This window comes from Callorhinus ursinus, unplaced genomic scaffold, assembly GCF_003265705.2.
Source record: "Callorhinus ursinus isolate GAN/ISIS: 27379988/994484 unplaced genomic scaffold, GSC_fseal_2.0 scaffold70, whole genome shotgun sequence".
Classification (NCBI taxonomy): Eukaryota; Metazoa; Chordata; class Mammalia; order Carnivora; family Otariidae; genus Callorhinus; species Callorhinus ursinus.
The window spans coordinates 6,331,790-6,401,772 of record NW_027397132.1 but is presented as its reverse complement, the minus strand read 5'-3'; the positions used below and the strand labels follow the sequence as shown (position 1 = coordinate 6,401,772).

At 56.4% G+C, this 69,983-nt stretch overlaps 1 protein-coding gene across 1 annotated transcript; it reads left to right on the top strand.

Moving 5' to 3' along the window:
• The first annotated feature begins 22,285 nt into the window (after positions 1-22,285).
• On the top strand, positions 22,286-67,068 carry FAM20C (FAM20C golgi associated secretory pathway kinase). Its single transcript, XM_025863662.2, has 10 exons — positions 22,286-23,799; positions 25,647-25,825; positions 34,690-34,768; positions 56,438-56,530; positions 57,299-57,414; positions 63,414-63,594; positions 64,209-64,318; positions 64,473-64,554; positions 65,404-65,463; positions 66,064-67,068. Exons 1-10 carry the CDS (start codon positions 23,192-23,194, stop codon positions 66,311-66,313), a joined length of 1,758 nt encoding a protein of 585 aa, XP_025719447.1. The 5' UTR covers positions 22,286-23,191; the 3' UTR covers positions 66,314-67,068.
• The last annotated feature ends 2,915 nt before the right edge of the window (positions 67,069-69,983 follow it).

Sequence of the window (69,983 nt, the reverse complement as noted above, 5' to 3'; positions counted from 1 at the left end):
CTTCAGGGAACCCCAGGCGCGTTCAAGCTTGAGAGCCACAGCATCTGAGGAGTGGCAGAGGTCGCTGGAGGTCGGGGGGACTGCACCACAGCGTCTGAGGAGTGACAGAGGTCACTGGAGATCGGGAGGCTGCACTACAGCGTCTGAGGAGTGGCAGAGGTCACTGGAGGTCAGAGAGGCTGCACCACAGCGTCTGAGGAGTGGCAGAGGTCACTGGAGGTCAGAGAGGCTGCACTACAACGTCTGAGGAGTGGCAGAGGTCACTGGAGGTCGGGGGCTGCATCTGTTCTAGCCATGGGTGACTCGGGCAAGTCCCTTTGCCCGTCTGTCCTCATCTGTTTTAGTCCGTTTTCGCTTCTCTAATAAAAAATACCACAGCCTGGGTGGCTTGTAAACACCAACATCTATTTCTCGAAGTTCTGGAGGCCCAAGATCAAGGGGTGGCCTGCTTCTGACACCCATTCTCATCCCAACTGGGATGGAAGGGGGGGAGCTCTCTGGGTCCCTTCCTAAAGGCACTAATCCCCTCCAACACCAGCACATGGGTGTTAAGAGTCACCATGTGAATTTTGGGGGCACATGAGCATTCAGTCCAATGCACCACCTAAGCCTCAAATTTATCTGATGTGAACCGGGGTAACATCTCTCTTACATGGTATAGAACTAAAGATCCTCCTCGTTCCAAGTAACAAAGATCAAAGCCAAACTAAACCAGACAAAATACAAGTTAAAACATAATCATTTTATTAGCTTGGGTCATTGAAAACTTCCTAGAGCTCCAAACCACGACCCTGGGCCCTCCCTGTGCATCCGCCTCACTCAGGAAGCCCCTCGCAGAGGGCAGCAAGGCAGCCCCGGGCTTGTGTCACCCTTGGAGCTGGTGACCTCTGTCCCCAGACGTGTGTTCACATCAGCCCGGGAGATGGTCTCACCCTGGACCAGGCGTGTGCCCAGAGGGACCAGGGGCTCTGATGGGCCAGGCTCAGCCAGGAGCTGCCCCCACGAGGTGGCCCCAGACCCCACCAAGTGGCAGGGACAAAAGAGACAGTGTCCCGGCGGAGCTCACACAGGGCTGCGAAGGATGCAGCTGTTCTCAGCACTGCACGTTCTCCGCACGGGAGAATTGGAGGGATTGCCGCTCCCTCGGAGCCCTCGGGCCCCGCTGACGGGCCTGGCCACGTTCACAGGTCTGCAGGGCACTGGCACTCCCAGGACTCATGGGTCTGAATGGGAGGTGCTGGAGCAAAGACTCTCACGCCCCATTCTGTTCTATTGGCTCCTCAGTGGGTGTCCGGTCCCTGCTGGATTTGGGGGTGGGCATCGGGGTGTGGAGGCAGAGACCTCCCACAAGGGGATGCGTTGCTCTTTCTCCTGAAGCCTGCCGGAGAGGTTGCACTGGCAGCCGCTGGAGAAGGATTCGTTGAGCAATCTTTTATTCTGCAAAGTAAAAATAAAAAGCCCAGGTCCCTGTTTACAGGAAGGCAAAGAAATCATAGTTATCAAAGACAGCAAAGTAGGCATTTAATTCGATACGAGGTGTATACTTAAAGTGTCTGAATGTTTCCTGACGGAAGCATTTTCAAAGGCATTTCTCCCAGCTGCTGATTCTGTTGGCCAGCCACACAAGGAGCTAACACCCACCTTGGAGGAGGGTCCGGAGGGACGGTCCACAAGGATGCGGGAGTAGGAGAGCTTCGCTGCCCAGCACCACCCCTACAGGAGCGAGGAGGCATGGCCTCCGTTGGCAGCAATGCCGGTTGGGGGCCATCTTCGTGGGCCAGCTAGGGCCCCCCAGCACTGGGTTTCATCAGCAGGCACCTCGATCCTCTGGGAGGCAGATTCCCGGGGCTCAGGGAGTGAATCTGTCACCGGCCCAACGTGCTCCCTGCACTGCCACCCACATGGGCACCTTTTCGTGAGGTCTGAGCCATTTGCAAGGACTCTGTGCTGTGTGCTCTGAACAGACACTGTTGCCAGTGGGGACTGGGGTTTCTTGGACGACATGCGCCCCTCATTTACAATGCCTTCAACTCATGGGATCCTGGGAGCCAGGGCTCCAAGGCAAAGCTGGGTGAACCACCAGCTCCTCATCAGCGAACTGAGCAATCAGCTCTCAGCCTAACTGAACCTAACTGGATTCCGACAGCAGGTTTTCTTAGAGGAAGCTGTGCTCCCTCTGCCTCCCCACCATTAGAGATGATGATGTTCTCCCAGCTCTGAGGTTAATTTGTGGAGGACTCTAGGCTCTGGAGCCTGAGCACACATAGACAGCAGTTGTCTGGAGGTTCATTCTATGGCTGGACAACCTTCCTGTGCCCCAGACAGAGCTCCCCCTCTAAGGGACTAGAGATATTGCTTCTGGCCATTTGCCACGTGCCTCTTAGGACCCCCCACCCCCATCTGCCCTCCACCTCTGACCCACCCTCTTACAGGACATGGGCTGCAGGCAGGAGACATGGGGAGTTTGCTTACTCGGTGCTGGCCTGCCCATCAGCAGCACCCCAAGTAGGGGCTCCCACCATCCAGAGTTCAGGGACATGGGCTGCAGGCAGGAGACATGGGGAGTTTGCTGTCCATCAGCAGCAACCCCACGGGGGCAGCGCTTCACTCCCAACTGCACTGCAAACTCCAGTGGGGTTTGGCACTTCCCTGGTCCCGGCAGTCGGACCATGTCGACCAGATCCATGGGGTCTCTGTGACTGGCCGCCCTTGCACCAGCCCTGTGGGGCAGGTGGACACGTCCTGGCCTGGAGCACAGAGCCAGGGTGGGCAGAAGGAACAAGTTGTAGGGTGCCTCCCCATGGCCTTGGGTGTCACCCACCCCCCCCGGTCCTGCTGTCCGCAGTTGTGCAGGAGCACCCCTCAGTGTGGCCACGTGTGAAGCCCACAGGCCCTGCACGAGCCCTGAGTGGCTGCAAGACAAGCAGACATCGCAGAGACCTGGCCTGTGTTGGGGGCCTGGCCTGAGGCTCACAGGGCAAGTGGTTGAGGAGGTGGGGATTGGGGTGTGCTGGCCTCTAATTTGGCACGCACTGGAGAATTTCCTCTCTACAGGCTGCGGATGCAGTAATGCCACTGAGGAAATGACCCACATTAAGCAGCTTCTGTGAAAGAGCATGGAACGCTTCCTCACAGGTCTGCGGGTTAGCACGAGTTTGGGGGTGCGGGCATGTGCTTGGGTCTGGGTCTGCTCTATGTCTCTCATTCTTCTGGGTCCGTGGTGGCAGCAGAAGCTCAAGAAGAGAAACCCGACCCCTCAAGCACATTGCAGGGCTGGCTGACATCACACCCACCAAATTCCCACTGAAAGACGGGGTCCTGCTGTGGAGGCCAAGGGCAGGAATGGTGCCCTAGTCTGGGCAGCTGTGAGCCTCACCTCCGTGCCGGCTGCAATCGTGTGCACGGAGCAGCTAGGGTGTTGGTGAACACACCCTGCACGAGACCCTGCGTTCCCAGATCTCTGCCTCCAAGGTTGAGTTCAGACTCCCTGAAGCAATGCCGAGCCCCTTGAGCACAGCCCCCACTAGCCCCAGGGTCCTGCACAACGCATTCTACCAACCCCAACAGAAGTGCAGCCCCAGCTCGGCACTTCTGTGCATTTGTGCTGACAGATACCACGTCTCCTTCCATCTCCACCTGGAAATGTTCTACTAACCCTTCAGGCTGGGTTAAATCAGCAAAGTGTGTTTGGGGAGGGCATCATCCCGAGCTCTAGCCCTCCTGGCAGAAACGCTGGGAAGAAGGTCCCGTGGGAGGGTGCTGAGTTCCAGTCCCTGGGAGGGGAGGGGGAGTTCTAACAGAAAGGCATGGAGTAGGTGGTCTGGGGACTCCTGCCCTGAGGCTTCACACTTGCCTGACTCTGTGTAGGAAGGAGGATGGGGAAAGTGGGTTCCAGTGGTCAAGGGATCTTCCTACTGGGCACCTGCCCAGGGGTCAGAGGCTGTTCTGCTCCTGGGCAGGAACCAGAGCCCAGGTGAAGGGGACCACACTCAGGGGTTTGGGTCCCATCCCAGCCACTCACCGGACTCTGCTAGCCCTGAGTTCCCCCTCTCAGGGACCAGGTCAGGTAGAGAAACAATATCTACACCCACTGATGCTGAGGAGGGAAAACAGAATTGGCATTTATGAGCGCTTACTGTATGCTTGATTCTATCCTGGGTAACAGCACAGTCCAGGCTCCGACGCATATCCGCCCTGTGACCCTGGAAAAACCATCTTAGTTTCCCCAAGCCTCTGTCTGCTCATTCTTAAAATGGGCAGAATAGTCCTTCCTGGCTGGGTGATTGGGAGCATGACATGAGACAGTCCCTCTCTGGATCCAGCTTGGCAAGCCCAGCCCACAGAAGCAACGCTGCAACATTTAGAGCCCTCCACATCTCCAAGAGTCCTCAAGAATCTCTCTGGGATTATGCCTCCTGACCAAACAGGAAGTTAAACAACCATAGACTGAGAGAGCCTGCCCCCACCCAGGTACCGAGGTCAAGGTGAGGCAGCTCCCAAGACAGCTCTTCTGGGGGCATCTACATTCGGTGCCCATATGTGCTGGGCCTTGCCGCCCTGCCTTGGAGAGACTAGGCTCTGCTCCCTCCCAGAGTCCGAGGCAAGTCTCCAGAGTCTGGTTGCTGCCAACATTGTGGGTGGGAGCTCCTGGTCCTGTGTCGTGGCCTGGCCAGGCCACACATTGTCCGTTATCGGGCCTGTCTTGCCAGAGAAAGTGCTCAAGGCCCGACCAGCCGGTCCTCCCAAAGCAGGGTCCACTTGGAGGGACTGCCCGTATCGTCAGACAGGTGTGCCCAATGTGAAGGGATGGCTGGCATCCGGCGAGGTCGGGGTCTCTAATGGGTCCCTTAGATCCTGCAGAGGTGTAGGGGCATCCCTGGCACCACCAGAAGGGGGTGAGGAGAGGCCTAGGGGGGGATTCGGAGCCCCCACCCTTGGCAACCCCCTAGTAACTCCGTTGTGATGTTTCATCTGCTTTTATTTAAAAAATCCCCTAAAAACAGAATATAAAATCACTGAATCTGAAACACTTTAACAATCCAGAGGATTATTTCAAAGGGAAAATAGACTTGAGTTGCCCCCTGCCTTAGGGGGAGACCCTGCCTGTGAAGTCTTTAAATGGAGCCTTGTTGAAAGCAAGAACCCTTAAGTCAGTCCAGCCCTCTCCTGATGCCCGAGAGAATAGGTGTGCCTGTCCCCTCGCTGCTCCGGCCGCCCCTTCCCCCAGAGCACCCAGGCTGTGTGGGGGGATCCTGTGCATTAGGCAGTCATCAGATGCCTCCTGCCGAGGGCTGCAATTTCCTCATTGTGTGGGTTCCAGCCTGGCTTTTAATAGCACCCACACCATTACCAGGAGGAGGAAATGGGCCCACTTACTCTGTGCAGATAAGAATTCCATTAATGTTCTAAGAATTCCATTAACGTTCTCTCTGACCTTTGCTAATTCCAGTATCATTAGCAGTGCATACGTTTCAAAATCTCCTTAATGCCAAAAAGCAGTAATGGGTGTCTGCTATGCTTGCTTAATGAGCCATAAAATGAACCAGTGGGTGATGTGTTTCTTGCCATCAAGCCCCTGGTTAAGTAATGGCCAGGCCGGTGGAATGAGGCTATGCATCTTGTCACCAGACAACAGCTCAAGGCACTGGCTTTTCTAATCACAATTGATTAAAAGGTAAAAATATTTATATGCACACATCTTATTTTCCATTATCCTAAAAATTTTTTCTCAGTAATTAGTTTCTCCATCATCATTTTGAGAGAATGTTAACATCATTGATCTTTGTTTCTTGAATTATGATAAATCCTCATGGGAGGATCCCTCAGAGGCTGGGCCTTCCTCCCCAGGACTGGCTCCCACCTCCTTCCCCGAGGCCCTAACTCCCACTGTCAGCTTCCCTGCTCAGACCTGGCTGTGCTGCCCTCCTGCCGGTCAGGGTCCCACACACCAGGCCCTTGTCTCTGGTGTTCACAAAACCTGTATCTTCTTGTTAAGAAGGAATGTGAGAAAAACACACACCCTGAAGTCCTTTACTCTACCATCTTTTTTTTTTTACATTTTCTCACATCAAATAGCATGTTTAGTATGTGCAGACATTTTAAGTGGTTTCTTAGTGCACATATAATACTGTTTTAACATATAATCGACACTATTTTCTCAAGATCTAAGTCATTTTGAAAACTGTTATTGTAAACAATTGCATCATATTCCAATAACCCCATATGTCAAATTCACCTTCCATCCCTTGAACGCTGAAATACTCTTTGTCCCCTGGTATATATCCTTCAACAGGTAACGCCACATATATCTTTAAGAAGGGAAGTTTGCCTTTTTGTTGCTGTTGTTATGTGTTTGTTTGCTTGTTTCTTCAGTTGAGTCATTTCTTTGTGGGGTCAGTGGTGATGAAGAGCTTTATGGGTCTAGCTTTTCAAAAAGGTGGTGCCGATCTACAGGGTGGGATCCCTCAGGACGGAGCCAAGTGACAGGCCCTGGAACAGGCTCTGGGCTCAGACGGCTCCCCTCCCCTTTGTTCTCACGCCTGTGTTTTATGAACTCCTCCCGGGCACCAGTACAGCCCCTCCCCTTTGCATGGCCAGGACCCAGGGACTTGCTTCCAATGATGGCTGGCTCTTCCTCAAGATTGGGTAGTAAAGGCTGTACCTCCTGTGCCTTTCTCTCTCCCCCTCCTTCGCCCTCGGCTTGCTCCCCCTGGCGAAGCCCCCATCCTGTTGTGAGCTGCTGATAGAGACCCACGTGGCAGGGAACTGAGGGCAGCATCTCCAGGGCCCTGGGGCTCCCACGGAGGCACTGAACTTTCAGCATGAGGCATAACCTCCTCCAGAGGCCAAGCTGTGGCCAGGCCGGGGTTGGGGCCGGTCTGTCTTCCTGGACCGGAGGTCTGCAGGGGGAATCCTGACGGAGCACCGCCCCCCCCCCCCACTCCAAGACCCCCGTCAGGAGCCACATTCGGATGGTACCTTGATCCCAGACGGAGGCAGCATTGGAGACACTTCCTCTGGGCTACTCAGCCCTGGCTTCATTCTGTAAGCAGAGCCTGAGCACTCCCCACCTCCCCTGTCAGGCTGGTGTGAGGGGACAAGTGAGCCTCAGAGAGCCAGCACACAGTAGGAGCTCAATACATGTCAGCCACCAGCCTCCCCAGCCCATGCATTTATCCCCTGGGGCCTGACGACTTTGCATGCCCCTCTTCCACATCAGACTGTGGACACCTGTCCACTTTCCTGGCACCTTGTGGGCACTCGGACATGCCTGTTCAGTTAACAAAGGGGTGTGTGGACCAGAGGGTCAATCAAAGACCTCCATGTAAGGGCAAGGCCACCGTCCGCCCCAGAGGACTGTTTCCAAGGGTCAGGGCTGGGAGGCCACAGTGTAGCCAAAGGTGCATGGAGCCGGTGGGTATGGGGACCACCAGAGGTTTTGCCTGCTATCCGCTCACAGCGTCTCCTCTGTTCTCCTTCCAAGGGCCTGAAGCCAGATGATGCACTGGAGATGGAGAGGGGAAGAGAAGCGGGGTGTGGACGCTGGGGTGTGCCAGGGCAGGTTCACTGGGCTTAGCCGCCTCGGACCTGCCGCCCTAATGCTCCAACAGGCGAGGCCGGGTTTCTGCCCCTGGGGCTTACTCACCTCAACGTAGCTGCTCCAGGAAAGGCACCAATGCCCACCCTTCTGGGTGGGGCTGGGGCCTCTCGATCCTTGCAGAGAAGCCCCATCCCCAGGCCTATGCACAGACACACACACACACCAACACATACGTGCCCTCGAATATACATGCCTACATGCCTGCATGCACATACGTGTGTGTGCACATGTGCACAGAAGAGTGCATTCTTCATCCCTCGGCATCTCCTAAAAGGGTTCGTCCTAATTTCCTGCGACAGGACGGTGACAGGTGTGCAGCGTCCGAGGTCTCAGGGCTGCCTGGGAGACGCCCCTCTGTGCAGTTGGGGACCTGCAGGGGACTGCCTATTCTCACCGCTCCCCTGCCCATCAGAACCCCAGAACCTGGGCTCACTCCCCGACTGACTTTGGGCACCTGCCGGCTGGCTGGCCTCAGTTTACCCGCTTGTGCTATGAGCAGATGGACCAGAGCATCACTGGGGTCGTTTCAGCTCTGGCGGTGGAGGACTCACCCCCACGCTACCCAAATCCTGGCCAGTTTTTCCTGCATCCCTGTGGTTTTCTGACAAAGAGGGGCAGGCTAGCACTTGAAATGTTCTCACCTCTTGCTATTTTTGCAAGAGGCCTGAACGCAATTGTTAAAAATAGAAATAATGAGGGAAGGCAGAAGCTTCTGACCTTGAGTCACGAGGCCAGGACAGGTTCCCAGTATCCTTCCCGGCTCGTGATGATAGATGATGGTCGCGCTGCATGTGTCCTTAGCTAATTTATCCTTGGCCTAGAGAGAGAGAAAGTTTTCTGCCTGCTTTTTCTTGGGGGTGGGGGGAGGACTGGAAAAGTGCTTTAGGCCCAGTAGCTTTGCCTGCTCTGTGTTAAGTGCCTGGTAGTGCTGGGAGGAGCTTGTCCCAGGTGCTCTGAGTCATCATGCCACCTGTGCTGGCCAGAAGCCAGCGAGGCCCCCAGACATCTGGCTGTGTGCCAGGAATGACCCCCCCCATATTCTTGTTCCCTTGAGGCAACCCGCCCCCCTGCCAAGGGACTGTGGAGGCTAGGGATCCTCCAGCACCCTTGTGAGGCTGTGTGTCATTGAAACAAGAGCCAGCCTCCCAGATGTCCCACACAAAGGCTGTGTAGGGCAGGGCCCAGGAGGTGGCGGGACCCCAGGATCTGGCTACCGCAGGCCTGGCATCTCTTGAAGATAAGGGAGAGTTGGCCTCTGAAAGGGTCCTTGGCATCTCCTACCCAGGAGGATTCAGAACACCAGCTTCTTTCCACTCTCACCTTGCACACATGGCTGCCCCTTGCCCCCTTCTGTCACCTCTCCCAGACAAGAGGAGCCCCCACACACCCCCAGGAGCCATAGAGAGAGGCAGGGGGTCTTCAGAGAAGCTGGCATCCACCACCCACAGCACCTGGATCTGAGCTGAGACGCTGTCCCCATCCAGGACCTAAGTCTGCACAGATTTAGAGCTCCTTTTTTAAAATCCAGGACGCTGCTCAAAGCTCACGGTTGTACCTCTGCCTTAAGGTGCTGAGACAGGGAGAGAGTCAGTGAGAAACAAACCAAAGGACTTTCTTGCAACTTGTGGTGTGGAGAAGGGCACGTGGGCATGGCTGGGGGGTGTGGGTCCACATAGGAGGGCAGGTGGGGAGCCCTGGCCAGAGTGAGTGCATTGGGTGTATTTTGGAGATGGGGTGGGCATGTTTCACTTTTTGCCTTTTACAAATTACTCCAAAGCAGGTTCTGGATCAATCCCAGGAGCTATGGGATGATGGCTGATTGTGCCTGTCTGCTGTGACCAAGGGGACACTTTGGCATGGATGTTCCCCACCGTCCTGTCTCCCTGGCTTTGTGTATTTCAAGAGTCACAGTGTGTTTGCTGCTGAAGTGGGGAGGGTGTGTGTGTGTGCACAAGTTTATACACACGTGTGTACACTCATACGTACACATAATGTACACGTGCACAGGTACAGAGCACATATGTGTGTGTCTGAGTGTGCACACACGTGCACCACACGTTTGCCTGTGTGTGCATGTGTGAGCATGGCTGTATGCACCTACATATGTCACATGTATATGCATTTGTGTGCACATGCCGAGGCGCATGTCCATGTGTGCGTGTGGGCCTGCCCAGATACTCAGCTGCACTCTCTGCCCTGAGTCTCCCCACTGGGCTCCCCCAGAGCTGACGGTTGGCTGGTAAGTCTTGCTGAGGCCCAGTCCTTGGCTGGCACTCCCTGCTGCTGGGGTAGAGCGGCTCTCTTCGTCCTTACTCAACAGGAATTGAACCTCCAATCTGGGATTCTCAGGGTTTCCTCTGGTCAGCCAGGAAGATGACAATAAGGAAAGGCCCCGCCAGGCTTTAACAGTGTTCCAGTGGTGTAGCCCAGTGAGAGGGACCCAGGAGTCTTGCTTTAAAAACTGGCATCAGCTACCCAAGATGGACAGGGAGGCGGGTGCCAGGTGGCTTCCGGTAGGCAGGGCTGACATACAGTAGGCTCCAGTTATCACCCCAGTTCTGACGCTTCCAGAATCAGTGCATGCAGGGCCATTCTGTTAGCACATCCAGGCTCCACAGGAAAGAAAAGGAAGAAAGACATCTACTGATGCCCAGAATAGAAAATCAGTTGAGTCACCCTAGGCCAGAAGCAGGTGGTTAAATGAAGGAAGAGGCCCCAGGTCCAGAAGGGGCCAGGCGTCTGCAACTTGGCCTCGGCGGAGACAGCTCTGCTTTGTGCTTTGTGCCTGACCAGCCTCGCCGTCCTACTGCTACCTCGGTTGTACAGGTGCAAGCACATGCTACCTGCTTGCCCACACTGAGCCTTCCCCGCTCTCCCGAGGCCCCAGCAGTGCCCTGAGCCAGGAGGACCACACTCCGGTCCTGACACCTCCCCCACCATCCAGGCCCCGTGCTCTAAGTTACACACAGCCATTTATCTGCGCTCCAGAGGGGCCAAGTCTAACCTGGAAAAGCAAAGCTTCTCACATACATGGCGCTGGCCTCTTTCTCAGCTGGTGGCCACTCCCTCGGCCTCAGGGGTCCCTAGGAGGCTGCAAGGCTGTGTCTCCCCACCCAACTCAAAGGCTGATCCCACCCAGCCGGAGAGTCCTTTGGGTGGACTGTGCCAGAAGAAAGAGGGGCGTTAGGGCAGGACAGACTGACCCCAGCCAGGGTGGTCTGCCGTCTGCGAGCCCACCGGATGTGAGGGCTCAAATACTGCTCACCAAGTGGGCAGGACGGTGGCAGGCCCAGGCAGGGGTCAACCCATTTCTATTTTACTGATGGATTTGGACTGTGGAGGAGCTGAAACCCTAGTGCATTTCCTACACCACTCCTGCTATGGACTGGATGCTTGTGTCCACTCCCCCCACCCATTCATATATTGAAACCTGACACCCGGTGGGATGGTGTTAGGGGGTGGGAACTTTGGGGTGGAGCCCCGAAGGATGGGATTAGAGCCCTTATAAGAAGAGACCCCAGAGAGCTCTTTTGTCCATTTGAAGACACAGATGGCCATCTAGTGTCCAGGAAGCAAGTCCTCACCAGACATCAAATATGGGGGTTGGTGCCTTGATCTTGGATGTCCAGCCACCAGCCACCCGAGTGGACTCGGACACCTTCTTAGGCATCCTGCCTGCAGCCGGACCAGCCCATGAGCACCGTGCCGGGTCTGTGGGCAGACCGGGAGCCACAAGGAGCTACAGACAGTGGTGGCAACCACACCTGCAGAGCCGGGTCTCGCCACCTGGTTTACTGACAAAACCATGAGGGAAGGCGGAGCTCGGGGCCAGAGGATGGAAGGAGGATGGGCAGTCTGCTTCTTTCACCTTCAATGATTTTAGTCCATGAATGCTTAAAATAACACCAGCCATATCCCAAATACTCACTTTGTCCCTGGTTCAGCAAGCAGGATTGGGTCCATGGTGCAGGCTTGGCCCCGTGCCTGGGCGGGGGGCGGGGGGACTGTTCCTCCCCCTCTGGTGTCTCCCTGGTGGGGGGGGAGCAATATTGGATCCCAAAGGCCAGAGTCCAGGGGTCATCTCTCAGGAAGTCAGGAATGCATGTCCACAGGTCACACCTGAGCCTCTGCCGCCCTTGCAGTGCTGGCCTGTTGCCTTCGCCAAGCCCAAAATCAGGCCAGAGCAATTCCAGATCCCTAGGCAGCCTGCCCTGGGCAGGCCACACCCCACCAATCCTGGGGCTCCCCTAAGCCCATCTGCAGAGTGAGGTATGTTGGCAGGGCAGGAGAACCCAACACTGGAGCAGAGCACCTGGCCCCGCCGGGGTCAGCTTTGCTGTGGAGCCACTGTGGGCACCCAGGATGCTTCCACCCTTTGGCTCCTGCATCTCTGCTTCGCATTTTACCATTTGCATTGTCCAAATTGCCAAGGTCTCTCAGAACATTAAAATCTTTGCCCCTGTATTCTCAAAGGAGGGGCCAGCCACACTGAAGAGTGAGTCGTGGGTGGGGGAGACAGACCATGGAAGAAGGCTGCATTTTCCAGGGAGGGGTCAAAGGCAGTCTGGGCACCCCCTGGGGTCCCCCAAGGGCTGGGGATAGGGACTTTCTAAAGGGCACCCCGTGTCCCCCCAGCTTGTCCAAGACTCCTCCTTGGCTCCCAGGAGAAAATAAAGACTGCCCTGAGGGCACTAGCATGGACCATGGTCAGATCCCATCTGGGGGACAGCAGCCTGGAGCAGGCTCTGCTCAGAGGGACGGACGAGATGTCACCTGGCCACCAGGTGGGGAGGGCAGTCTGGGAGGTTCAGGGCGGCATGCCAGCAGGGGTCCCTGGGGTGCTGACCCTGAGATCCGTGTAACAAAAGTGCTCCAAAGGAAAGTGAGCTACCTCAACGCTTGGCTGTCCTCCAGCCTGGGTGACAGGGACATGGGCTTGGCCCCCAAGTGAGACCCCTTCGAGAAGCTTCTGGACACCCCACACACATCTGTCCCAATCCCTATTTCTACTGCAGTCCGTCTGCCTCCCTGCTTCTAGATCATCTTCATCCTGCAGCTTGTCATGCCTTGCTTGGCCTGGCTGAGGCTCCTGAGTCTTTTTCTCTGTTCCTCAACCCAGCAGTACAGTGTGGGCCCTGGAAGCTGGCTCCTCTCAGGGGGTCGAGCTCTCCTTCAAGCTGGTGACTGAGGAGCCAAAGCTGAATTTTGGGGTATTCAAGTCATTCCTCTTTGGACCAAATGCAGTGATCTCCTTGGACTGAGAAATCATTTTAAATCCTGTTGCAGTGCCAGGAGGCTCGGGAGCAGATCTGAGCCACAGTTAAGGGATCCCTGGGAGACAGGCACCCATCCAGCAGGGGCCCAGGGGAGAGACGGAGGAGAATGGGGTTTTTGGCCTTGACGACTAGACACAGATCTGAATTGGAGGAGCTCAACAAACTCTGATTTTTGTCTTCTGGAAAAGAGAACAGGTTGGCCAGGGAGGTCCACGCAGACGGCCACGGGGCAGAGGAGGGAGGACAAAGGACAAAGGCTTCGGTACGGGGACCTCAGGGGTGGGGGGCAACCAATCCCTGTGGACACTGGCCTGTGCCAGGGCTGTGCCCAGATACAGGGGCGCCAACAGTTGCTTTTGCTGCAGTGACGTGACCGGCAGGAAAACAGAGTGGGAAATGAACCTCAGTCAGTGTGGTCCAGGGACCCCCACTCAAGGCCAGACCTGCAGGCGGTGCCCGCGGCACCCACTCAGGTGCCCACGGCCACAGGGCCTCGCCACAGCCCTATTACCCTAAGCGATAACGCAGAGGTGTGATAAAAGCCATCTGTCATTCATAAAATGCGACGTCGCCTTTTTGCAAAGCCGTAAGCCAGCCTGGGGCTCAGCCAAGAAATGGCCTATAAAATCCTGAGCAATGACCTCAAAGCATACTTTCCAATATAAAGAATATTCTAGGCAGCTGTTTCTAGGATTTATCTGTGTGCAGTAATTTTATACCCAAAACGATTACCGGGCTCAGTGTCTGAGGCCGCTCTTCAGCAGCACCCCCCAACAGCAGTAAAGGCATCTAGAACGTGTTCCACAGTCCTGGGAGCACAGGATCCCGTCCCTGGGTGACAAGTGGCAGTGTGTGCTCATGTGCCGTGCCCTCTGCCATCGGAGGCCTCTGCACGCAGGGGCCTGGGGGAATGCTGGCTGTCTTTGGGATCGCCAAGTTACCAGGGAGGAGGAGCTCAGCCTTGTCCTGACAGTGTTTCTATGGTAACGCAAGAACAGCAGGTTTTGTCTGGGTTGGACGAGGGCAGGCATCCTCTCTGGCAAGGGCCGTAGGGGACCCTTCTGACCACATGCCCCGGGGCAGAGCCCGAAGTGTGCAGAGGACAGGGAGCCTCAGGAGGAGGGGCCCGCCGGAACCTGCTCGGGGCCCCACCTGGGGCTCGCACCCAACAAACAGAGGAGACTTGGAACTCTCATGATTTGGCTGAGGAGGTTGTCAGCACTGGCCATGGGGGTCAAAACTCCTCTTCGCACAACTGCTCCCCCAGGGAGAACTCGACAGGGTATCAGCTTGAAACTTGTGCTTCAGACCTAGAAAATCGAGGGCTCTGTATAAGTTTTGCTGTAATTCAGTTTCTCACTTGAATCTTGCATTTGCCTCCAAATATCAGAACTTAGTTTTCTAAATCTGCAATTTCATCTCTAATCGGCAAACCTGTAGATTACATTATGCACAAAATAATGTTCGATGCATGCATTTTAATTTCACAAAATGCCTCTTTCTAAAATTATTCCCCTTGACCCAGGAAAAGACAGAATAATGTCACTGGCAACTTGGAGATAAGAACATTTTGCAAGTGCTATCAATTTTGCCTTTCTACATTCAGGTTAGGGAACACTGATGGACATCGGAGTGAGGTCCTCAATTGTTGAGAGGAAGGAGACAATCTAACTGATAACATGTTCAGTTGCTCTGTCCCCGTCCTTCCCCAGACCCTCCCCTTAGCAGGGGCCCCAGAAGAATCGGTGGTCCCAAAGCAGCGCCCCAAGTGCCTTGCAGTCGGGATCTGGAGGCATCTGCCTTGTAATGTCTGTGCTGCCCGCCGAGAACCAGAACTGGGCCAATCCAGCAACAGTATCCAGCCAGCCTGGGACCCACGAAAGCTGTACAAGAGCTTCTGGGGGAGCCCCTACCTGTCTGCACGCTCTGCCCAGGTGCCAGTCAACTTCTCCATCTGCCTGCTCACATGGCCCCTCACGGGAGCCTCCCGAGCTCTCCGGGCAGTGAGGATCTCACACCCCGAGATTCTTACAACTCTGTGTCTCCCCTGTCTGCTTTCCGTGAGGCCCGAGTCTCCGTGGAACCGAGAACACTGCATGGGCTTCCTTGTGGCTCCCACATGGGTGCGCTCAGCTGAAAGCCTTCATTTAGAACAGAGAGCCAGAGGCAGCCACTTGTGTTTCTTGAGAATTTTCTGCGCTATGAACCCTGGCCACTTAGAATGCTGGCTCCGCACTTGGACACGCGGATTCTACCCTCCAGCACCCTTCCCACAGCCCTGGGAGGAGGAAGGGTACTCCTGTCCACTGTCATTCAGGGCAGAAGCCAGGCTCAGAAATCCAAGCAATGTTGCGTGCCTCATGAGTGGGATGCGACCGCAGCTGGATACAGATCTGGCTAATCTGACCCAGATCCCTGCCTCTGCTGACCCACCAGGGCAAAGAAGAGTGGCTCCAAGTGTATGGACTGACCCACATGGGAATGGAGAACTCTGTGAGCACCAGCGATGTTGTGTGCATGGCGCCAGGCGCTTCCAAGACAGCTGCCAATTGAATCCTTGCCATAAACACCCCTTTCGCAGCAGGGAAACTGAGGGCCCAGAAATGCATCCACACGCTCACCATCACTTTGCCAGCGAGGGATGGACCAAGCTGGACCCAGGTCTGTAGGGCTTCCTGCTCTACCCCCTGGCACCAGCTGTGCCCACAGTCTCCCTCCAACCACCCTGTCCTGGGGCTCAGTCCCCAGCCCCAACACATATGCAGCTGTGGGAGGGCAGTGTGGGACTCTGCAGGCCTCTGCTTCCTCATAAAGAGTAGTAGCAGTACCTCTACTTTGTAAGGGTGATTCGCTATGTGGCCACTCTTGGTGGCCATCGGCTGGCCCCACCACCAGCTCCTCTATCCTTCCAGGGGTCCCATCTGGGGTCCCATCTGGACTGGTGATGTGGCCCCCATGGGGGTCTGCCCCCTTATTTTCAAAGGCCAGTGTCTGCAGGGTAAGGACGCCCTCCCACCCCTAAGGCCGGATGTGGCGACCTCTAGGAGCAGGGGTCACTTTGGCCAGAGCAGACATCAGCCTGGTCCCGGCCCCGTTGACCTACCAGGGTTTTTCCAACAGACTCATCCCAGATCTTCAAACACGTCTTCCTTCCTTCTCTTCTTCAGGGGCTGACAATGTGGACTCTGGGATTTTCTCCACAGGACCACGCATTACCTGCTAGCATCCTACTGGTCGCTAAGCGTGTTTCCCATGACCAAAGGGTGGCACACCATGAGAATCTTCTGGGACTAGAACGTGTGCTCTTCCAAGGAGCTGGGGGAAAAGCCCTGGGCCGCCGCCTGCATGTGAACTGGGGTCCTTGCTGGGAGGTGCAGTCTCAGACTGGTCCCTTGACGCTGGTTTTGCCCTGTGATTAGGAATTACAGCTGCTTTTTGCTTCAGTGACACCAAATGAGTCAGCTGAGGGCAGTTTGGTTAACGTCAGCGAGAACATTTTTATACTTGTAACCTGTAATACGCCAATAACTGGTTTTTAAGAACTACATATTGAGTATCTAAACTATGAGCCACTCTGCCCCTGCAGCTAAGACGGGTGTGTGCTCCCTGCCTCCTGCCCCATGAATCTCTACATTCGCTCTGTTTTCCATCAAGGAAAGTGTGATTATTTTATAAATTCTAGGGCATCGTTTAATCATACAAGATCATGACTGCAAGCTCACTTTCCTCCACAATTCAGTAGACACAAGGTATTGTCATGGCCTCTCAAGAATGCCTTGCTGGGTTGAGATGCTTCCTTCTGTAGACGGTGATGGGAAGCTCGGGTCTGGCCCTGCCTGGTTCAGAGCAGTGGTACGGACACACAGCGAATCTTTTCATCATGTTCCTTCCTAGGTGGATGAACATAAAGTGATGTGACTAAACCTATGGCATGGAAATGGAAATTCAGACCTCACATAAATGATGTCAGGTGGCAACAGGCAGAACAAGGAAGCAGGGTGAGGGGTGGCAAGTAAGGGCATGAAGATCTAAAAGAAATGAGGGAGCAAGCCCACAGACATCTGGGCAAAGAGTCCTTCAACAGCACATGCAAAGGCCCTGGGGTAGGCACCTGCTTGCCTAGGAAGTAGAGGAGAGAGAAGTATAAGACAAGTCAGAGAGTGGGGTAGAGGCAGGTCCTGGATAGTCTTGCAGGCCATGGGCAGTGCTTTGGATGGAGAGTAACTGAAGGACTTGGGGCGAAAACTGACCTGTTCTATTTGTCTTAATAAGATCGCTCTGATGTCCTCTGCAGCATGCAGTGGGGCTGGGGAGGGCAGGGCAAGGAGGGAAGCCAGTAAAACCAGGGAAGAGAATGTCCCAACAGTCCAGGCAATTGACACCGGCTTCAATCAGCCGTGGAGGTGGTAAGGACATGTTTTGAAAACTGCATTAACAGGATTTATGTCCGGGATGATTCCAAGATTTCTCGGCCCAGGCAAATATTTGACCAGGAGGAGTGTTGGGGTGCTGGGGGACGGCTGGGGGCAGAGGGCAGATTTTGGTCTTGGGCATGCTGGGTTTGAGATTTTCATCGGTAATCCAAGCGGAGAAAGCCAGTTCGGCATTCGTTCTGCAGACGTGGGGTGGGAGTGCACTGATGACATTTAGTGGGACTGGAGGAGACACCAGGCGGGCATGGAGACAGGGGTCCTGGGACTGAGCACGTGTCTCCAGGTGCAGGAGGCAGGCAATTGGACTGCCCAACGAGGGCGGCAGAGAAGGAGCAGTGGCGGTAGGAGGGGACTGGGATCTGCTCAGTGGTGGGGATATTAGGGCTGGAGCAGGGGAGATGGGGGAAAAAGGAGCCTGGAAGTCCCAAGCCCATGACGACATGGCCACATGTGTGTTTCAGAAGCACTTCCTCATTGAACGGAGTGTTTATAACAAACCTCTCGTGAGTGGGATGAAGCAGCAGGTTCCACAGGCACCCCAGTCAGAGAGACGCAATTTCTTACTGTTTGAGGTTTGCCGGGCATGTCAGCACTAAGTGCTGAATTTTACAAAGTGGATTTTCAGCAACTGTCGAACGATCAGAGGATTTTCTCCTTCATCTGTGAAGTGAACGGAGTGGGGTGCCCGCTGCTTAGAGGTGGAATGGCCTTATCTGGTGGACATCAGTGTCAGGATTGTCTGAAATGGCCAGTGACTTTCCACCCTTTTCCTCCACTTTGGAGCAATTTCTGTAACATGCCAGGTGTCTGTTCCTCAAATGTCTGATAAAGGTCAGGCAACACGGGCCTGACGTCTATGTTGAGGGATAAATATTTTATCATTTTTCAACTTCTCCTACGATGATGGGTCTAGCCCCATTTTCTAGACCTTTGTTTGAACTTTTCTTCAAAAACACCTCTTCGGTTTGCATCAAGCTGATATTGTGGCACCATCTCCCCGTCAGGGACTTCCAAGCCTGTCCCCCTCACAGCCCTGCGGCTCCCTCCAGAGCCCTCATCTGCATCCCCTTCTGTCCCTCACTCTGGCCTCACTGTTCACTGGCTCTCCCACTGGCCTTTTCCATTCTTCTTAGCCACCTCCAGCACTGCTCACTTTCTAATGCATTTGCTTTTGGTTTGTTCTGCGTTAATTCGTCCCTTCTTTATTTGGGACTTTTAAAATTGCTCTTCTTTTAGTTTCTTGGACCAAAAACTCAGTTCACATACGTGTGGTCATTATTGTGTTCTAGTGAGTGCGGTCATCACCCCAACTTCCCTCTGAGCGCCCCTCTGGCGGCCTCCTGAACGTTTTACTGGGTGCTGTTCTCATTTGCTTTCATTTTTAAATAGTGTGTAATTTCCCTTCTGCTTTCCTTCATGACCCCCAAATTATATATATGAGTTTTTATTTGTGGTATTAATTTCCAGGTAGAAATATTTTTAAAGCTTAGCTCTTGTTTTTATTAAACTGTGTTGTGTTCAATGAACAGACTGAAGATCATGTATGCGTGTTTCTGCAGGAATGTGTATATGCACACACAGTGACCAGACTGTAGATTAACTGCTTTTGCAATTTCTTAACATTTCCCTTATGGTCAAAAGATGGTCAGTTTTGTGGCTCTTTGTGAATGATAGAATATAAATCATGTATTTGAGCAATCCAAAATGTCCAAAATAAAGTCAAGTTTTTTATTGTTTTATTTGTTCATTTTTGGCTTTTTGACCTGTTGCTTTAAATTAGAACAAAGAAGCTCTATTTTTCAAAGACCCCTCAGGCTATGGCCTTGTGGCTAAGGAATGAATGAGCCAGAGGCCCCACCTTGTCCACTGAATGCTTCCCCACTCCCCCTGTTCCAAGTCACCCCAGGAGTCCCTCAAAGCCAGCACAGAGGACAGTGGTCTCAACTCGCCTTCTCCTGGGGGGCCATCTCTCCTGGGAAGTTCTGCTGGCCAGGCCTGTTACCCCATCACCCCTGCCCGCCAAGTCCAGTTCCACTTTCTCTGGTGCTAGCAGACAAGGGTTAAAAGTGCACACCCCATGATGCCTGGACACAGGTGCGCCGTGAAGACCATGACCTGCTCCTCCTCCCTGCTGCCTGTCCACCCCCAGCTCCCAGAATAGCCTGTGGTCAAGGCTGGCCTGTGGTCAACCGCCCCAGAAGCCTCCCTGCTGGGTCCTGGATGAGTAATCCTTAGGAAAACATCGAAGGGTCTGAGAGATGTAGGTGCCAGGACTTAGTGGGTGGGTCCCTCTGGGCCTCCCTCCTGGGCCCTTCTGGAATGTTCTCCAGCCATTTGGCCAGGAAAACCAGTCATCTTCCGCTGATAGGCCTGCAGCTCCCAGGACAGTCTTTCTCCAGCAGCTCTGCCTCCTCACCAGGTTGTGCAAACCCCAAGGGTCTTCCCCAGCCTCGTCCTTGAGGTGGGGGCTCCATGTCACAGATGATGCTGTCCTGGCTCCTCCGTCCCTCACTCAACAGTCACCATTATGTGTCTCCTACACTGCCGCTCTTCCTGGGCCTCACCTCCGGTCACCTAAAGGAGCCCTGTATTAATGGCGGCTTCTCAGCCAGGCCAGCTGGTGGCTTCGCACACCCAGGGGAGGTTTAAGGTGAGAGGCTCGCCTCCGCTGTGCTTTAACCAGGACTGAGGAGTGACCAGCAGACTTCTCTGCTGCCCTAAGCACTTTAGAGCAAGCGGCGCCTCCCCATGCTGCCTGTCCCCAGGGACCCAGCCACAAAGAACCCAAAAAGACCTTACATCTACATCCTGTACCCAGGCTGCTTGCTCCCTCTCTGCCTGGAAAACCCCTCCCTCCACAATCCACCAGGGAACGCCGTCCCCACCACTGCAGCCCAGTTTTTTTGTGATTTCCATGGATGAATGGATTGAACCAAATCAAATTACTCCTCAGAGCAAAGTATAAAGGGACCCGGCAGAAAAATCTGGCCAAGGGTTTTCATGCTCCGTCCCTGTAGCACGTGCTCCTTTCAAAGGCCATTTCCTGTGTGTACCTAAGCCTGCTAAGGCCTGACCTTGAGTTGGATGGTGGCTTGTGGTCTGCTCTGAGCCCCTGCTCTGCACCAGGGCAGAGTTGTGAACAAGGCATGGTGGGAGGCTCCTACATAGTGGGGCATATGCATTTTAGGGGAGACAAGCCATAAACAAGAACAGAAGATGCTACCTCCAGATAGTGGCGGGTGTTGCTAGGAAAATAGAGTAGTCAGACATTGAGGAAAGGGGGTGAGGATACTTCAAAACCATCTGGTCAGCGAGACAATGCCTCTTCAAGGTGGTAGTTGAGGTGAACCAAGACCTAGGCAAGAGAGCCATCCAATGGTGAACAGGAGTCCAACTAACACCTCAGATCCCCGAGGAATCCATCAGGGGAGGGGCATGAATAAGTGCCCTGTGAGCCCCAGTGAGGCCCCCTACATGATGTCTATGATTCATGGGGTCAGGTCACCCCACGGCCACCCTGAGGACACAGACCAGGGAAGGGCTGAGGGGGCCAGAGACTGCAGAACCCCAAGGCCAAGGGAGATATTGTGGGGCTCATGGTTCTGCTCCCCCAATGGAAGGGGGAGGGGCTTACTCACCAACCTCCATCTCTGCTTGGACATCATCTCCTTGGCCTCTCTGGGTAACTTTGCCCAGTTACCTCTTCTGCACACAAATGGTGCAGTGTGGGAGGGAGGGGAGCTCCATCTCCAGGTCAGACCCACCTTCACACCCTGCCCCCTCCAACCTCCAGCTCCAACTCAGGAAGGGCCCGGTGACCATTTCATTTACTTCCAATGGCTTCAGAGACACTTATTTCACTGACCAGCTGGGCTGGGACTCCTCTCCTTCACCAAGCATCTAGTGGATGCCTACTGCATGTTAGGGCCTGGGCCAGACATGGAGATTCAATATTGAGTCTCAGGGATGAAGAGGGAACTGAAGTCCAGAGAGGGCAGTGAGATGCCCAGGCAGCACAGAAAGTGGACATGAAAGCAGGGGCTCCCTCCTAGGCCCCCCACCAGAGACTGCTTTCCCTCTCAGTCCTGCCAGAGGCTGAAAACAATTTGCAGTGCCTGGAGGGCATGGGGCAGACAGCCTGTTTGCTTGGCGATGGGTATGTTTGGACTGCCTTCCCCGGCCAGGTTCACTTAACCCTTCTCACCAGGACTTTAGACTGACGTCCACATTAATATTCCCTATTGGGGGCTGGGGACCCAGAAGTTGTGTGGGCCCAAAAGACGGAAGAGGCCACGTAGAAGTGCCACGCCCCTGGGTCTGGGTGGCTAATTTTCCATATCTAGAGAAGCAAATGAGACACACACACACACACACACACACACACACACACACACACTCAAAAGCCTGGGAGGTGCGGCCTCCGCAAACACCAGGTACCTCTCTGTGCCAAGCGTATCCTAGCACGGGGGCGCTCGCGCCATCAGAGTTAAGGCGCAGGCGTGTCCCCTTGGGGTGGGGTGGGGCCCCCCAGCCGGGTGCAGGAGCTGCTCTGGCATCCCCTCCGGATTTGCTATTTGGGCGAAATACTGAGCTCCTCTCGTCTTTCCGGCGGCGGCGCCCCGTCGTCCCTTCCTCCCCTCGCCGGCAGCGGGGCGCGCGGGGGGCCTCCCGAGGCGGGGGGCGGGGGGCACAAGATCGCCACCCGGCGGGGAGCTCATCCGGCGGCGCAGACGCCCAGCGGCTCCAGGGAGGGATTTGGCCTGGGCTCTGGCCCTCGGCTCATCTGGGGAGGAGCCTGGAGGCTGCAGCTGGCGGCGGCCGGCCCCGGGCGGGCGGAGGTCCTACGTACGGCGGCCTGGCCGGAGAGCCCCCCCTAGACATCGCCCGCGCGCGCTCCCCGTGCTGCAGGAGCCGGCTCGCCGCGCCCGAGCCCCCCGGCCTTCGTCTCTCGGGTCTCTCCGTCTTCGCTCGGCCACCGAGGAAAGAAGGCGCCCTCTCCTTAGCGGGCCCAGAGCTGCAGAAGCAACGCGGGGCGCGGCCGAGGGGAGGAGAAAGGAGAAGGAGCGGAGTCGGCTCGGGCCTGGCCGTGACTCGCGGGGCTGCGTCTCCGCCAATCTGCGGGCGCTGACGCGGGGGGCGGCTCCGCGGCTCTCAGATATCTGCCGGCCCGGGCGCGGGGCGCCGAGAGGCTCGGCCGCGCGGGCGCTGCGCTCGGGGGACGGCCGCTGCACCTGCCCGGAGACCTCCCCGGCCGCGCCGTGCGCCCCCCAGCCCCGTACCCGCCCCCTCCTTGTCCCCGCGGCCCAGCGCCCTGCTCCCCCTCCAGGTCCCCGCCTCCGGACCGCAGCGTGAGAGAGACGAGCCTTGCTCGAAGGAGCCGCCCCTTCTCCGCCTGGCCAGCCCGGCGCCTGGCGCGGCCCACGGAGCCGCGGAGGGGACTGCGCCGCGCCGCGCCATCTCCACCGCCCCCCCCCCCCCCCGCCGCCCCGCCCCGGCCTAGATGGGCCGCAGCGTCGGGCCCCTGCGCGCCGGATGAGCGCAGAGACCACCAGCCGGCCGCTGAGTGCGCGGGGCCTCACCCGGCTGCGCACCCGGCTCCGCGGACGAGGGCCGCTAGGCCCGGCCGCTGAGGGCGCGGCCACTCCGGAGAGGCGAGAGGGAACGGCCCCGAGATGGCCCGGCGAGCGGGCTCTTTGGCGGTGGGCGCCCTACACGTGGTGCGGGCCGGGGGACAGCCCTGGAGCTGGTAGCTGTCCGACGCCAGATGGACCTTGACCTGTGCCTCGGCACTGCGTTCGTGCCAAGCCAAGACTAGCTGGGGCACGGGCGGAGCGCGCTCTAGGAGGTCGCCCGGAGCCCAGGCCGCGCTCGCCGGCGCGGCCATGAAGATGATCCTGGTGCGCAGGTTCCGCGTGCTCATCCTGATGGTGTTCCTGGTGGCTTGCGCGCTGCACATCGTGCTGGACTTGCTGCCCAAACTGGAGCGGCGCGCCGTGCGGCCCTCGGGGGAACCCGGTTGCTCGTGCGCGCAACCCGCAGTCGAGGCGGCGGCGCCTGGCTGGGCCAAGGCGCGGGGCCGCCCGGGGGAGCCCCCGGCCGCCTCGTCCGCGGCCGGCGACGCAGGCTGGCCCAACAAACACACGCTGCGTATCCTGCAGGACTTTAGCTCCGACCCTTCCTCCAACCTCACATCCCACTCGCTGGAGAAACTGCCGGCCGCAGCCGAACCGGCCGAAGGCGCCTTGCAGGGGCAGGAACCCGGCAGTCCCCGGGCCCGCGATCCCGCGCACCGGCCACTGCTCGGAGATCCCGGACCCCGTCGGTCGGCGCCGCCCCCTGGCCCGAGCGGGGACAGCTCTCTCCTGGCTAGGCTCTTTGAACACCCACTCTACCAGGTGTCGGTTCCACCGCTGTCGGAGGACGACGTCCTCTTCAATGTGAACAGCGACATCAGGTTCAACCCCAAGGCGGCAGCTGAGAATCCTGACTGGTGAGTGAGGCGAGAGGCAGCTCAGGGTGGGTGCTGCCAGGCCCCAAACCCTCAAGCAGCCATCAACCTGTGCTCCCCTTCCCAGGAAATGCCCTTGCACATCCCAGGCATTGTTTAAAGAGGCCCAGGGGCTCGGGAACCCCCAGGGAGCATGGACCCCCCCCATGGCAGAGTCCCCAACCCCCACGCCCCCTCCCCCCCCAGGGGAGCTTTGTGAGGCAGGAGAGGATGCTGCCTCTTGCGCAGGGCAGTGCCTTTGTCTCCAGAATGACTGCCTCCTTGAGAAGGGCTGCTGGGTGGTTTGGGAGCTACTCCCTGTGGAGTCGAGGGAGGGTCAGTGCTGACTCTATAGGAGAGCAGTGCTGGCCTGCGAGGTCCAGGTCGCTGGCTCTGGAAACTAAGTCAGGCAATGCATGCACCAGCCAGCAAAGGAGTGAACGAGAGAGACTGCCCCTAACCTTTCCCTGGGGAGCTGCTGGCCACCGAGCTTTCAGATACCCGGCAACATTTCTCCAGTGGACACATCAGGAAAGTCTGCAGAAGCCTAATGAGCCTTGTAAGCCTGTCGCTGAGAACAAAATTAGCAGAGGGGCGTGCTGGCCCCAATGAGGCATAACAAAAGGGTTCTCCCAGCTGGGGTGCAAACAGCAGCTGCCCTTGGAATGCTGCCAGCCCCGTTGGGTGACAGCTTCATAAAAGGTGAGAAGCATCCTCAGGAGCATCTCCTTAAGCTGTGCGGGTTTAAACCCTTCCCCCCAGGTCCTCCACAGCCACACAGTTCAGAATAAGCAGATTCTGCAGCCTGGAGTAGTGAAATATTAACTAGCAGCAAGGCCAGAATAAATAGCTACCCAAGCAACTCGGGGCGGGGGGGAGGCGGCTTCCCAAAACATCTTATACAAACCCTTTCTACCCTGAAATTTGACTAGGCCCAGGCTTTTCTGTCTAAATACACCACGGTGTTTGGTGGCATCTGAGCTTTTTCTGCCGGCCAGGTTCAAGGAAATGCTCAGAAACTTGAGAATCAGAGCAGTGGCCCAGGCTTGGGGCTCTTCACAGGAAGGACAGAGCCCAGGACTGTGGTCAGTGCTGTGGCCCTGGTGGGACAGGGCTTGGGGCCAGAAGGGCCTCATTTGCAGGTGTGTTAGAGCTAAGACAAATTCCACTTTCCCTCCAGCCCAGCAGCAGATAGGCTCTGTCCTCCCGCAGACTGGCCCCTTGACTCCAGAGATGTAAGGACAGGCCGCATGGGCAGCAGGTCCTCACATTGGGCCTCCGCAGGAGTGAGTGCCTGCCTCTTTCCTCTCTCCCCACCCAGGACTGCTCTCATTAAAATCAAATTTAGCTTCTTGCATCATTTCTACCCTTGGTTGCTGGAACCAAAGCAGAGTGCCCAGGGAAGGTTTCTGACAGGCAGGATGTGTCTCTGATGTGCACACAATTTGTGGTCAAAGAAGGCTCGCTTGTCTGTCCCCAGGAAGAGCTGACAGCCTCTCATACCCCAAGCTGACATCACACTTGCCGGGCTGTTTTCGTGACCCCAGGACAGGCTCGGTAGGGCCTGGCACTGAAGTTCTGGGCTTGGTCTTGATTTAGTTAGAGCTGTCTGGGCGTCTCCTGAGGGTAAGTAAGAATTACAGTTTAGATATGTTATTAGTTAGTACAACAACAGCCACAGGAGAAGTCCGCAAAGTCCTGTTTGGGCAGAGGCATCTTTGAACAAATCTGCATTTGTTTGGATCCAAAGTTAAAACCTTGGCATTGGCACCAACGCCAAGTTGGTATTCACCCAGTTTTTCCACTCCCTTCTTTCCCTGCTGACTCCGGGTCCCCTTCATTTTCTGTAGGCCACGTGAAGGTGCTGAAAATGACGAATTCTTGCCCACGGGAGAGGTGGCAGTGGACTCCTACCCCAACTGGCTTAAGTTCCACATCGGCATTAACCGGTATGAACTCTACTCCAGACATAACCCAGCAATCGAAGCCCTCCTGCGTGACCTCAGTGCTCAGAAGATAACCAGTGTCGGTAGGTGCCCTCCCTGAGCTTTCCGATGGGGTCAGGTGTGCTGGGGGCTTGGCTTTCCTTTGCAGGAGAGCTGGGAAGCCGTTGCTCCTTGCTGGAACATTACTTCCTGGAGTGATTGATAAGGGCAGCCTTCTCGAGGGACAAGCTTGCAGGGCCTCGAAGGGAGAGGAGGGACACCTTCGATGCCGTCAGTGGTTCAGGGGCTACCGCCTGCTTTCGCAAGGCTAGCGAGGGAGGGAGGGGTGCTGCACAGCCGTTCCTGTTGCATTCTGCTTACCCACCTGAGGAGGGGCACTTTCTAGGCTACAGGGTAAAGAAGGGGCATGCGCCCCTGATGGCTGGGCCCCCTCCCTCAGCACAGCAGGGAGACCCAGGGCTGAGCTCAGAGACCAGCTTTGCGCCAGAGCTCTGCCAGGTGCTCCTGCCATTTCCTGTGCCCAGGGAGTGACCAGGGCTCAGCTCTGTCTCGGGTGGAGGCCCATACGCGTAGTAATTCAGAGGCAACATCGCTGAATACTTTGGGATCTGCTGAATTTCAGGACAAAAAAAGGCATCCAATTACTGATTTCAGGGAAATGTGTCAGCAGCAGCATGGAGGTTTGCTGCCACTGTTCCCAGGCCTGGAGGCCATTGTTTGTGAAGGTCCGCATTAGTCACTAGTGGCTCCAAGGGGCGGTGAGGGATGGGCTGAGGCCCTGGGGTGGAAAAAACAGTCCTGGGGGCTTTGCAGGAAGCTAGCCTGGGGACACACAGCTGGGAAGGGGTGGAGGGAGGGCCAGTTGGGAGCAACGTGGGTGTAGGTCCCCACCCAGTGCTGTGGAGTAGGCAGTTCCAGACACTGTCTTCTTGGTGTTCCCCTAAGCAACACTGAGGCTGAAAGGGGCCCAGTATCCTGGGGATCCGTCCAGTTGATGATACAAGGGAGTGAGGCTGACAAGCGGGTTTTCCAGAGGTCTTTAAGGACTGTTTTTGGCTCTTTCTGCCCAGTACTGAGCTGTCTGCTGGGCATCTGCCTTGCTGTGTAGCTTTTCTCTAGCATGTGATTGCTCACCTTTGTGAAAGGGATCGCGCAGGAAAAAGCTGGTGTTTCTTCTCTTAGCTGGCTGCACAGGAGGAGTCTGAGCACCTCCCCAGACCCCAGCCCGGCCTCGGCCCTCCCCGTGAGAAGCTCAGCCTCTCTCCTGCCCCTTGCAGGTGTCAGAGGCTTCAGGTGGTGCTGGGAAGCAGTCTGTGTGCACGACAGAGATTGTCCTGTGGACAGCCACGTCCAGGGTGCCCCTTTCACTCCTGAGAGTAGACGAGGCCATTAAAGAAGTATCCAGGGCCTTGACCGACTCGTTCACCCATTCAGTAGATTTCCTCGGACATCTCCTGCACTTCAGGCCCCTTTCTGGGTAGTGGGTTGCGGGTGAATTCTGCTACAGCTGACCTGAGAGGCCCGGGGGCGGGGGGGGGGCAGGAAACGGACACACAATGAGGAAGAATAAATGCTTTGAACACTATTCACATAGAATCTAGGAGGGTTTAGAAAGGAGGTGACCTCCATCTAGAAGGAGGGGTATGGAGCACCCTCTATGAGAAAAGACGTCTGACCAGGGGCTTAAATGAAGTGTAGGCATTTGTCATAAAAGGGGGCATGGAGTGCTGGCCTTTCTAGGAAAATGAGAACAATGTTTTAAAAATTAGAAATGGTTTTAGGGAAGTACAATGTTAAGAGATCCTGCTCTGCCGCTGTCCGCGGCACCCCCCTCTGCCTCGGTTTCCCCATCTGTCAAATGGGATTGTGGCTGCTCAGGTACATTGCATGTGTTCTGATAAGATGGTGCATATGACCAAGCTTGTAAATATTAACCAGTTTTTTGCACCGTGTGCTTGCAGCGTCCCCACTCAAGTGCAGGGTCTGGGGTGTAGGAAGGGCTGCTGGGATTTCAAAGGCTGGCCAAGCTCGCCATATCCCTCAGGGAACAAACAGCCTCCAGCTCTCCCTGGACAGCCACTCTGTGCAGAGGACAGGGCCCAGCAGCTCAGGGAGCACCTACAGAGAGAAGACCGGCGGCTGGGGCTCGCAGGCACATTGCCCACCCTAGGCATCCCCCCTCCCTGTTCCCCCAGGGGCCTGGCCTGGAGGCGCCTCCCACCCACTTTGGTCTGACTGCCCGGGGCAGGGGTGCCTAGGCTGCCTGAGCACAGTGGACCGAGCCTGTGCCTGGGGATCCTACCCCAGGGTTCTGTCATGGTCGTGCCTGGTGGTGTGAGTGGGAATGAGTCTTCGCACGTCTGTCTCCGGTGGGCTGTCTGTGCTGCTGTCACCCACTCCCAGACTGCTCTGGCCGAGCTGGTCCTTCCCAGTCCCTGTGCAGTACCCGATCAGTGCGGGAAGGTTGCCTGATGCATCCGGTGTGTGGTGTGAGTCTGGCCCTGGCGTGACTCTGGGCAAGTGGATTAATCTCTAGTGCTCTGGGTTCTCACGTGGGTTCTAGAAAGAGGGTTCCAACCTAGGGCCTGTAATCTCTGGCTTGCCAATCTGAAATCCAAATGTAACTTGTTCAGGAAAATCTGACTCAACCTGAACTTATATGGGAACAAAACCTAAATTGACAAAGCTATTTATAAATCCTTATTTTTCTCACTTGGAGCGAATATTCACATGTTCCTCTGAGGAAATTACGGGGTTCTGCCCAGACCCATTTGGGCTGTTACATAATATGTGGGATATACACATTACCTGTGCCTTTTGTCATCTGAAATTTTTGAAATCCATGAGTACTTCTGTCTTCAGAGATTTTAATGAAGGTCATGGACCTGTTTGGGACACAGCTATATCTTGGGCTATTGAGAGGCTTCAGTGAGTAAATAAGAGAGAGGTAAAAACAGAGCCTAAGCAGTGTCCTTGCCCATAGGTGTCTGTGTGGGGGAAGGGTTTCAGGGGCAGGCCAGAGCCTCCTTGACCACAGCAACCTGTGCGGGACAAGCCAGTAGAAGGCCTCAGCCGGCACTTGGCCCCACTGTCCCCGCTGCTTTGGTGAGCTCCCAGGTGAGTTCACGCTTGTGAAAAGGCCCTGGTCCACAGGGAGCCGCAGGAGAGGGGCTGGCCCTGGGCCAGGCTGCAGGCATCCCTTGGAGATGCGTGCTTTCTGGGCCGCGTCTGCCCCGACATCCAGTTGGATGTTTTGACTGAGACCCCAACCCCCTGCTTGAGGTAGCAGCCCCTGATGGGCCCTTGGCTTAGCAGAGCCAGCTGGGCAGGTTTGGCAATGGAGGCCCTAGCTAGGAAGTGTCTGCAGGCAGCCCCTGCACCTAGCAGTGCTGTGACCCAGAGCTGGACACAGCCTTTGAAGGCCTCGTGGAGAACCCTGGATGGCAGCCCCTTGATAGGAGCCCAGGCCTAACTCAGCATCAAGGTTCAGCCGTGCCATCCTCCTGAGTATGAAATGGGAGAGAGACATAGAAGTCACACTGACCCACTGTGGTGGTGTAAGGAAGTGTCTAAGTTTCAAGAGCTGGAGATCCAACCCACTTCCAACACCCCTTCTGTAAACAGGGAAACTGAGACCTCCAAGATGCGGGGGAGGGTGCCTTACGAGTCCCTGCTCCCAGCTCAGATCTCTGTTCCCTAGCTGTCCAGCTGTGGTGGTCCCTTTAATCTTCAAGGTGTGCATCCACTATTAAATGTGAGCCCAGAAACATTGTTGGAATGGGGAACGGTTCCTGCAAGGTTCCCAGAGCTTCCCGTCGGAAGGGTTCCATTAACACTCCCCGTTCAGAACCACTTGATCCACTTCATGAAGCACGTGTGGCCTTCGGTACAGCTGCTGTGGCCGACAGAGATTTATTTATAGCCAGGCTCCTGGCTGCTTGGTAACGGCCGTTCACTGCCTTTAAAGACGCTCGGGACGTTATCTACCTCTATTCAGCTTGAAATCAGGCATGCAGCGCCTTCGGCTCGGGCCAGTGATAATTAAATTGCTATCGTGCACAATTATGGATGCAAAGAATAAATGACACAATTAACTGCTCTGTACTTGGAATTGCTTAGAAAGGAAAAGGAGTCACACTACCATGGAGAGGGTTCAGACAGCCTCTGGCCGAAAGACGCCACCATTACTCCATCCAGGTTGGGACACAGCTGTGGTGGGTGCCTGAACAAAGGAGGACCGCTCCGCAGGACCCAAGTCCTGGGCGCTAATTGATCTAGCTAGGATCCAGGACGAATTGGCTTCCAGGAACAAAGGCTGCGGCTGGGGCAGCCCAGGGTGGGCAGCTGCCTGAGGGCCTGGGGGGACCACCCTGTCTAAATGGTCAGAGGTGGGCTCCTTGGGAAGACAGTTCCAGCCCCAGAGAGGTCACAGTCCCCCTCCTGCCCTGCGCGGTTGCAGTGGGTCCCAGTCTCCAGGTCCTGGCTCTCTGACCTGGAGACTGACAACTGAAAATGCTCAATACACCGGAGCACCTCGGGTCATGTGGGAGGAAGGATGCAGACCACCTCGAAGGAAGATTGCCAGCAAGGCACCACAGAAGGTGGCAAATAGCTGAGCCCCTCCTCAGTTTTCCTTCCAGCCATCTGGTCCAAGATCAAGGACGAAAGCCCAGGCGAATGCCCCGGCACCTGCTTTCTCCATCTTGAGCAGACAGTAGCTGGGGCTTCCAGGATCGAACAGGCATGTATTCCACTGGTATTCCTTCTAGTTCCAGGGAGTGCTGGTTTCCAGCTGGGGCAGGGCTGTACTTTCTCTTTTAAGTCAATTTAATTATCATAATAAAAGTGAGCTATCTTAAAGAGCTTGGCTACGCAGCGGCGGAGACTGGGGGCAGTTATAGCTCCAACGTGTCCTGGGCGTGCATGTGAGGGACTGAAGTTTGGTGGAGGCCTGCCAGGGTCTCACAGCCAAGTGGGCAGGAGGACCCTGGCCCTTAGAGCCTCCTTCAGCCCCTCACTCAGAGCAGCCCCCTCAATGCCCGCCCCGGGGCGCCCACCGATGACGGACAGGTGGACACGCAGCATGCTGCTCTCCCTCGATGCCCAAGGGCAGGAAAAGGGGCTCTGCATGGCACCCAGGGGTCTAGGCCACTGGTTAGATCCCACTCCTGCCAGGGGATGAGGCGTGTGGGGTGGGCAGGGAAGAAGGGCTGACCTAAGTGCTCCTGGCATCATATCCCTCAGATCTGAGCCATCCTGGGCCTTAAAGCAAGGCAGTGGCTGGGAAAGTATTCAGGCCACTTGCCTGACCATGATCCCGAAGGACAAACATGGATCCCAAGTCCCAGGGGCCCCCACGGGTGGCCTGGCAGTGCCTTACACATGGGTGTGTTTGTGTGGGCCACCGATCTCTTCAGTAGAATTAGTTCCTTTAAAAGTCAGGAGGTGGCTCACCAAAATATGGGTTGAGGTTTCTTGTTAGAAATGGGGAACCTGGTGGTGCTGACCCTGGTTTCCATGGGAAACAACTTGCTGAGTGACCCAGGTCATTTGTCCCTGCTGGCACTGAGGTGTGTGACACAGGATGAGCTAAAGGCAGAGCCCAGCGCCTTGTGTGTCCCACCACTCACGCCTCCTCGGGGTGGCAGTGTTGGGGTCCCCGGCCAGGATGGCACCCCTTTTCCTTTCAGGGCTATCTCTGTCCTCCCAGGGAGGATCCTTCCTAGGAGGGTCCTAAGAAATGCAGTTCCCGTTCTGGTTCTTCTGAGGGGGGCTGTGTTCTGGGGAAAGACAGAAAAACCCCACAGTGTCCAAGTGTCTTAGTGGTCATGGAATTTATAGCATCCACGACCATTGGAATAAAGTATAGGGTGTTCTGTCAGTGTATATTAGCATGTATAATTACTGATGCATGTCATTAATGATCACTAGTCAATGCTAATTCATACCATATATTAGTGCATAGCTGGGGGATATGGCTCTCGAGGATAGCAGGAAAGACAGAGCTGACATCCGTGGTCTGAGTGGTGGGACATGCCCGTGGGAGGCGAGCTGGGGAGAGGAGAGTGTGTACAAGAGGCGCCGTCACTGGGGCTCGAGCCAAGCTGCCAGTTCGGTGCCCCTCGTGTGTTAGTGATTTGATGGCAATAAGGCCCAGATTTGGGTGGGGCCGTGAGGATGGAGAGAAGGTGGTGGCCCATGGGGCTTGTTCAGGGTGTCTTCTGGGGACGTGCCACTGGATGTGTGCCAGGACAACCCTGGCCTTAGCCTGTTCTCGAGCCCACGGTGGGCTCGCTGCTCAGTCAGGTGCCCCTCAGGGCTGAGGTTGGCCAGGTCTTGACAGGCCTCTGTCCCCTGAGAAACATGGAGACCCAACCGGGCGAGGGCACGTCCACCGCCTCTCACATGGGGCCCTTGCTGCACACCTGGGCTTCTCTCGGAAGTTTGCTTCTGCTCCCACCCCTCTCTCCCACACACGGGGGCAGGATTCCTCAAGTCTGGCTTCAGGAAGAAACCCCAAACTCACACCCTCCTCCTCGAGGCCTGGTTAGTGTCCCGGCTCTGCCACCGGGGCCCTCAGCCCTGACCATCTCCCCAGGCTCATCTGCAGCAAGCAGAGCAGGGCCACCCACTCCAGGCACAGACTTGTGGGGGCGTCCGCCTCTCCCCCATCCCAGACGAACACCTGGCCTTTGCCATGACTTCAGGCAGTTTGCATGTGGGTTTTTGCCGACCATACCTGATTTTCAAGCAGAACTCCAAGTATCTTCCAGCGGTCTATCCCAGCTTGGCAGAGTGAATGGTGGACCCTGGTGGGAAGCACATGTCCCCAGACAAGAGAAAGGTGGTGTCCAGGGCAGGTAGCAAAAGCCTGGCCTTTCCAGAGTTCTTAGTCACCTGGAGTCTAAGGCCCATTAATTTCTAGTTACTTGCTTGGTCCGTGGAGAGGAGCCGGTAATGCAGTGGAAAACACAGGTCAGCAGTGCATTGAGATTCACTTCCAGAACAAAAATGACTAAACCGACCACATTTGCATAATAATTTATTATTCAAGAAAACCAGGATTACAGGCCCTGGAAAGAGCTGATGTGCTGTCCCCGATTGGCCTGGGAAGGAATAATTAAATCCAGTAACCCCAGTTATTACATGGAAATGGGGATACCGAATAGGGCTTAATCGGGCCACTAATTTTCTTAATGATCACTTCTGTTTTCATCTTATTAAAAATGTAATAAATGCTCATTGTTGAAATTTAGAAAGCACAGATAAGGGAAAAAAGGAAACTGAAATCATCTGTGGTTCTACTCTTGGGGGGTAAGCACTGGGCTGTGCACATTCTTACTGTGCATCCAGGTTTTCCCATGCACTTACATACACACCTTCCAAAGAAGGCAGCTCACAGAGTGTAAATGCTTCCTAAGCTGCTTTGTTTAACAATAAAATAATGAGCGGTTTGCTGCATCATTAGAGAGTCTTTGGTACCGTTAAGAGGGCTACCTAGTATTCCCTCACGTGGGATTACCGTGCATTGTGCTTCTGCCCCCAGGATTGGGCATTTTTAGGTTATTTCCAGTGTTTTGGAGGGAAGTGGAATTAGGAGGGGGGGTTTGTTTTCCTGCGGAGGGCTCAGGATGGGAGAGCGTCAGACAGACCCAAGTCACACACCGGTCTGGGGGAACTGTGCCTTCAGCTCCGCCTCCTGGACCCCAAGACCAGGGCGCTCCCAAGGCAGCCAGGCTGTCCTGGCCACAGATGTTGCAGAGGAAGGAACTAGCAAGTGGCTGGGTTGGGAACCCAGGAGTGGGGCTGGACCTGGGCCCTTACAGAGGCCGTGAGAGCCACCGAAGACCTTCAGGGAGCTCAGAACTCCTGGTTCTTCTTCGCACTCCTGTGGCGGTCTGCCGTCTTGAATGTGCCATGGGCCCTGCGCCACTCTAGATGCTCCACGAGCATTACCCACTTGATGGTGACAGCAGCCCTGCTTTGTAATGTGATGTGGTTGACCTGTAGCACTGCATTGTCCTTATTTGTCCTGACCTTCACCACAGCCCCATGAAGGAGGCAGGGCAGGCCTCCGTGCCCCAACTAACGCGGGGGAAACCAAGATGGGGGAGAGTGGAGGCTCCTTCTAGGGCACCCGGCCATAGGAAGCTGAGCAGAGACTCCAGCCTCAGGGCTCCTTCATACAAAAGCCCCCGAGCATGGTGCCCCTCTAATGTGGTGCACCTCCAGTTTGGCACACCCCTGGTATGGTGCACGGGTGCACCTCCAGTATGGTGCACCTCCAGTTTGGCACACCCCTGGTATGGAACACCCCCGGTATGGCGCACGGCTGGTATGGCGCACCCCCGTATGGCACCCCTCAGTCATCCCTACTCACCTGGCCTTGACCTTCACTTCCATGCACGTTCCCCCCAATTCATCCACTGCTCCCAACTGGAATCCAAGAGTCAACCTAGGTTCCTCTCTTCCCTCCACGCCCCACACCTACTCCACTAAATGGTCCCTTGGACCCCCTAATATTTTGTTAATTCTTCCATTTTCCCCATCTCTGCCATCCAAGCCACCGTCATCTGCTATGACCGCCTTAGCCTCCTTCCCCTGGGTTCCACCTTCCATCCTTGTAGCCAGCCCCCTAGGCACTGGGGGACAGCATCTACCTGGTTCCTGGCTATTCTGCTGCCCAGGGCTGACCACTCCCTATGGGAGGGTCAGACTGTCTGAGAGATTCTGCCCCCAGCCCCAGCACCTAAATATCTGGTGGGAGTATTTATCAGCATCATTGCTGGAAACCCCAGACTTCCCAGGCAGAATGGGCACCCGCAGCCACATCGAGAGGCCCACGTGGGGCCGTGGGACCAGAGCGGGAGCTGGCCTCACTAGCCCACAGAGGGAGGAGTCTGAGGGAAGGCAAGTGACCCCGTGTCTCTTTCCCTCTCCCTTGCAGCCATGAAGTCGGGGGGCACGCAGCTCAAGCTCATCATGACGTTCCAGAATTATGGGCAAGCACTGTTCAAACCCATGAAGTAAGTGCCGGGGGCTGGTTGGGACTGGGTGCCAAGGGCAGAGATGGGTCTGTGCTAGAGTGTACAGGCACCAGATTTCTGGTGGAAAACGCAGTGTTTCCCCCCAGAGGTGTTTTGGGGTGAACGGCGGGTGACCACTCTGGGCTTTCTCCCCATCAAGGCAAGCGAGCAACACAGAGGTCCTGCACCCTCACCTCCTCTCCCCGGCCTCTCCGGTCCTCTCCCTCCCCACCTTCATCCAGTGGCAGATCATTCCTACCCCAGCGAGCATAAGTGGGTTTTTTTGTTTGTTTTTTTTTTTAAAGATTTTATTTATTTATTTGACAGAGAGAGACACAGCGAGAGAGGGAACACAAGCAGGGGGAGTGGGAGAGGGAGAAGCAGGCTTCCCGCTGAGCAGGGAGCCCGACGCGGGGCTCGATCCCAGGACCCCGGGACCATGACCTGAGCCGAAGGCAGACGCTTAACGACTGACCCAGGTGCCCAGCGAGCATAAGTGTTTTAAACAAGGAACCCAGATATGGACACCAAAGAATGCTCCTAAAGGAGGTGACTTTTGCCTCTCCTGCACAGCTCAGGGATCTGCAGACTTTTTCTATAAAGGGCCAGCTGATAGGTATTTTAAGTTTTGTAGGCCATATGGTCTGTGTCTCAGCTACTCAGGTCTGCTGTCCTAGCTCAAAAGCAGCCAAGCAAAATGTAAGTGAACAGGCATGGGTGTCTGTCAGTAAAGCTTTATTTATAAAACTAGCAGTGGACTGGATTGACCACCCCCACCCACTGTAGTTTCCTGTTGCATAAAATGGAAACCATGCTACCAGAATAAAAATTAAGGCATTCATTGGCATATGAAAATTTGTGGGATGGTGGAGAAGGGATATATGAAAGCCAGGCCGACCCAAGAAAATTCACGGGGAGCATCCATGTTTTTGATATCCACTCTGATGATGCGGGGGCTTGGGTCACCCATTTGGTCCAAGGTGGCTCCTCCATCTCTTGTTAACCCCAACAAGGCCGTTTGTGCACTGGCAAGACAGAGTTCATTGCATTTAAAGTGTGGGTTGCACCTCCAAGTGCCCACGAGGACCATGCAAGTTGTGTGAGCCTGATGCTGGTGGTTGGGGGCGGGCGGATTGCGAGCTGCCAGGCCTGGGCTCCACCGGAAGGGGCAGCTGCCTTGTGTTCACCAGCTCTTGGCCATCGGTCCTGATACCCAGTTTTCAGGATAAGCTAGAAATACAACTATCTTTTCCTGCTTAATTTTCAAATTTCAAAAATGATGGTAACTAATTGAGAAGCATTCCAAATACCTTGGAGGCCAAACAAAATACAGCTGCTAGTTTGTAACTTGTGACCGAAGGTATGATTTTGTGTCCAGGGTGTTTTTGGGCCTCTTGCTCCCTTTCCTTGGGACCGATGTCCCGCCAGCGGTTTCCCGGAGGGTCCCCTTGGCCTGTCTGTGATCTGGGGCTGCCCGGAGCAGGTGGGCAAGATGAAGGACACCAGGACAGAGTGAAAGCCTGGGGCTGCCGGGATCTGGTGCAAATGCCCCACGCCGAGGCGCGGCGAAGCCACCCCTGTTGCTGTCGGGGGTCCGTGAGCACAGGCACCTCCCTCCCTGTGTCTGTGCAGAAAGGGAAGTTCCCATCTCCTCCAGGAGAATCGGTATAGGAAACGGGGCTGTGGTGGGCTTGCCTGTCTCAGGAAGATGGCTGGATGCAGGAGTGTGGACCACCAGTGTGGTTCATGCAGCCCCCGACTCAGGAGGGATGATTGGGGAAGGGTCCACACAGCTGGAGGGTATGCAGCCTGGCGGCGGGTGAGGGCTCCCCGAGCAACATTCTGGTAGGAAATGAGGCCTGGGATGGGCCTGGGCTCCTCGTGGAACTTCCCAGCCTCCTTGGGCTTCTTTGTGCTTTTGGCCCCTCTGTTGAGGGGAGACAGTTGAGAGGTGGTGGCCTGTCACAGGGGAGCTGAGGCAGAGGGGCTACTTCCAGTCCCTCGATGCCACAAGGGCGCTCTTCCCGTCCTTCCGTGGGATTACCTGTGTGAACACCTGTGGAGGGGATGCCCAGTGTGGGTTGTAAGTGCAGCAGTACTGGTAACGTTGCCTGAGAGGCTGCCGTGTGCAGGCGCTGCCGCCCCAGCCTTTCAGGACCGGGCTCTGTGCCCAGGGTTCACACAGCTGCTGTTTCATCTTCAAAACGCCTCCGGGGGTTACAGGAAGTATTATTACTCTTGCTGTTGTTCTGCCGCATAAAGATGAGGAAGCCAGGGTTCAGAGAAGTAGCGAAGATTGCCCAAGTTTGAGCCCAAAGTCCAGGGTGCCCTGCCTCCCCCTCCCCCCCCCTCCCACTGCCCCGGCCTCTCCCCCTTCCCCTCTACCCGGTCTCCCCCCATCAGCCACCGCCCTGGCCGGGCCGGCCTCAGCAGCCACGGTGGAGGCACCACCTGTGGTCATGGGAGCAGCCGAATGTACAGATCTGGCACGGTGGGACAGCCAGGCTCCTGGGTCCCTGGAAGGTTCACTTCTCTCCTGAACTCTCCATCCCCAGCCCCTTTATAGCAGGACGAATGCCTGGTCCTCCTTCTCCAGGGCTGAGAGCCTCTGGGCAGTTGGAGAGACTGAGACCAGAAAGGGCAAGCACATGCTCAGGCCTGACGGCTAGACTGCCAGAGCCAGGGCCGTGGTCGGTGTCCTGAGGTCACCAGGCTCCAGCGTGCAGCGTGTTCCTGGGCAGCCGACCCCCACCGGGCAGGGTGGGCACAGCCTGGGGGCTTACAGGCTGTCTCTGTTGTCCTTCTTGCTGCTTCTGCTGGGCTGGATCCAGGTGTTCCTTGGCACCCTCTGCTGACCATGTCCTGAGTCTGGTATTGATTGGGGTCCTGTGGCCAGCAGCTTCCACTCCGCTGAGGACCCCGGGGCCCGGGCCCAGGACCTGAGGAGGCTGCACGCGCCGTTCCCACCCCCCGGTGCCTGTGGTCTGAATATGAAAGCAGCTGTGGTTTGTGACCATAGCAATAAAAAATTAAAATCCATGATTAATAGTTCTTTTTAAGGAAAACTTTTTTCTATGAGCTCCTAATAGCTTTGTAAGTTGTCATTAGAAGATTCTGAATTAGTTAGATGGTAGTACTTTTCCTCCGAGATCTTGAAGGATAGAAGTTCAGAGGTTCTAGAAGAGGAATGGCCAGTGAGACGGGAGGGTGGAGCCTGGGGGACCCGCTGAGTGTGATTTGTGTGCAGTGGTGGTGACTCCTTGAAGTTTAATGGTTAGATATTTTTAAAAGTCACTGGAAAACATATGCTTAGCACATTAGTCCGCAAGTTTCTGGACATTCTTGATTTAGGGTTAAAGTAAGAAAAATCCCTAACAGCTTCCTCAAGATGTAATTCACGTATCATACAGTTCACCCACTTAAAGCCTACGACTCAGTAGCTTTTACTATATTCACAGAAATGCGCGTCCATCACCACCACCCATGTGAGAGCTTTTTGGGGTCTCCAGAAAGGGCCCTGTCCAATGTTGCCAACACTCCCCAGTTCCCCCTGGACCACCACCAAGCCATCTTCTGTCTCTATGGATTCACCTACTGTGGAATTTCATATAAATACGTGATGATATGTGTTCTTTGTAACTCGCCTCTTTCACTGAGGATCACGTACTCTGGGTTCATCCACGTTGTGGCAGGTGTTCAGCACTCCACTCCTTTTTACTGCCAGGTGATATTGCATGGTGTGGATAGGCCGTATGTTATTTATACTTCCACCAGTTAATGGGCGCTGGGGTTATCTCCACTCCGGGGCTGTTACAAATAACGCTGCCATGAACATTCACGTACAGGTTTTTGCGTCGACATGTGTTTTCATTTCTTTTGGGTCTATACCTAGGACTGGAACTGCTGGAATCTGATAATGACTGAACTTAACTGTTTGAGGGGCTGCCAGACTGTTTTCCACAGGGGCTGCACCACTTACATCCCTGGCCCACACCTGTTACTACCTGTCTGGTCCCCCTGTTTGATTCTGGCCCCGCTGTGGGTGTGAAGTGGTATCTCCTTGTGGTTTTGACCTGCATTTTTCTAATGACTAATGATGTTGAGTATCATTTCAGGTCCTTGTTGGCCATTTGTATATCTTGTTTGGAGAAATGCCTCTTCAGATCTGCCATTTTTTAGTTGGGTTGTCCTTTTGTTAGTAGTTGTAAGAGTTCTGTATGCACTCTTTATGCCCCAAGTTTCTCGAAGGCAGCCGTGAGGAGCTGGTGGTCTAGCAACGTGGGGTGGAGTTGGTTGGACACACCAGAGAATATGGGCTCTTTGCAACAAATTTCAGCTTGCTTCTTGAAAAGCGGCCTTCCAGGCAGGCCCAGGATGGCAGCTGTGACCACCTCCCGGCAGAAATATTCACAGCCATTCCACAAATGCTCACGGAGCCCCTGGGCCTGGTCTTGTGCCTCTGCAGACCCCGCTCTCCTGCTACTCAGGTGGGACCAAGAGCCGTGTGTGTCGCCCCAGCACTGCGGCCCTGGCAGGGGGGCCGAACTCAACGGTGGCGCTCTCTGTGTGTGCACAGAGCAAACGAGCGGGTGCGCAGACGGCGGTAGACATGGGCATGTGAGCAGCTACCCTCACCCCTGAGTATGACCAGGGCCGGCTAGTGCCTGGTGGGTGGGCTGGAGAGCTTCTCAGAAGGGACCTCCAGCTGAGGCCTGAGGATGAGGTCCCATCACTCCAGGCCAGGGGACCGAGGGTTAGAAGGGGTGAATGTTGGACTCCCTTCAGGGAGCGTCAGCCAGCTCGAAAGGCCACCCCTGCTGCTGGCAGAGGGGTGCAGGTAGGGAGAGAGGAGAGGGCTTTATCGGGTGTCAGATGAGAGGTGACGATATGGACTCAGGGTTAGGGTGACTTAAGGGTTCTACCTGGGTCGGGGGGACCTGGCAGAGAGGAGTAAGTGGCAGCCTGGAGCCTTGAGGAGAGGATGGGCCTGCATCGAGGGCCACCTGCCACTTTCTTGCCCTGTGATGCTACAGACCCCCTTGTTCTCTCTGGGCCTCAGCTTCCTTAAGCGGTCAGAGGCTGGATTCCGTGACACCGAGGGTCCCTCTCTCTCTCGGGAGGAAAGGGAGTTGATGCCCGGCATGAGCTGAGTGGTAGGTTTGTTTGGTGGGAGACCCAGGGAGTGACCTGCAGTTTCCTCCCCAGGGTTAATTTGGGCTCTATCTACAATTATTTCTGGGCGCTCCGGGGTTTGGGGTTTTGACTTGCAAATGTCACGGGGAAGATGAGTATTTGGTGCGGCTGCAGGCAGGTCAGAAATGGAGTACAGACGCACTTCTGCTGGGGTCACCCAGCGCCCGGTGAGGCCGGTGTGAGGGTCCTGTCATAACCAGCACTGCCGAGCTGCCCCGCAGCGTTGGAGCCCAACAGTGAAGCAGACACCAGGGGCTGAAACTCCTCCTGTGCCATGTGGGGTTTGGGATCAAAAGTGTCTTCAGAGGCCGTGAGGAAGGGGAAATATCCTGACCACATGGTAGCTTTTCAGGGAAAACCGACTTCAGCAGCAAGAATGACGATACTGATGGTTATGATTGCCGGTGCTCTACAGGTCTAGCCTTGCTTGGGGAAAAAAAAGAGGAAAACGAGAAAAACCCCACAGGTCAGGCTCAACAAAGTCTGAGATAGGTCATTTTGAATCTGGCTTAATGACTGTCATCCAGGGCTTAGGGAAATCTAGGGGGAAGACAGAAGGTTCTCCAAAGGAAGCTCCCTATGGCTGGCCTAAAGGTGGACAGAGTTGAGGCCATGTGTGTGGAATTGGAGCCCTGCACCAAGCCCAGCACAAGGGTATCTCAGACACCCTGAGGGGGCCACTGTTACCCCACGGACCTCATCAGGGAGGAGCAGACCAAAGCTCAGGGTGGTAGGGGACATGCCCGAGGGCACCAAGGTCACCCAAGGTCACTGGCCGTCAGGAGGTGGGCCATGCAGATAACTGACCTCGGTGCGGCCCGGGTGCCATCTGTACCACTCAGATCTCAAGGCAGGCGTGCACCGGCGCAGGACCACAAGCGTCCCGATACTGTTCAAATGTAGTTACTTTCTTAATTCCACAGTTGATAATAACAATTGCATTCTACACCTGCATATACACACACCTGTATGAGTGTCCTGGGGCCATAACAAGGCATCACAAACTGGGCAGTCTGAAACAACAGAAATTTATTCTCAGTTCTGGGGCCAGAAGCGTGAGTTCAGGGGTCAGGGCCGCGCTCGCTCTGAGGGCTCCAGGGGAGGGTCCCTCCTGCTTCGTCCAGCTCCTGGTGGCGATGCTGGGCTGGTGACTGCGTCACCCCAACCTCTGCCTCTGTGGCCGCGTGGCCTCCTCCCTGCGTGCATGTCCACGCTCCCCTCTTCTGTGAGGACACCACCCTGCTCCAGGCTGACCTCCCCTTACCCATCACACCCGCAAAGTCCCTGCTTCCAAGTAAGCTCACGTTCACAGGAACCAGGGCTAGGACTCGGACGTACCTTTGGGGGCACGGTTCAACCCGTTAGAGCCCCCAGGTAACAAGGTCTCCATGTTCACCGACACCTCTTCTCAGCCCTGGGGTTGACAAAGGTACTGAAGGCTCTTCATCAGTTCACCCTCCAACCCCCCAACCTCCTTCTCTGTGTGTTGAGAGATGACATGAGGTCAAGAGCAAATATCCTAGGTATTGCTAAAATCCAGTTCCTGCACACAGATGGCCCGACCTTGTTCTTTTGTGCGTGGAACCCTCTGCTCTTTTCCATGCCAGGCGCCTTGTGCTCAGTGCCGCGTCTGCAAGATGCCACTAGCTGTGGTTCAAGTCGTGTTCCATTGTGTGAATGCATCCCAGGCCATCTGCCTCCTCTCCTGTTGATGGGCATGCAGGTTGTTTCCAGTTTGGGGATATTATTGCTAAAGCTGCTGTGACCATTCTTGTACTTTCGGAAGTGGGATATACCCAGAGCGAAGTGTTTGGTCACAGGGTGGGGTGGTCATTGGCAGCAGTAGGTCCTGCAAGAGCTGTCCAAAGGCCATTCGGTGGTCTGTACTCCAGCAGCCTGGGGTAAGGTTCCCAGGACGGAGCCTGGTGCCTGGGCTTGATGCTGAAGTCCGTGCTTGCCGTGGGGCTGGCTGCACAGGGTCCTCACAGGCAGGGGAGAGGCTGTCCACACAGCCTGGAGAGGCCACAGGTGGCAAATATGCCGATCCCAAGGTTCCCTTGCCTAGGTGGGCAGGAGGCTCCCTGCTGCCCCACTCTAGGCTGCTGGGTCTGGGAGGACCGCTGGATGGCGTTGAGGCCACCTGTGTCCGCACATCTCCATGCGGTGCTGACAAGCGCCAGTGGCGATTGTCTCCGTCGGGGAGTGGGCCCCCACGTCTCCCACCATGTGCTTCTCTTCCCCCTTCTCCTTGTCTTCACATGGCTGCAGAAAGAATGTGTGTCCGAGGCTGCCATGCTGAGTTTTTATTTGCCTCAAGAAGGCCATTTCCTCGTCTTTGTGTTTTGGGTTTTCACTCTCTGCTCTGGCCAGCTCCGGAGCAGGTGACGGGGGGAGCTGATGGTTACGTGGTTTGCACCAAGTCAACTGACCTTTCCAACCACAGGAGTAGACTTAATTTTTATTGTCAACTCTCCTTCAAGGAGGAAGAAACTGAGGATCCAGAGGGTTTAAATATCAACAGAGAGTGGGCAGCCAGCCAGGGCTCCAGTCCAGTGCCTTGGACGCCAGGTCCTGGTCCTTCAGGCAGCATCAGGCTGAGGAAGGGCCATCTTGGGAGTCCTGGAGTCCACCTTGCTGGGACCCGGGTGTCTGCAGGGAGGCACCTGCCGATGGGGGTGCGTCCCAGCCTGTGGATTTCCAGAGGCACCACACATGGTGAAGAGGTCTTCGTACTCGGATTTGTCTCCTGTCTGCTGTTTAGCGGTGTTGATGGTGCATGGGGCAGGGCCTCCAGCCCAGCATGTCCCGTCCGCCTTGATTTCCCTGTTTTCCACCGGCCCAAGCATTGGCCCAGTGGCCGGGCTGCAGCTCAGCCTCATGTTCTGTGCATGCTGCAGAACGTGCAAACTGGCCGTCTGCGTTTGTTTCCTCTTGCAAAGAACAGAAACGTGTGTGTGTGTGTGTGAGAGAGAGAGAGAGAGAGAGAGAAACCATCTGCAAACAGCTGTTTGGGGCCCAGGAATTCCTAGCAGCTGAGGTGCATGCACAGAGGCAGCTGTGGAAAAATGTGCAGGCTGAGACGGTATTTCTAAACGCAGAAACCCCAGCCTCCCTCATGCACTGACCAAGTGTGGTCCACCAGGCAGAGTGTGTACCATGGGGAGAGCAGGGCCCCCTCCCCGTGACCCAGGCACTGCTCTGGGCTGCAAGCCAGGTGCCTCCCCAATGAGCTGAGGGCCCAAGGGGACATGGAGCTGGTGCGTCCCTTGTGGGGCGAGCAGGTTCAGCTGGGAGACTCTGGAACTTAACATTGACTTTCCCGGGGGTGCTGGGGCCCCGCAGGGGGCCATGCACTGGAGACCACTAACCAACCATTGACCTTCAGGCCTTCTGCATGACCCATGTCCCACCGGGGGCTTGACTGCCAGACAGACACCCTGCTCGGGGGGCCATCTTCCTCCATGAACACTGCTGTCCTGAGGCCCAGAAGTGAACCAGGAGGGCTCTGGTAGGCTGCTGAGACCCTGCTGGCATTGAACATATTCGGATCCCAGAGGCCTGAGGGTGGGCACCAGGCTGTGTGGGCACCAAGTGAGGCTCTGAAAAGAGATGATCCTAAGAAGGATTCGCTGATCGTACGAGAACCTGTGGTCTTGCCCTGTCTTATGCTCATTGTGCTGGGCGCCTGGCACAGAGCTGAAACAGCTCCCAGGGGTGACGGACCTGGACACAGACCCAGGCAGGACCACATGTCGAGGCCATACAAGGTGGGAGGGCAGGAACGAAGGGGCCTTGCCTGCCAAACCACCTTGAAGAAGACCTTTGAGCTGGGTCTGGCAGGGTGAATAGGAGTTCTTCCTGGGTGCAGGAAGAGTTCTAGGCACATGCCATACATACTAAGGCTTAGGGAAATAAAAAAGATTTTGAGAACCAGTGAGTGAGCAGTCAGGAGTTTCAAGGATTTGTCATTCTGCTGGTAAATAATTCATGTTTTGTCTCCACTGGTACCCTGACCCAGGCCCCAAAGGCAAACTGATTGCCCAATAGACAGTCACCGGGTGTGGAGCCAGCAGAGGCCTGGGCCTGACCAGAGGTGAACAAGGACCCCTTTGTGTCCATGCTCAGCTCGGGCCCATCTCCAAGCCTGCTTCCCACCCTCGTTCTGACTGGCTTCCAGGAGCTCCAGCATCCTCCCCCATAGGGAACCAGGCCAGCATCCTTGGTCAGACTTGACCCACTCAACAAGAAGCTGCCGGAACCCCATGTCCCTGCTGCTGCTACTGAGCTGAGTTTTCTAAGGCCCAGTGATGAGTTCATCATTCTCCTGCATCCCCACTGGCCTGGCACAGTCTCCAGACTAACTCCTTGGTGCCGACTTCAGGCCACTGCACAAGAGGAATAAGGCCCAGCCTGGCAGGGAGCTTAACTTCTAGGGAGGAGTCAGTAGACGCATAACATTTCAGAGGGTACATCCCATGGAGAGGGTTCCAGCTGAGCAACACAGCAGAGATGCTTTAGCGACAGGCCTCTCCACTGGTGCTTGTGGATTCCTCCCCCAGGTACTGGGAAAGCACCTACTACAGGCAGGCAGTGCTCCCGGCCACGTGTCAGAAGTTGGCATGTACACTGAGGTCTGAACAGCAAGGTGAGAACCAGACATGGGAAGGTCTAGGGCAGAGCATCCCAGCGATGGTCTACCTGTGGTTGAGCTGAGGACCCCGAACGGGCCAGCTCCGCTGCCGTCCCTCTAACAGGAGCCAAGGGTGGATTTTACCCAGTGGAGAGGTATGGTGCTCCCGCAGGTCAACCTCAAGAACACCTGGACAAGAAAGCAAGATTTCAGGCTAGTCAGCTCATTTCCTGTGGGGCTCCCTGAGTGCCACAGCTGGGGGACCAGGACAGGCGAGGAGCCCGCGGATGGTGAGCAGGTGCAGCCATCGCGGCCCGGCCCTGACGAAGCAAGGGAGACAGCAAGGAACAGCCTCCTCAGCCAGGCTGAGGAGGGGGCGGATCTCGTGATCTGGGCTTCAACAGATGAGAAGGAGTTGGCCAAGAGAGGCACTGGGGAAGGACAGTTCAGGGTGGCTGGACCCCAGAGTGTGTGGGGGAGCCTACGGGACGGCTGTGCAGGCTCTCGGGGGCAGTGGCAGGACTTCAGGGGAGCTGTGCCGTGAGGCGGGCCGTGCGGCCATCGATGTGCTTCTAAGCAAGCTCGCAGGCCGGTGTGGGCAATGGGCAGGAGGCGCGGGTGTAGAGGATGTCCCTGTGAGGACAAGAAAAGCCAGGTCCAGGATGCTGGTAGTGCGGGGGGACAGAGGCCAGGGTTCCAAGCAACCTAGCACTGCTGGACATCTCCAGAGCAGCCTGCTGACACTGTCAGCCTCCCACCAGGGCCCTGAGTCGCGGAAACCCTCGAGAAATGGCCTGATTGCCCCGGTGCAGGGAGCAGGTGCAGGGAGCAGACGGCCCCTGGGGAATGGCTCGAACCCCCAGGGGTCTGAGTGCCAGACGGAGACCAGTCAGATTTCTACAGACGCTCCACCCTCTGGGAGGCTCTGAGACCCTGGGGCCTGGCTCCAAGCAGGGGTCTCTCCAGCTGGCTGCAGAGGGGTGAGTGGAGAGGGCCCCAGGGTGGCCATCCAAGGGATGGAGAGCAAGCCCAGTGCAAGAGCGTGTGTGCACGGGCACATGGGAGGCCAAGACTAGCACTTGTCCCCCCAGTCAAGGTTCAGAGGGTATGGGACCAGCTTCTCTCTGGCTTGAAGCTGGTTGTCGGCTTAGGTCCCCGTGGGCCATGGCTCCTCTTGGAGCAGCAACCAGGCTCCCATCCAGACGGGCACCAGTTTGACACTGAGGGGTCCAGCATTCGGGGGGTAAAAACTAGCAAGCACTTCGTTGTCAGGAGGTGCCCACTGAGTGTTCGATCCTTCCAAGTACGCCCCCCACATGCACACAGGCACACACACACACACAGTTACGGTGACAGGGATCGGAGCTTTACCTGTTGAGCGCTCTCCTCTAGACCATGAGATGAGCTCCACGGGGCACGCCTCAGGTGTTAGTTTTCCCCAGCCCTGTAGCTGCAACGCTAGTCATGTAGTAGGCACATGAGTGAATGAATGAATGGATGGATGAAGAATCTGATGATGGTGTTTAATGTGCACAGCCCACCGGTGAGGGGTGTGTGGAGCTCCTGAGGGCTCAGAGCGGCTCCTGGTGTCTGGGTCACCAGATGGGCCACACATGATCTCCACTCCAAGGAACAGAACCCTAGCAGGCTGTCCTGGCCACTGTGGGCCAGTGCACACACAGCATCCCGAGGTGCAGAGCTCTGGTGCTCCAGATCCGGGGCAGGCGGAGATCCCTGATGTGGGGTGTGGACAGGTCCCTCGAGCGACCTGTAGGCAGGGTCTGAGCACGTGGGGGCTCTTCCAGTGCTGTGCCGCATCCCCCCGGGGGCCTCTGGTGTGTGGCTATGGAGCACTCAGCTTGCGTGCTTTCCGTTTCTGGGGGTGATGAGCAGATGCTACACTGCGTATGGCCGTTTACCCTGTAGGCCCTCAGCTGCAGGGCACTTGGGTTGTCTCCAGCTTCATGGGTTAGAGTCAGAAAAAACATGGACCTTATCAATGAAAAAACAAATTAAGTAACAACCAGAAGCAGACTTTCGAGAGACTCAGAGACACACAGCCCGAAGGAGGCCAAGCAGCTGGGGCTCCAGCGGCCCAGAGCAGCCCGCATCTGCCCGGCGGCACCGTTGAAAGACAGCTGTCCACCCTGAGTTCCACCGCACCAAGAACGCATTGGATTTAATCAGCTTGAGAAGAGACAACAGGAGAAGCAGACTTGGGGACAGAGTGGGGCTCTCTCGATCTGCTGGAGGCTGTGGCCAGGAGCACCATATGGGGCCTTGGAGAAGGGTCTCCTCCCACAGCAACCCCAGCTTTGCTGCCCTGGGGTCCACTGCAAGCTTTTCCCCTGGGATCCTGGTGTCTCCACACACAACTTTGAGGACACAGGGACCTGCTCTGCCCCTGGCCAGCAGAGCCCACGGGAAAGATGGCTTTGGCGCTGCCCGCTTGGAGAAGGCAGCACATCCTTACAAGAGGGCCATAAGCCCCGGGAGCTGGCTCAGACGAGCACGTGAGGAGGACTGTCTCCGCACTGCGTCCACAGAGGGGGCCCCAGAGTCTCAGCGTAGGGATCGCTGCCCACAGGCACAAAACTGCAGAGCTGCATGACACTGGCACCGTGGCCCCAAGGGAGTGTTGCTCCGTGGCTCTGTCTGTGACCCTTGTGGCCCAGCATGGGCGCTCATGCCGGCTCGCCCTCTCCACGGTCCCAAAGCAGCTGAGGTCACTCCAGCCTCCCCAAGCACCCCGTCGATTTACCGTCAGCCAAGCCTGCCCACGGAAGTGAACCACCCTCTCCTGCTCTCACTTGGCAGCTGGGAATTCCTTTGCTTAACAAAATAAAAAGGAAAGGAAATGATTAACAATTCCAAAGCAGTTGCAGAGAACCTGGCAAGAAAACGAATATATGGTAAAAATGTCATAAACCCTTCCGAGAGTGTGGTTCTGCACCTGCACCTGCTTTACCCCCGTGGTACAGATGGGGAAGCTGAAGTCCGCGCACGGAGCAGCCAGGCTGGACCCATCTCCCCCCCCTTTCTGGCCAGCTGCCCGGCCCTCTGTGGCATCCGCTTCCCTGGCGGCTTCTGGCAAAGATGATCCCCTTTGTTTAAAGGCAAGTCATTTTTTCCAAAAATGTTCTCCCAAACAGCAAATATCAAGGGTGTCCTGTGTTTTTCTCTGGTTATCATGGTCTCCGGGGTGTCTGCCAGTATGTGGGCCGTCATTCTAATTGTCTTAAAAGAGAGGGAAGATTAAAAGGAGGGAAGGAAAATACCCTTTTCATTTTCCTTGTGCTGGGGAAGCAAATGGAAGTCAGGGACTTCTCTCAAGTCTGGCTCTTTCTTACACGACAAAAGGGGGTTTTGCAGACTGAAGATCTCCTTAAACAAGCCTGGAGAATGAGCTGGAATGCCCCCACCCTCTGGATGAGTTTGTTTTTCTGACTGGAGGAAAAACTACATCAGAGCAGTCACTTTGGTGCTGAATGGTCAGTCCACGGTTTAGTGGATCGGGAACATGGTGCCGCCTCATCTTGTTATCACCTGTTAAAAAACGGTGAACCACAGGGCCCTAAAAACACAAAGACGTGCACAGCTGTGTTTTCAGAGCTGCTGGAGAAGATTCATTCGTCCCCATCTAGTGTCGTTCCTTACTCAACCCCATGAATGCTGGATGACCTGGCAGAAGGGTATTTGAAACACAGTGGATCTTAAACTTTCCAACGAATTGTTTTCCCCCGGTACTTTTGAAATCAAGTCTAAGTCATTGCAAGTATTCTTAAATGGAAATAACCTCAGGCTTTCTTTACAGTTACACATCTTTGAATCACTTTTCATGGTAAAGATTTATTTATTTGAGAGAGTGGGCACGCGTGCACATGCGAGCACAGAGGGAGAGGGGCAGAGGGAATCCCAAGCAGACTCCCTGCTGAGCATGGAGCCCAACAAAGGCCTCGATCCCATGACCCTGAGATCACAACCTGAGCCGAAATCAAGAGTTTGAGCCACCCAGGCGCCCCACTTTGAATCACTTTTAGATTGGTTTTCACTAAATTGGCCGTTTTTCCACCCAAACAAACCGATGTGTGACTTTTCTCTTGTGTGGCTCACCTCGAAGAGACCTGTGGGAGAGCAGGAGCCGCGGGTCTGGAGGCTCCCCCGGGGTCACCTGCATGGCGGCAAGGCACCTATGCTGAAGCCCTGGTGGCCGAGGCTCACGGTGTCACCTTCAGGAACATGTGCAGGTGTGTGCCTCAGTAACACGTTGCCAGGAGGAAAACCCGTCCACCAGCCGTGGTTGTTATGAGGCCCGTGGCCATCAGAGAAATTTTGCCAAAACCAGAAAACAGGTTGGTAGGCAGCCCCGCCCTGGGCCCTGTCTTGGCTTCGTGTCTCCTGCCCCATGGCTTCTGGACAGGAGGGCTCGGCAGCCAAGCTCAGAAAACTCCCCAGCCTGCATGATGCCAAGGGTCTCTGCCAGGGGCCGGCTCTGCGAGGGCTCAGGCCCCCTCCACAGGTCAGGGAGCCCCAAGAGTCTGTGGCACTCCAGAAGCGGCCACCTGGGGCCAGCGTCCTGGCTCAGCATGGCAACAACAGGCCAGATCTGCGTCCCTGGGCTGGAGGCCACCACCCCTGTCCTGCACGGCCAAGGCGCCAGCACCGTGGAGGGCCCTAAGAGAGTGGCAGGGAGAGTGTTCATGGTGGCTGCACCCTGCCGGCTCTCAGTGGCGGGCAGCGGCTTCCAAAGCTGGTGTGAGCCATGGAAATGAACACATCGCACCAGAAGCACCAGGCACTGGCCACCACTTGCCAGAGCCAAGGCCTTCGCCAGAGCTGCCCACCTGCTGGGCACGCACCACATCCTCCACCAAGACCGGCTTGGACCCTGCCGGACAGCACCCCAAGTCAGGCAGTGTCGGCTAAGGGCATGGTCACGGTCTGGGTGGCCATCTCAACAGGTTAAAGTCCTGTGAACGTGCAGGTCCCTCCCTCGGCCACCTCCTCGAACTGGGCACTTGGCCAGGTGTCTGGTGTACAGACAAGACCAGAGCCGGGTGACCGAGCCCTGCTCCCACTGCACCTCCCAGGGTGTCCTCCCTGCCAGGTCCCTCAGAGGCCAGTGCACCCGCCTGTCTTCACAACTGGACTAGAAGTTCTTGTTGTAACCGTCACACCTCCAAATTCTTGTGGAACAGGCATGCTTTCTGGGGCCAAGTTCATGTGAGTGCGTCTTCTGCTCGGCACACATTATGCAGGGTCTCCCAGCCCCATGACGAGTCTACTGGGGCCTCCCACTCTTCCCGGCCTTTCTGTTGCCCTCACTCTTGAAGTTTCTCTGGCGTGCAGGCGCTGCAGGTGTGGTGAGCACGGATGGGCCCAGCAGGCACTGATTGGGGTGATGACCATGGCTCCTCTGCAGCCACAGAGCCCCGCAGAGGCTTCTGCAGCTGACAACATGGGTCAGATCCAGAGAGCCTGGATGGATGAACAGGTGCCAGAGGTTTTGAATATAACGAGCATGTTTTACCAAACAAGCAGATCCCCCATACCCACATGGGGCCGGAATTAGCAGGAAATACTCAGTGGGCCTTAAGGGCTGAAAGGTCATGCTGAAGTAGCTGCCAGGGAGAGGCCCTTCTCTCCCCTTCCAGAACATCTGCCGAAAACCTGCTATCAAACAGCTTAATATACTCTTTAATGACAAGGTGGTTGTTTTCTGCTATGTGAGTGATGGGAAAATTATCCAGGATAGAAAGGCTAATTTTTGCTTCTGCACCTTCATTTGGTGAGTCAGGGATCTGCTGTGTGTTCAGGAGGAAAGGGAAAGCATTCACCTTATCTGGTGTTTGGCCTCCCTGAGGTTATCCCTGGACATGGGAACCAGGGTCCCCAGGATATCAAACCCTGGTCCTGGGAACCTGGATTAGCCAGCTGGGGCCTGAATGCACCCTCCTGTGTCCTTGTGGGAGGGGAGCAGAGACACCAGAGACAGTGATGGGTGATGGGACCGCCCGGATAAAGCTACTTAAGCGGTCAGGTGACGGGCTGATTTGTCCCACAGCCTGTAGTTGGCTAACTCCTGCCTCAGCCTTTGAGTGGGGCTGAGTCTGTTCTTTAGAAAAGATGGTCACGGGGGCCCAGCCCACCCCCCACCCCGCCTCCCATGTCAGAGCCTTTCTGGGGCACCGTGAGGCGGAAGCAGGGCCGTGGATCCGCGTGCACAGCCCTGAATCAGGCCTTCCACGTGCAAGCTGAGACCCCTCTGACTGGCTCCGATCTGGCTGTGGATGGGGACACTTCACAGGCTGTCATGGAGGTGCGGGGAGTGAATCCACATACACTGCTTAGCTCATAGTAAGAGCTGCATACTGTTGGCTTTTCTTCCCCCACAGGCTTCGGTAAAAAGCTGCCAATTTCCTCTATTTTTAACCAAGCACAAGTTTTCTGTTTTCCCACAACTTAAAGAACGTAGAGATGTTAATAGTGACAGTGGGAACTGGGCGGGGGTGGAGGGGGGCGTGCTTGTAAAGGAGGAAGGGAGGGGTCCCACTGTGTTGAGGGCCAGTTCGGGTGCGGAAATCACAGCTGTTGGGAGCCAGGACCACTCTGGGGACTCAGGGACTGTTCCTGCCGCCAGACCTCTAAGCCTGCACTCAGCCTCCCCGAGTCCCCAAGGAACCTGGCACCTGACCCGGCTCTGGGTCCCTCGGGCAGTCCTAGGACCTAGACCTTGGGGGACCCTGAAGAAAGAACCCATTGCTAGCTGTGTGATTCTGCACATGCCTTTTCCCCTTTGCCGACCTCAGACTTCCTTGTCACTAAAATGGGGACACGGATCGGAGCCTGGAGGGACTCCTGTGGTACTTACTGGGTTCTGCCTCTCTTTGGCTTCTGCGAAAACCTTCTCTCAAAATGTTCTGCATCAGTTCTTCGAAGTCTCATAAATGTAGCAGTGATGGCATGACCAGATCTGCGGAAATAGACCGGATTTCATAACCGTTCCAAGGTTGCTAAATCACCGTGTCCTCCCTGCTGCTTTGGGGTTGCCAAAGGCTCTAGACGAGTTCCCTGTGCTGCCGCGGCAGACCACCACAAAGTTAGTGGCGTAAAGCAACATGAACATATTCTGCAGTTTTGGAGGTCAGGAATCTAAAAGGGACCTGCAGGCTGTGTCCCTTCTGGAGGCTCTGGGAGACCATGTACTTCCTTGCAGAGGAAGGCAGCCAGCCTCTAGAAGCTGGAGGAGGTGAGGAAACAGATTCTCTCCCAGAACCTCTCTCTTCGAAGCCACGACTGTGGCTCTTCAGTCGTTAGATCTCCCTCTGCTTCCTTTTTATAAGGACCATTGGGATGACATTACCGCCCACTCCAGACGATACAGGATAATTTCCCCATCTCTAGATCCCTGACTTAATCACATCTGCAAAGTTCCTTTGGCCCTTTAAGGAAATTTAGACCATAGATTTCCTACGAGAGTTCAACACGGTAGTCATTCTCACTTAAGTATAAAAATGCATCATCAGCCCTTATTGTGCTTATTTCCCAGCAAAGCGAAGTCACTCTAAAGGAAGAGGGTTTGGGTGTGGTCAGCTCTGGGGAGGAGGGAGAGAGGGAATGTGGAAGTGAGGGAGGCCCCAAGAACTGGTCCTGAGCAGCCCTTTGCCAGGGTTTAGCGGGCCTGGGCTTAAGGGTGTTGGGGTGCTCAGTGTACCCCTGGGGCTGCCCTCCACTGCCTGCTTTCTCTTGGCCTGTGGGGCCCAGTGCGGTTTTCTGTGAGGTTTGGGGGCCTTCCTAGAGAGCAGGACCAAAACCTTCCCCGGGATCCAGGCCTCCTGAATTCTCCAGGCTCTGCCTGTCTTCCTGCTCTGACCCTCAGTCGCTGCTGCCAAAGCCTTTCCCTGAAACCGTGTCCTTGCCTGTGGTTTGTGCCTGATTCCTCAGCTGCTGTTTTCTGAGGAACGTGAGCGTACACTTTTCCATTTCCCTGCTGCTCAGGCCTTCCCACGGGCAGGTGGGGCTCACTCAGACCTCAGAGGCCATTGGGGTGGGGCCCCCAGGCTCTGAATGCTCCCTGTGTGGGGGCAGTGACCCCCCGGGGGGTGTGGCCAGACTAGGAGGCCCCTTCTGTCCGTGTGCCCCTGGGAGGGGCTGCCACCCGGCCCCCGGCCCTCTCAGTCCCCAGGAGAGGACCTCAATTTGCTGGCGCTGTGCTCCTAGGTACACAGTGTTCCAGGAAACACTCATCCCCAGCCACCCGGTCTCCCCACCCCTCATCAGGGCAGGCACAGGCTCTGGGTGCTGAGCCAACCCCAGGGTGTCTGATAGCTTCTTCTTTCCACATTTCCATGCCCCACACCCCAGGAAGAAGCCCAGAGCTCCGGGCAGGCCACGCCCTTCACCTGCCCTCCACAGATGGGCCCAGCTTCCTCCACGACACCTGGAGGAAGGGGAGGCTGCCAGGTGACTGGGTTCAACTGAGTTCAGTCTCCCGCTGGGTGCAGTGAGCTCAGTACTTTTCCAGAGTGTTTTCCTCAAACGGCTGGGTCAGCAGCAGCACCTTCTGCTCTCCAGCACCACCCAGGATGTGGCAGGAAGCAAGCCGACCTCCACACAGAGGGGACCAACCATGTCCCATCTCCTCCCAGTCCCCCCTGCGCTGCCCTGCTCCCCACACAGACACCCCCATGTTGTCCCCTGCTCTGCGGCCCAGCCCTGAGAAGAGCCCACATACCCCCTGCAGTGAGTAAGCCCAGCTCTCAGACCCCCTGAATGCTCCTCTCAGGTGTCGATTGGCTGGTCGGGACATCCTGCAGGAGTTAAGCTAATGGTTCGGGTCGTGTCACCAGACCATGCAGGTGGGTGACCGGCCAGGTGGACCCTGCACTTCTCCCTCTGTCACTGGTGGTGCACAGCTGGAAGATTTCCACTACCCTTGTTCCCTTGTTGATTTGGGCACAGACCTTCAGCAGGGAGCCAGCCTCGTCCTTCCTGAGCACCCTTACCGGTTAGTCCTGGGCCTACTTCGAGCTCCCCACTTGTGTGTGTGAGTCCTGACCACTCTGATGACAGGAGCTGGGGTCAGCGGGCCACACCCAGAGCCCAGAACTATCCCCGTTCTACAGCTGGGGAAGCTGAGGGTCCAGAGGTCTAACACACTCACTCAGCCCTGCCCACTGGCCTTGGGGAGCCAGGTCTGCACAGTGCTGACCTAGGCACCTTCACTCCAGCCCACAGGCACTCTGTCTAAAACAAATGAGTGGGGAGGCCCACACTGGAGCCCACCTTCCCACCCACATGACCCCCTCCCCTTTGGGTGTTTCCTGAGTTCCCAGCTCCACCCTTATCAGGACAGGTTAAGTGGGGCCCCTTCCCCAAGTTGTTCACAGCCTATAGGAGCCTTGAAACCACTCACAGGCATGTAACACACATAGAGGACTGCCCAAAGGACACAGAGGTCCCAGGAGCACCTCGGAGCCTCTCAGGAGTGAAGGCAGTCACTGAGCACACAGACAAAAAGCACCTCATCACCACTTCTCTGCACTTCCGGGGTCACTCTGGGGAGGGGCATTTGGAAGCTGAGACAGCCAAGCAGAAGGCCTGTATATGGCCTCGGGGTGGAGGAAAGAGCTGCCCTATTGTGTGAACAGCTAGAAGACAGAGGTCACTGGAAAGCCCCGAGGTGGGAGATGTGAGGGAACCAGGAACTGTTCTGGAACTGGGTCACAGAGCTTCTGGGAAGCGTTTTGACTCTTCCCGGAGTAGCAGGGCTCAGAGCCACCTGCTTTCCAGGTGGGTGACCTGATCAGAGGAGTGGGCTAGAGTGAAGGAGAAGGGAACAAAGGCCAAAGAGTTGGCAAATAGAAAGTCTCACTAGGTAACATCACAGATAAAGCCAATGCACATGGTGATAATGGTGGTGATGATGGTGGTGATGATGATGATGGTGGAGGTGATGATGGTGATGGTGATGGTGGTGGTGATGATGATGATGGTGATGGTGATGATGGTGATGATGATGGTGCTGGTGGTGATGATGGTGGTAATGACGGTGAGGATGGTGATGATGGTGATGGTGGTGGTGGTGATGGTGGTGATGGTGATGATGGTGGTGATGATGATGGTGATGATGGTGATGATGGTGTTGGTGATAATGGTGATGGTGATGATGATGGTGATGATGGTGATGATGGTGATGGTGGTGATGGTGGTGATGATGGTGGTAGTGGTGATGATGGTGATGGTGATTGTGGTGATGGTGATGATGTTGATGGTGGTGGTGGTGATGGTGATGATGGTGATGATGGTGATGGTGATGATGGTGGTGGTGGTGATGATGGTGATGGTGATGATGGTGTTGATGGTGATGGTGATGGTGGTGGTGGTGATGTGATGGTGGTGATGATGATGGTGATGGTTGTGATGATGGTGGTAGTGGTGATGATGGTGATGGTGGTGGTGATGGTGATGATGGTGATGTGATGGTGGTGGTGATGGTGATAATGGTGGTGATGGTGATGATGGTGGTGACAATGATGATGGTGGAGGTGGTGCTGATGAATGTGATGGAGGTGATGGAGATGATGATGATGGTGGTAGAAATTGAAGAAATGAGGGTGGGGAGAGCTCAAGGCTGCAGACCGACTTGCACCCATACCCTGTCCTTCCTCCATCAGTTCATTTGTTTATTGACCACCTGTTCTAAAGCAGGCACTTGGCTCAACACTCCTGCCCCCAGGCCCTGCAAACAGTGGTCTAATGTAGCAGTACCAAGTTCCTCAGCAGAAGGCCAATGCCAAGGAAGGCCTGCCAGGTTGCCAGGGGAAGCCCATGGGGGTTGAGGCCAATCTTGGGAAGGATGGAGGAAGCAAGTACAGGTGGAGAGCACAGCACAGGCAAAGGTGCAGAGGTGGAAGTGTGCTGGGTGCTGGGTCTAGGAGAGGTTTGGTGGAGGTGGCAGGGGAGAGAGAGAGAGGAGGGCAGAGCAGAAGAGGGGCAGGAGGTCTCTGGTGGCAGTAGTCCTGGGTTGGGTGTGGGCAGTCCTAACTGGCGGGTGCCCTGATGGACACTGGAAAATGGATCACCTGCTGTAGGCTTCAGAAGTGTGTCCCACCGGTGACCCCAAGAAAGCTTCCCAGATTCTCTCGCATCTTTCAGGGGGACTCTGTCTGGGCAGGTGGACTGGTAGATGGCTGAGAACAGGCTGAGGGACAGTTGTATAGCCTGAACTTAGTCCCCAGCTCATGCCCCAGGGAAGTCATCTCGTTCTGTGTGGGCTGATTGCTGCCCCCGGCCCCTCCGTCATCCACACGCCCTGGGCTCAGGCAAGGGGCTGCCTTTTGCCATCCACCCTTCTGGAAAACCTGTTTGGCTGGTGTTATGGACCGGGTTGGTGGTGGGCTGATCAGTGTTTAGTAGCCAGCTCCTTTGTGAGGGAAGAGCCTGACTGGAAGAGTTTGCCCATCCTGTGGTGCAAATACTTCCTCACCGGCTGACTTCAAGCTCTCAGCATGAGGTCACTAAAGGTGGCGTTGGGGACACGCATCACCTCATGATGTGGTTTGCACCTGCAGAGGCAAGAGGTGTCAGCAGCCTCAGGAGCAAACAGTAGGATGTCATAAAATAAGCGGGAAGTGATGAGGTTTAAATGTTTATTGCTCTTTAAATGTAACTTACGTAGTTGTATGTTTGTATAAGCTGATTTTCAAGGATGACTTTAACAACCGGCTCACCGTAGTCTTCGGAGTTTGACAGCCTGTTTTTGCCAGCCAGTACAACCCACCAGCACCCTTTCACCGGAGGGTTTTGACAGCGATAAACCCTTGGTTTCATCCCCTTTTCTGTAGGCAAACGAGGGAGCAGGAGACACCCCCTGACTTCTTTTATTTCTCTGACTACGAGAGGCACAACGCAGAGATCGCTGCCTTCCACCTGGACAGGTGAGTCCTCCTGTCTGCACCCTAGGTCTGAGCGCCGTATGTGGGTGGGCCGGGCCCTCCCCCCACACCCAGCCGAGGGGGTCCTCCCCCCACACCCAGCCGAGGGGGTCCTGTCGTTAGCCCCATTGTACAGAGGAGGGGAAACTGAGGCATAGTGAGCCCACAGCCCATGCTGGTGACCATTGCTCTGCAGCACAGAGCTGGTGTTCGCCCTGGTGATGTTACAACCCAGACAGACATTCCCTGCTGTGGGCCCACACCTAGGACGGTGCCAGACAGGAGATCCTCCGGAGCAGCTAGTGACCAGGGTGGACGTGACCCATTGGGAAGAACGGAAAAGAAGATAGGGAAGGAGTAGGAGGGCTGGGAATTTTAATGCAGCGTGTTTCAGGATGTAAACTCTGGGGCCGTGGTAAGACCGAGGGACACACGTCTCCACACCTGCTCCCCCATCACCCCTCTTCTGGGACAGCTCTGCCAGGCAGAATGTGAATTCCTTTGTGGTCTCCACACGGTCCCTTGCTGCTGGGGAGCTGGGCAGGTGGTGATGGGTGACCGTGTGGGTGAGCCTCTCAGCAGCTCCCCTGCTCACCCAGAGCTTTGTGCCCTCCAGGGGCAGTCAGGGGCCTGGCTCTGGGATCAGTTCCCAGAATCCAGGGGGTGGGAGACCCCGACTCAGAATGAAGAGAGAGAGGTATTCATTCCATTTCAGCCTGCAGCGGGCCAGGGTATGGAGGTTAGACCCTTTCCCTGTCACTTTCCCGCCAGGATCCTGGACTTCCGCCGGGTCCCCCCCGTGGCCGGCAGGATGGTCAACATGACAAAGGAGATCCGGGATGTGACAAGGGACAAGAAGCTGTGGAGAACCTTCTTCATCTCCCCAGGTAACCTGCACCTGGGAGGCCCCTCTCCAGGCTTCCCACACACAGTCACCATGAGCCTGCTTACCTTTCCAAAATAGAAGAAAGAAACTGGAAAGAATTCTTGTATAATCCAGCCCACTGCTTGACCACAGGAGGGGTGCCCATTCCACGTCGGGTGCATCTGCATCATAATTTTAAAAGGGTGCCAGAAATGGCCATGTTATCATCATTGACTCAATCCCCTGGTCTGGGCATACAGGTTTTTTTTTAATCTACCATTTATTTGTTTCAAAAGGCAAAATGAGTTCATTTTTGGAAACTCCCAGCCTCTCTGGAGAGTCTCCTCCAGGAGGTCCGGCTGGAGAAATCTCTGTTCTCTGAACTTTCCCGGATTAAGAAACACCCCAGCAAGACCCTCACGTAGTGACAGGGACCGGGCCGCCTGCCCTTCCTCAGCTCTGCAGCTGGAGCGGGAGTGGAGCGGCGGCCCCGCCTGGTCCTCAGTGGTCAGCATTGCATGTGCCTTGCATGTGCCCTGTGCTGTCGAGAGAGAGGTGCTGATGTTTATGAAAACCTTTAGGACTTCATATCCTTAATCTCAAGTGCAGACACAAACTGTAAGTCATACTGACCGAACCACCTGCCCCAGGTGCTTTGAACTCTGGTGTTCAAGGCTCCATGATAGCCTGTCTGTCCGTCTCTCCGTCCCTGTGAGTACCTCCCTTGAGCCAGGCCCTATGCTGAGCTGCCACCAGGCTTGCTCTGCCTGAGTGTGGGGAACACCTTCTCCCTCACAGGAATTTTGCCCTTATATGCAGTTCTTGGGGGTGTCCCAGCGATGCCTGAGCAGTGGAGTGCAGGGATGAGCATGGACCCACCCTGGGATAGAGACCCTCCCGGTGGTGAGGGCCTGTCCGCAGGAATGCCGTGGCCACACCGTGTGCCCATCTCTGTTAGTTCATGAACATAGGACCCACGCAAGGCCCTTGAGTGGCTGCATCTGGAGAGGCCCTGGACCTGGCTTCTGGTGGTTGTTCAGGGTGCATGTTTTCTTAAAAGCATTCACATATTTGTCAGAGTCAAGCCCCACGACTTAGTGAGGCTTCATTTCTGTCATCCGAGGCTCAACACATCCGATAGCCTCCTCCTCTCAGAGCCCGTTAATCGAAGGAAAGTACGACAGAAATCCCCCAAGAGGCAGGAGGGAGGTGCCCCGACTCCATGTGCCCGCAGCGTGTCCAGCCCATGACCAGAAACCAAAGGGGAGGGGTCTTTGAGGGCCTCTCGGTCAGCCTCGTCTAAGCCTGTCCGCAGCTGCAGGTTGCACACCCCCGGGGATGGGGAGCTCTTTGGCTCCTGTTTACACAGCCTGAACTTCTGGAAAGGTCCTTCTTCTCCAAGGCTGGAAACCTGCCTCCTCGACTCTGGGTTCTTGCGCTCTCTGCTGGAATCCCCCTGAGACGTCGAGCTCCTCCTCCACCTCTGCCCGTCAGGGCCTCCGGGATCTCTTGTCTTCTGCCTGGGTGCCTCCAGCACCTGCACCTCCAGCCTCCCCTGCCACCCCTCGGAGGCCAGGCTGGGCCACGCCCACAGGACACGCGGGCTGTGTGGCCGCTCCTCGTCAATTGGTTCTGCAGTTTTTATTGCAGCATTTCTGGTGAGGTTGTTCAGTGTTCAAAAATTAAGATAAAATGTGCCCGTGCCCCCACACCCACCACCCGGCTTATCAGTTGCCAGTGTCCTTCCACGGCAGGTGGACGCTCTCCATTTCTGTCCTGGACTAGTTCTGAGGCTCACAGAACCCACGGAGACACTGGCGTAGGGTCGGCAGAGAGGGGCCAGACGACTGTTGCTGCTGAGAGCGCATCGTGCGTGTGGCCACTCAGGCTGGATAGCGTCCCCTCAGGCAGAAACGAGCCCGTTCCCGTGTGGGCAGCCCCCAGACCCTCGGCGGGCCTGCTCCTGCCAGTGGGGCCTGCGGGGAGGTCTCCCACAGGGGGCGCCCGTCGCACGGCGGGAAGGTTCTGGGCAATGCTACCACAGCAAAGGGACACGAGCGTTACTGAGCACCGGCTGTATGCCAGGAACTGCTGTGTACCTGTGATGGGGGTCCTCGTTTGATTCTGAGGCAGGACTGTGGGGGCAGATGGTTTCCTCATCCCCATTTTTAAGTGATTCTACTGAGGTGTGATTGACATGCCTTAAGTAGTATCCAAGTGCCAAGTCCCCCGAGTGTTGATAAGCAGAGAAACCGTGGACTGGTCCGTCCTCCCCGGTCCCATCCTGCCCTGTCTCCCCCACGATGACGCAATCTGTTCTCTGTCTCTGAGGGTTACTCTGCTTTTTCTATAGTTTTGTACAAGTCGGGGTGGCACACGGTGTGTGCTTTTGTCTGTCTGTCTTCTGGCGCTCGACAGCACCATCCTGAGATTCACCCGTGCGGTCGTGTTGCTGTTTATATCAGAGTCCCGTTGCTCTGGGTGGACGCACTGCAGTTTGCTCATCCAGTCGTCTGTTGATGGGCCCCAGACAGAGGGGACTTGGTAACTTGCCCAAAATGAGGGGAAGGAGCTGGGGTTTGAAGTGTCAAGAAAGACAAACGGATCAAGAAGTTTCTCTGTTTTGCCTTCTTGGTGCAGAGGGGCCTCCCCTCAGGAGCCCGCTCCTGGGTCTGCAGGTGCTCGCCAGGGCACATGGCAGCCTTGCTGGGGGCTCTCAGAGAAGGGGCCATGCAGCCACCAGCGTCCAGAACCCCATGACTGATGTCCCACAGGTGGTGGGTGAAGGCTTGTGGATTCCTTTTTATAAACAAAAGACAGAGTCGGTTACTAGTCTAAGCAGGTTAAGACACGTGTCTGTCCCACTTTGGTGGTATAGCGTGCCTTCCGTGCACTGGAGTTGTCAGCCACTATGGCGTGTTCCCGGGCGCCCTGTGGAGATCTCGGTGATGCCTGCGTTTGGTGCCACGATTGCCGGGATCTTGTGTCTCACCGCTCAGACGGCTGGACCCCCGTTCCCGGCTCCGGACGGCATTCCCAGCTGTGCCTGCAACTCCGACATGCAGCCCCACTCTGTCAGCCGGATCTCTTCCCGAAAGCCCGCAGAGATGTGTGGTTTTTTCTAAAGCGACCGGGTGGCAGGAGCCCCCTTGACCCCATTCTAGAAAACAAAGTCTGTTCAGACTCATTTGCAGGCTTTTTGCTTTGCCTGCACTTCTAGAACCATCCCCTTGCAACGTTGCTGCAGATGCCGAACTCTGCTCGAGAGCCAGGCGCACGGTGGACATCCCTTCCACCTCCAGAGGCCTGAGTGGTTCTGTCTGGGGTCAGTCGTAAGAGGGGAAAGTCCCAGCAGCCGGGGAGGAGCTTGGCGCCAGCCAGGAGCCGGAGGGGTGTGTACGAGGTGGAGACGGCCCTCCTGCCCAGCCCAGCCCGGGGCCAGCAGCTGGTGGGAGGACTGGTGAGCTGGGAGGCGGGCCGAGCTCAGGCAAGCTGCGGTCTTTCTGTGTGGTAGAGGCAGGCCCCAGGCAATACGGAGAACGGCGTCAGGATGTGGCGCTCACTCTCAGGAGAGCAGCTAAGTGCCCCCCGCCGCTCAGCAGTGCGGAGGCAGGCTGGGCCAGGACCCAGCTGTGCTGAGCGCCAGGCAGATACCTGAAAGGCTCCTCACAGGTGGAGGGTCCTTGTGCAGAGTCACATGCTTGCCGACTCCACAGAGACTGGGTCCTTCCTCAGCCCGTCTCCCCCCAAGGTCTCAGGTGTTGGAGGAGGTGGCCCCAGGGTGACAGGGAAGGCAGGTTTTCCCCCGCCGACTACCTCGATTGTCCTCACCGAGATGGAAAAGGGCTGGCGCTCCTTCTTCCCCCTCGCCCACTCCTGCCCAAGCGCAGGGTTGAGCTAATGGCCACTCCCCTGCACTGGCCCCTGACTCGCTGCCAGACATCTGACTCGACCTGGTCACCTTGTTTAACACCCAGCCCATGAGCCCTCATTCAAGTGGGGACACGGAGGCACGAGGAGGTGGAGCCCCGTACCAAGGTTGCACCCCTGGGAAGCTTTCTGGGCCCCACCCTGGCTATTCTTCTAGAAACCAGATTTGGATCTCCCATGAGGAAAACGCTGTGCGCTCACAACATACCCTTCTCTCTGTGCATGAATCCATCTCAAGCCAGCTTCGGCTCTGAGACTGCAAAGCCCCGGGCGCCAGCCAACAGGAGCAGATAAAGATTTTCATCCTGAAAGTGGAGCTGCCACCTCGGTTGAGGCTATATGGTGCATCAGTGGGATGCTGATAGACTGGGTCAACACACAGGCAAGATCACAGACGATCTCTTCCCGGATTGTCCTCCAGTGCTGGCTCTGGGATCACAAGGTCCAGGGAGGGAGAGAGGCAGGTGATCCAGGCGGGGACTCGCTGTGCTCGGGCAGCACGGTGGGAGCCCCTGGGCCGCCTTCCCGTGTCCTCCAGATGGTGCTCACCAGACATGGAGACTCTGAGTGGTCAGGAGACCCCCTCGTCTGGGAAACTGGCCATTTGCACAGTTGGCAAGGGGCCTGTGCCTGGTGCCTGCCGTTCTGACTGCCATAACCCTACGTATGCAGACACACAAAGTAACTGAACATGAGAACATGAATTCCATCGGTAAATACACAAGTGCCATCGCATCCCGGACCAGCAAGGGAAAACTGGCTGGGGCCTCCAGGAACAAATCAGCAAACTGAGCCGCAGGAGACGCATGCTTTATTAAATGACTTGTGTAGATTTGAGTCACATACCATAAAACTTACCATCTTTTTTTGGTAACAAAACGACCAAGGCATTTTATTCTTTTTCTTTTAAGTAATGTGCCTGTACATCGTGGTTAAATTGAGTTAAATTTACCCTGCTTTATTTTTTATGAAACTCATCATTTTGAAGTGTGGAATTCTGTGGTTTCTAGTACATTCATGACATGCCGCATCACCACCAATTCCAGAATGTTCTCCTCACCCATTAGCAGTCGCCCCAGCACCCCTGAACCATTTCACACACACAGAATGCAACAGCATGTGGCTTCTCTCACTGAGCATCATGTTTTTATGGTTCGTCCACGATGTAGGCATTCCTCCTGTGGGTGAACAGGGCGCCATTTTAGGGAGGGACACCCCTGGGGGGACACAAGGTTTGTATGCACTCTTCGGCCAGTGTGAACAGAGCTGCTGGGACCCTCTGTGTCCAGTGCCGAGTGGACGGGTGCTCGCTTCTCTTGCGTGTAGAATTGCTGCATCGTGTGGTCCTTCTGCGCCAAACTTTTGGAGGAGCCACCAGACTGGCTTCCACAGCGGCAGCACGGGCTTACATCCCACCAGTGCTGAATCGGCTCCCATGTCTCCGCACCCTCAGCAATACCCCTTAGTGTCTGTTCTCTTGACCGAAACCAGCCTGGTGGGCAAGAAACAGTGTCTCACTGTGGTTTCGGCTTGCACTCCCCTAATGACCAAGGTGTGGAGCATCTTTCTCATGTCCTTTTTGGCCATTTCTGTATTTTCTTTGGGGAAATATCTGTTGAACTCCTTGGCTCATTTATGAGTTGGGCTATTTATCTTTTTATTATTGGGTTGTACGAGTTCTTCATATGTGCTACATGCTCGATGCCTGTCGGAGATATGATTTGCAAGCATCCTCTCCCACTGTGGAGTGCTACACTTTCTTCATGGTGAGAATGCCTTTTTTAAGCCACTGAGCATTGGCTCTAGAACTTCAATAGATGCTAGTGGGAGATCCCAACCCCAGCTCCCACTGTGTGGCCTCGGGCAGGTCAGCCCCCCTCTCTGGGCCTCGGCATTCTGTGCCACAGGTTGCAGCAATTTGTGAGATCTGGTGTGAAAAAGTGGGTGAGCCCAGCCCGTCGGACAGATGGTGTGGACGGGGGCCCATCGGACGGATGGTGTGGACGGGGGCCGGGCCCAGGACAGATGTGTGGGGAGGGCTGGCGTGGAGGATGTTGTTCCCCGCTCACCGGTGTGCCCGTCTGCCACCAGCCAACAACATCTGCTTCTATGGCGAGTGTTCCTACTACTGCTCCACGGAACATGCCCTGTGTGGGAAGCCGGACCAGATAGAGGGCTCACTGGCGGCCTTCCTGCCAGACCTGTCCCTCGCCAAGAGGAAGACGTGGCGGAACCCCTGGCGGCGCTCGTACCACAAGCGCAAGAAGGCAGAGTGAGTGTCGGGCGGGCACCCCCCACGCGTGGCCCACATCCTCCTTATTCTGACATCACGGGGTCTGAGAGGCTCCTGCCCACTTTGCTCAGAGGGGCCTCAGGCCTGTGGACGGCCACAGGGTATAAGGAGTATGAAGGAAGGGAGGCACACCCAGCTTCGCCTGCCCCCAGTGTGGGCGAGACCACCCCTTCCTGAGTAGATGGCGGGAAGGGCTGCCGGACTCTGCGAACCAGATGCGTCCCCCCAGGGGTGCTGACCGGCCCACTGCAGTCTGGAAACAGCCTCTCGGGGTTGGAACTCCGCTTTCACGCCTTCTTGTCCCTCATGCAAAAGAGATGGCCCCTCTGAGCCTGGGAGTGTGGTGTCCAGGCCCTAACAGGGACCCTCCAGAAACCTGGCACCTGGGGCTAACGGCAGCCTCCAGACATGGCTCGATCACCTCCCAGCCCCTTACTCCTGTTAATGCAGCCTTAGCTGGCAGCACTGTTCTGTGGTGACACCTCTCTCCACCCCCAGTCTTCGCTGAAGTAATCCTGCTGTGCTGAGCTGGTTTGGGCCTCCCTGTCCACACGGAGGGGGAAACTGGCCTTCTCACACTGGCTCCCCTGCAGGTGGGAAGTGGACCCCGACTACTGTGAGGAGGTGAAGCAGACACCCCCCTATGACAGCAGCCATCGTGTCCTGGACATCATGGACATGACCATTTTTGACTTCCTCATGGGTATGTCGGCAGCCCCAGCCTGCACCGGGAGCTCCCACCCTGCGTTTGACCCAGCTGTGGCCAAGCACCCTGCTTTGCTCTGTCGCTTTGGCTCCAGGGTCAGACGTGGGGAGCGGGGGACAGCCCTGAATTTTCAGCTTGCTTCTCTCCACAGGGAACATGGACCGCCACCACTATGAGACTTTTGAGAAGTTTGGGAACGAGACATTTATCATCCACTTAGACAATGGAAGAGGGTGAGCCATGTTCTTGCTCTTCCAGACCCGGGAGGGCAGGGCTCCGAGTGGGGGATGGTGGCCGTCCCCCAAGGACGCTGTGTGTGTGATGCGGGGCGCTGGCCCCTAGCCTCCAGCTCCTGTCGGCAGGAAGCGCCTGTAGTGTTACTCTTCCTGGTCCTCAGGGTCACCCTGTGTGCTGGGTCCTGTTATGTCCTCGTATTGCCCTGGGGAAACTGAGGCGCAGAGTCTGCTTGCGCAGAAGGGCAGAGCCGTGAGGTGCACTTTACCCCTCACGTGGTCATGTGGGACTGCCTAGCTGGGACAAATGGCCCTCCCTGCCCCACAAAGAGGGCCTGTGGCCACCGCTGGCTGGCCCCTGGGCAGTCCTGGGCCACCTAGGAGAGACATCTGCCTGATGGGTATGCATGCAGGGCCCTGCCATTCCTAAGAGGTTAACGCCTCAGACAAGTCAGCATCGGGCACCCGACAGTCGGTGTGCGCGGGCCGTGCTGTCAAAGACAGCAGCGGGGCTGGACCCTGGGCTGACTCACCCTGGTGCCTTCTCCACTCAGCCTGCCTCAGACCCCGCATCTGTGAGCTTCTGTCCAGTGCAGCGGCCAGAACACCAGGCTGCTTTCAGGGACCTCCCTTGTCCCAGGCCCTGCGTCTGGAGACAGCAGGGACCAGGCCACACTGTACAGGGTCTTGGGGACACACTGCCCAGTCGTCCATAGCTGTGGCACTCCAGCAGGGCACACACGAGGTGCTGCTCGTTCTCGGGTCCCCCGTGGGGTGCATGTTGCAGGCTCTGCACACAGGTGTCCTGCTGCATGTTGCACCCCCAACAATTCTGCGTTTCTTTGGCAGGTTTGGGAAATATTCCCATGATGAGCTGTCCATTCTGGTGCCTTTACAGCAGTGCTGCAGGTATGGCCTCTCCCTCTGCCCGCCCCCCCGCCCGGGAGCCCCCAGCCCAGCCACAGATTGGGCAGAGGCCCCCAAGCCCCACTCCCACGGCACAGCACCCCGAGCCTGAGCAGCTCGAGCTCCAGCATCCGCAGCCCTTCCCGGCACATAGCTCATGCCGGTCGTAACGGCCCGTCTCACAGATGAACTTGCTGAGGCTCAGACAGCCGTCCTGACCCCCCAGCACTCGGTGCCACTCGCTGCAACCCTCTGTGGGGCTCCCCACCCAACTTTTTCCCTTTAGGCTTGGGGCAACGGGCCATGGGGCAGAACCAGCTGCACCCTGCCGGGGCAGGTGTGTGGGGCTGAGCCGGGCTCGGTCTCCCAGACGCGTGGGCCACCCCTCCCCGCCCTGCGTCTGCCTGGAGTCTCGGGTCCCTGCGGGCACCGCCAAGCCTCCCATGGCCGCCTGCTCTGCCAGGCAGGACCCTCACCGTGGTGCCTCTGGGAGGCAGGGGCCGGAGCAGGCCAGGGACCAACCTGCAGCCACCCCCCACTTAGAGCTGGCCTCCCCTGTCCCCAGTTCCCGGAGGCTGGGGCCTGACGTCTTTCTCCCTGTAGGGTCAGGAAGTCCACCTACCTTCGGCTGCAGCTCCTGGCCAAGGAGGAGTACCGGCTGAGCCTGATGATGGCCGAGTCCCTGCGCAAGGACCGGGTGGCCCCCATCCTGTACCGGCCACACCTAGAGGCCCTGGACCGGCGGCTGCGCATCGTGCTGCAGGCCATCAGGGACTGCGTGGAGAAGGGTGGGCCCCACAGCGTGGTGGAGGATGACCTGGACCCGGAGCACAGAGTCCCCCCCGGCAGGTAGTGACCGAGAGCCGCCGGCCTGCCATGGAGGAGGGACGGGCGCGTCCACGCTGTGAATTCAGTGACTTCAGGAACGGACGGGCCACTCCTGGAGTCAGGAACCGCGGGAATGTGAGCTCCTTTGGCAGTGGGCCCGACAGGACTCACTGTATTCGCTTTCGAGACCGCAGAAGGTTGGGGAGGGGCGCTCTGTGCTCATGGACGAGGCAGCCTGGCGGCAGGGGCAACCCACCCTTTTTGTATGGAGAGGAAGCCTTTATTTACTATTTTGTATTTATACATGGTGTCTATGTATATAAATAGTGACACCGATGCAGACCCCACACCATCTACCAAATGCATACATGGGGGCTGTGCCCCTGGGGCTGGACTGTCCCGCCAAGTGCACCCACACTCTGGACCTAACTTGAAACAAACTCCCATCTCTCCTCCCTTCCGGCGGCCCTGCAGCCAGATGGCTGACAGCCCCGGCTTGGGCACCGGAGGCTCCCCATGGCGTCACAGGCTGGTTGACAGACTCCCGGTTTCAGAGTGACGTCAACAACCACGTCTTCCGTTTCTCAGAGCCGCCCAGCAGCACCTGTGACTTCCCTTGGCGGCCGAGGGTGCTGCTCGCCTTCTGACTTTGCTTTGATAGCTGGTGTAAATACATCACATAGGCTCCTCCAAGGGCCTCAGCAACAGGCTTAATTTTGCGGCATTTTTGTGGAATAGTTTGCAATGTGGTAAAAGTGCAATAAAACTAGAGCAAATGTACGTTGGGGTCCAGGTCCCTTACGCCCTGAGCTCAGCTGCCACCCACCCACCCTCCACAGAAGTAAGGCCATAACCAAAGCTCAGCTTTCATGGTGCCACAGGTAGTCTGGGGCCGTGGCTGGGAAGGAGGAGGTGGGGGAAGCCACCTGTCCCACTCTTGGTGTGGGAGGTGCTGACAGAGCTGGGTGGGGGTCCCCGAAGACACGGGCCAGTCCCAGAGGGTAATGTCGCGTCTACACAGACCCGCCACCTGTGGGCACACCGGCTTTGCCCAGTGGAGCTGGGACAGGTCCAGCCCTGCTGGCCGCAGGGCCTGAGTCCTCCTCTGGGAGCCCTGCCTGGAGACTCCCCAAGACCGTTGCCTACATGGGGTGTAGTGTGGGCACAGGGGACCGCGATAGGCCAGCCCCTGGGCTTCCAAGAGGAGGAAGCTGCTGAGGGCTGACATAAATCCCGGAGAATCCCTGGGCTCAGAGAGGGCTGGAAGTCAGAGCCCCTGGTGCCTCCGGGGCTCCCAGCCCTCTGCTGCCCCAGGACCACTGCTTTCCGTGCACCTTGCGGAGCCGCCAACATAAGTTATTAGTGGTCTCTAAAGCAAGACTGCCAAGGTTGATTTTCTTTTCCTCATTTCACAGGCGGGGACACTAAGGTTCAGTGAGGGGCTGACACTCGTCCCCAGAGTCAGGTCAGGTTTCCAGAATGGCCAAGCCATTGGCTACAGGGCGGGAGGCCTCCCCTCCGTCCCCGAACCCCACCTGGGGCTGTGCTCAGGGTGCGGCCCACAACAGAACTACCAAGGAGCCTCAGACTACAAAGGAAGTCAATGGGGGGTGGCCCCCAAAGCCAGCCCCGCTCAGTCTCCCGCCAGACACTGGCTTCCTGCCCAGCACTCACCCAGTGACCCCACTGGCTGAGTCGTCCCTGCCCCTTCTTGCCAGGGGCTGGCACCTGCGTACCTCTGGCCTCACCCACCACCTTCCCGGTCTCCTGCTGTGCCCCTCCCTCCTCCCAGGCCGCACAGAGAGAACAGAGTGACTCCGAGGGCCAGTGCTGCTGCCCCCACCCCTCCAGGCCCCTGGTCCATTTGCCACTGGTCCAGTGGAGCTTTGCAGGGCAGAGAGGGTGACACATGGCCAACACATATGTACGGCTCCAAAAACAGGGACGGTGAAGGGACAAAGGAAATGGAGACACCGGGCAGGGCCACATGCAAAGACGTGTCTCCCAAGTTCCTGGGTTGAGGCCCGACCCCCAATGTGACTGCATTTGGAGATGGGCCTTTAAGGAGGAGATTCAGGTTGAAGGAGGTCAAGAGGTGGGGCCCAATCCCCTAGGACCGGTGTCCTTGTAGGAGGAGAAAGCAACACTGCATATCTCCCCCTGCACATGCAGGCGCCAGGCCACTCGGGGACGGGCCACGCGGGGACGGGCCACGCAGGGACAGGCAGGAGACCTCACCAGGAACCAGCCCTGCACCCGCTCTTTGGAGTCCAGCCTTTGGACGGACGGCGAGAGAAGAAACGTCCGCGTGTTGGCTGCCCGGCCTGTGGGCTTCTGATACAGCGCCTGGGGTACAGCAGGAGATCCACATTCGGTCTCTTCCCTTGGGTTCCGACACAAGAACTCCCGGGTCTTTTGGAGCTGCCTGAGCAAAGACAGAAGGAGAAAAGTGGGGGGAGGCCAGTCACGGGGGTGACCAGGAAGAGCACCGTAAGCAAGCGCGGGGTTGTCACCCAGATTCAAATCGGAACCTGTCTCTGGGACCTGGAGTCATGGGTCCCCCTCCTCGTCCACAGCGGACACACCCTTACACACGGAGGTGACCTTTATCAATGCGAACGTCCCACACAGAAGGGGGACTTCCACTCTGCTTCAGAGCATCTCCCGTGTCTGCCGTTTCTCAAAATAACCAGCTCAAAATAATCCTTATGCCAAAGAGGCACATTTTGGGGTGACATATCTGCCACCCTTCAAGAACCAGGCACCATGACGAGGAACGAAAACCTGCAGTTGTGTTGAAGGAAGGCCAGCGTGGGGCTGTGGCCGTGGGTGCCAGAGACCTCCGTGTGGACCCGGGCTCCGTGCAGACACAGCCTGGAACGTGGTGATTCACAGACGAGAAGCAGGAGGTCAGTGGGTCAGAAATTACTAAGGAAGCGTGGGCCTGGGATTCTTGCCGATGCAGGCCAGGGTGACCAGACACCACCAGGAGGTGCAGGATGGGGACCGGATCAGACATCAAGGGCGGGCGGGGCTCTCACTAAACTGACTTAAAAGGATTCTTGCTAAAATTGGCCAAAGCAAAGCTGACACGGAGGTCCAAAGGCTGAGGGCTGGTCGGGGGAAAGGAGACTCCTCACACCCAGTACCCAGGGCTTGACAACTGGGATATAATGGGCAGCGATGCTGGAAGCCACAGGGGGGTGGAGTGATTCCCTCAATGGCCACCAAGGAGCCCACTGCCCCTGGGCGAGGACACAGGTCCTGAACAGCCCGTGCCCAGGAGGGTGCTGCGGTCACTGGGCCCTCTGCTACCAGGGAGAAAATAGAGAAAGAGGGAAAGCGGGAGGACCCCAGCCAGGTGACGGAGGAGCATTCATGCCACCCTGGCTCACTGGGCGGAGCGTGGCGTGGGTGGGCCATGGCCAGGAGGACACAGAACAAAGAGGAACCAGCTCTTTCTGCAGAAGGGGGCATGGCACAAGCTGTAGTGGGTCAAGAGCACCTGCCGGGAACCAAGCAGACAGGAAATGCCGTTCTGTCCAGAGGGTCAGCTAACTCAGGAGAGGAAGTATAATTACCAGAACCCATGACTCAGCTCGGTATGGCATTCACAGACATAATCAACATTATTTCTCCAAAGAAAGAAAGGGTGGTATAACTGAGTCGGAACGGAGTCGGGGAGGATGCTGTCT

Excerpts from the sequence above, each read along its gene's own strand:
- FAM20C (XM_025863662.2), top strand. The coding sequence starts at position 23,192 with ATGAAGATGATCCTGGTGCGCAGGTTCCGCGTGCTCATCCTGATGGTG. Across the intron at positions 23,800-25,646 it reads GCAGCTGAGAATCCTGACTG|GCCACGTGAAGGTGCTGAAA; the intron begins GTGAGTGAGGCG and ends CATTTTCTGTAG. Across the intron at positions 65,464-66,063 it reads CCTTTACAGCAGTGCTGCAG|GGTCAGGAAGTCCACCTACC; the intron begins GTATGGCCTCTC and ends TTCTCCCTGTAG.